At 43.1% G+C, this 55,277-nt stretch overlaps 1 protein-coding gene across 8 annotated transcripts; it reads left to right on the forward strand.

Moving 5' to 3' along the window:
- The first annotated feature begins 4,970 nt into the window (after nucleotides 1-4,970).
- ZNF711 (zinc finger protein 711) lies at nucleotides 4,971-42,240 on the forward strand. Of its 8 annotated transcripts, none has more exons than XM_075007481.1 (10): nucleotides 4,971-5,275; nucleotides 6,328-6,455; nucleotides 23,528-23,632; nucleotides 25,609-26,139; nucleotides 33,992-34,150; nucleotides 34,770-34,916; nucleotides 35,977-36,114; nucleotides 37,695-37,742; nucleotides 38,677-38,820; nucleotides 39,449-42,240. In XM_075007481.1, the coding sequence occupies exons 3-10, from the start codon at nucleotides 23,554-23,556 to the stop codon at nucleotides 40,624-40,626; spliced, it is 2,424 nt and encodes an 807-aa protein (XP_074863582.1). In that variant the 5' UTR covers nucleotides 4,971-5,275; nucleotides 6,328-6,455; nucleotides 23,528-23,553; the 3' UTR covers nucleotides 40,627-42,240. The 8 variants fall into 8 exon arrangements, with proteins under 8 accessions (XP_074863582.1, XP_074863581.1, XP_074863583.1 ...); XM_075007486.1 differs by lacking the exons at nucleotides 4,971-5,275; nucleotides 6,328-6,455; nucleotides 23,528-23,632; nucleotides 25,609-26,139 and adding exons at nucleotides 27,639-27,659; nucleotides 29,193-29,311; nucleotides 29,529-29,616; nucleotides 32,807-32,904; XM_075007480.1 differs by lacking the exon at nucleotides 6,328-6,455.
- The last annotated feature ends 13,037 nt before the right edge of the window (nucleotides 42,241-55,277 follow it).

Consider the following 55,277-nt stretch of genomic DNA (forward strand, 5'->3'; position numbering starts at 1 on the left):
AGACCTTGAACTCCATATCAGTGTGAGGGAGCTCAGAGCCATCAGGCTGGCATGCGAGATATTTTGGGACAACCTAGCAGGATATTATCTCTCGTAAGCATCCACAACACAACAGCCATGTATTGTATCAACAGCCGGGGGGTGCATGCTCCTCTTGCCAGTGTCACGAGGCCCTCAGGCTTTCGGAGTTTTGCATTCAATGTATAATTCTCCTACAGGCCCACTTCTTACCAGGCAGGGGTCCACAACACTTTGCAGACCACCTCAGGAGGTCCTTCATCAACCACAAGTGGGCCATTCACCTGGACATGTTGCAATCAATTTTCCAAATTTGTGGCTATCCCCAGGTGAACCAGTTCACCATGCACCTCAGAACGAAGTGCTGGACATTCTGCTCTTCCGAGAATTGGAGCCCAGAGTATCAGGCAGACACATTCAGCATTTCTTGTGCAAGCCTGCGCCTGTATGTATTCCCTCTGGTTCCCCTCATCCACAAGGTCCTCCTCAAAATTTGGTTGGATCAGGCCTCAGTACTTCTGATAGCTCCAGCATGGGCCAGGCAGCATTGGCACTTGGTTCTCTTGGACCTGTCGGTGAGCAAACCAATAACACTCCCGTTACACCTGGACCTGTTGACTCAGGATGAGGGGCAGGCACAGTATCCCAACCTCCTGTCTCTTCACCTCATGACATGGAAGCTTCATGGCTTTCCTGCTCAGAGCCTGTAAGGGAGGTACTCCTGAACAGCAGGAAACCTTCCATGAGGGCCACTTATCTGCAAAAGGGGAAAGGTTCACTATGTGGATGTCCCAAAAAGGATTATCCCCCTTGTATGCCACAATCCCAGCTATTTTGGACTATCTGTGGCTCCTCAGTCAAGAAGGGCTGGCCCTCTCCTCCTTTAAGGTGTACTTAGTGTCCCCTTCCGCATTTCATCCTGCCCTGGGCTTTCCATCGGTGTTCTCGGACCAGGTGGTTAGATTCATAAAAGGCCTAGGAAGGGGTAGACTACAAGTGCAGGACCCCTTATTCTCATGGGACCTTAATCTCATGCTGTCTAAGTGTATGGTTGCCCCCTTTGAACCTCTTACTTCCTGTTCCCTATTGTTTTTAAATTACAAAACAGCCTTTTTGATGGCCATCACATTATCAGAAATGTGTCTGAACTTAAGCGCCATGTCTGTGGACCCACTCTACACGGTGTTCCACCAGGACAAGGTTAGACTAAGACACCATTATAGCCTTCCTGACAAAGGTGATCACCTCTTTCCATGTCCATCAGAATCTCTCTCTACGGCTGTGTCTACACAGGCACAAACCTTCGAAATAGCCGTACTCGAAGATTACTAATAAGGCACTGAATATTCAATTCAGTGCCTCATTAGCATGGCTATTTCGAAGATTTGTGCCCATGTAGACACACCCTACCTGTGTTTTATCCCAAACCTCATGCCACCCCCAGGGAGTAGAGTTTGCACACTTACAGACATAAGCTTTTTAGATAAGTCTCAAACCTTTTAGAATGTCACAGCAGCTCTTTGTTGTGGCAGTGGACAGGATGCAGGGCCACCTGGTTTCCTCCCAGACAATCTCCTCCCGGATAGTGGCTTGCAGTAAGGCATGCTACAAGGTGGTGGGGGTGCCCTCTCCTCCGATTAAGGTTCATTCTACAAGGGTGCAAGCATCGTCAGCAGCATTCCTGGCTCATGTCCTGATCGAAGGAATCTGTAGGGTAGCCACCTGTTCCTCCATACGCATTTTGTCTCATTATGCAATTACACAGCATGCTAGGGAGGACGCTGCAATGGGCAGGGCTGTACTGCAGTCATTCCGGGGCTCCAACCCCACCTCCTAACCTCAGCTTGCATTTACCTACATTAGAATGCACATGAGCAATCGTTTGAAGAAGAAAAGACAGTTACCTGTTCCCATAACTGGTGTTCTTCAAGATGTTGCTCATATCCATTCCAACCCACCCCAACCCCCTGCCTTTCCCCAATGTCAGAGTAGCAGGCAAGAAGAAACTGAGTGGATAGCGGGTCTGGTGGTGTATATATTGGTTGCCATACCAGTGCCACTCCAGTGGGTGCTGCATCAAGCCACTGGCTACCGGCTAGGGCAAAAATATTTCTGGCAACTGGGCATGCGTGTGCACGCACACCTACATTAGAAAGGATGTGAGCAACACGTTGAAGTACACCAGTTAGGATGGAAACAGGTAACTGTCTTTTCTCCCTAACATCAGATAATAGGACAAGAAGCAGGTGGCTTAAATTGCAGCATGGGAGGTTTAGGCTGGACATTGGGAAAAACCTCCTTGTTTGGCAGGGATGTGATATATATATGTAACTAATATCAGGATGGTTAATCATTTGAATAAATTGCCTATGGAGGTTGAGGAATCTTCATCACTGGAGATGCTTAAGAGCAGGTGTCATGGCTCCTTCCCCACTCCAGCAAGACAAATGCAGAAGTGGGGGCCAGCAAAAGTACCCCCAAACCTTATCTACCAGGTTTTGGTATAAATTTCCCCCCCCAAAATCCTAAAGAAACCCTTAGATTTTGGGGAGAAAATTCACTGCCACCACCCAAGTAATAATAAGGAAACCAGGGAGAGACTACTTGGGAAATCTCAGCCTCAAAAGTAAAAACCAGGACACAAACACTAACCAATACCAGGTTAATAAAAAGAAAAAAAGAGAGAACTTTTATTATTACAACAATATTCGTGTTGCAAGCCTCATGACTAGATGCAAGAGTCACAAAGTAAAACACATGGGGAGTCTCCACCATGGGCCTAGAACTGTTACAAGAGTAAAAGAACATTTCTAAAAAGTGCACAGACATCAGATTCCACTTCCCAAACCATAAAACAATAAAGCCTAACAGATTTATCTAAACTTTACCCTACTTACAGAAGATTGGAGGGCCTATTCTTGGAGGGAGATATTCTGTGTCTGTCTCCCTCACGGCTGGAAAGAAGAAGAAGAAAAAAAGAGGACAGAAAAGGGAGGAACCAAAAAATTCCTTTGTCACAGTTTGAAATTCTTACCTACACTCCTACAGGTCAACCCCACCTGGCTAAGGAGGTTAACCCTTTTACTCCCAGGCTGCTGGCTAACCCTCATGATCATGACAGCAGGTTAGAAAAACATCTTCCAAGGATGACCTAGTTGGTGCTTGCTCTTCCCATTAGTGGAGGGGACTGGACTTGATGACCTCTTGAGGTTCCCTCCAGTTCTCTGATTCAGAAAAATCACAATACATGGTAATGTTCCCATTTATTTTGCAACGTTTTATTTAATTGTAAATTAAATTAATAAATGATTGTTTTACAGTAAAAGGTTAAACAGACATTAAAAAACTAACATTTGGTCCAAAAATTTTTTTTTATAAAAACAAGCTTTTACATACCTTAAAACCACTACAAATGTTTCCATGACTAAAAACACCTCTACCATAAATAAACCAGTTGATTAGGTTTTTTTTTTCCTTCTTGTGCTGCAAAAATCAAACATTGCACCACAGGGCTTGTCTAGTTTTTGGCAACAAAGATTTTTAGCAAAGACAAACCCTATGTCACTGCATCAGTTTACTTCAGTACCTTTCATTCTGCTGGTAAGCGACACTCCACACAGAAATCATAACAGGGACAAAGTTGCTTTTCACAGGGTCTGTGGCTATGTCCACACTAGAGCATAAAGTCAATTTTAAAGGAGTTAAGTCAATTTTATAGTGCACCTGTCTCCTCTACAACTATCACTAGGTCAATTTAAGGTGTCATAAGGTTGACTTTTCTACTCCAGCTTTTTCTGGAGGAACACCAAATTCAAATTGACAAGATCAACTTAATGCTAGCGTAGATACAGCATTATTTCATTGGATTTTATTGGCCTCCAGCAATATCCCACAATGTCCCCAATATATCCATTCTGATGATCACTTTCACCTCTGCTGCCCTCCAGGTTGAGCAGGAAGTAGGAAACAAGAAGCAGCCTGGGCTCTATGGCTGCCCCTGCACCGTGTAGCTGCTGGGCTCTTCGACTGCCTCCTGCACCACATGGCTGCTGGGCTCTCCAGCTGCGATCATTATCTCCAGTCGCTTATGTTCTTATCAAAATGAAGCACTTCAACAATACAAAAAGAACAACTTTTCAATAGCTCCACATTGAAACTTCTCAGATTTTTATTTCTGCTATTTACTTTTCTCAGGGCTGGTTCCCTAGCCTTGTAATAGCATGTGGCAGGCTGTGGAAAAGTGGCACATAAATGCATTTGGCAGCTTGTTCTCAATGGGAGCAGGGAGTGAGAACAACAGCCCATTGTTTTCCCATAACACACTGGCACAGAACCCCAGATGCAATAGGGTTGCAAGAACTATGGGATAGGTACCCACAAGCCACTGCTGACAGTCAAACTTAGCAAAGGTAATGGGGACACGCTATGTCAACCTTCGAAATGTGCGGACACTCTCCATTGACTTCATAAAACCTAGTCCTATGAAGTCGATTTTAATAAACTTGACTTTATTTCCTAGGGTAGACTTTGCCCGTCTGTCTCGGTCAACTCCAGGTCAGTTCCTGATCGTGAGCTAGATCCCACCCTGATCACTTTGACACAGTGGTGGTTCTCTGGGGATCAGGTTTATTGAATCAGGTTCAGCGAGTACCTGCAATATCCTCCAGGCGCTGAGGTTACTCCAGCCTAGCCCCCTGCCTAGGGACCCGCGTTCATGGTCCCGCCACACCCGCGTTCAGGGAGCTTAGTTCTCTCAGAAACACCTGTAGGTGCCTCACGTCGCCGCACAATCCCCCGCCCAGACAAGCTGGCTACAGACTTCTGGTAAATGTGCGACAACAGCCTCTGACTATTCCATGCCGCAACGGGACTTGCCGCAGAGAGCAACTCGGGCGGCCACGCGCAACAGCCTCCCCCCCGCTTCTCCGACCCAGTTCCCTCCCCACACCCCGCTTTGCTCTCAGGGCACGCTTCAGCCCAAAGTAAGGGCACCGACCTCAGCAGCCGCTCCTGCGCATGCTCACACCTCGAGGGCTCGCTCGGGCGCTCGGTGACGTGCGGCACTAGTCGCGAGGCCGGTGGGGGGAGGGGGAGAAGGCCGCGCGCGCTCGCGCCCCGTTTCCTAGCCTAGCCTGTGATTGGTGCAGGCCCCGGACCTGGCGGCCCCGAATGCAAGGCCCCAGCGGCGGCGGCGGTCTGCGGCCCACCCGACCCTCAGCCGGGCCCGAGCCCGCGGCACGGCGCAGGGCCCGCACAGGTGAGCAGAAGTGCTAGAGCTGGGCAGGCGGGGGGTGGGGACAATGGAGGCGGCTAGGCCGCAGCGCAGGCCGAGCCCGAGGCCTGTGCGCTTCGTTGACGCCGCCGGGCTTGCCCGTCTCCTCCCCGCTCTAGACATGTGGACTCCGCCCGCCGGTGCCTGTTCCGTTGCTGGGGCGGCGCAGTTCCCGGCTCCCGCGGCCGAGCGGCCTTTCGGGCGGCCATAAAATGGCGGAAAACAAGATGTCGGCGGCCGGGGCAGGAGATGCTTCCTTGCGCGCGCGCGCTGCAGAACGGCTCTGCCTGTCCATCCTCTCCGCACACTGGAGTGGGACCGAGTCGCGACGGCTCCGGTATCGCAGCCACCTGGGCCCTAAGCTTCTCGGCGCTGCCGGGGCGGAGCGGGCCTGGCGGACTGAGAGTGTGGGGCGCCGGGCGGGCCCGCAGCGCAAGGGGGAGTGCGCCTGTGGCGGCGCCTGCCGAGCTGCAGCCCTGACTCATCACGAGCTTCTTTGTCTTCGCGGCTTTGCGCTCGCGCCCCTCCCGCTCCCGCCGAGGCACGGCAGGGGGCGCTGGCGCCCTGCGCTTAGCCGCCCCGCCCCGTGATAGCCCGGCGGCTGGGGGCGCGGCGCCACTCTGCTGGTGGCTCCTAACGTGCCGGGGCCCAGGGGCGAGCGAGAGCTATGCCCAGGCTCCAGCTGTTGCGGCAGCGGGCGCTGCCGGGTCTCTGCGCGCTTCCCGGCCCGGGCTGCAGCTCGACTCGTACGCTGCCGCTAGTCAGCGCGCGCGCGCGCGCGCTTGCCCGTACTCTGACCTCATCCGCATCATTCTGCGGCGTTCGTGCGCAGGTCATGCCAGGAGTTAACGCGCACGCGCACGCGCGGAGTCGGAGCTTTTGGGATATGCTTTGTCCGCGTGTAGCATGTACGCGTCTTCCTCTTGTTTTCAGATGGGCACTTCTGTGTCCTCCCCGTATTCTCACGCTCGGTCACGTCTATCAAAACAAAAGAGCAGTCCAGTGGCGCTTTAAAGACTAACAGAATAATTTACTAGGTGGTGAGCCTTCGTGGGACAGACCCACTTCTACAGACCGTAGCTGTACCAGAACAGAGTCAATATTTACGGCACAGAGAGCCAAAAATAGTAATCAAGGTTGACAAATCAGGAGAAACATTATCAAGGTGAGCAAATCAGAGAGCAGAGGGGCAGAAAGGGGGGGAGTAAAGAATTAGATAAAGCAACCTATGTAAAAGAGCCCCTATAATGAGCTAGAAAACTGCCATCCTGGTTAAAACCATGTGCTAATGTGTTGAATTTGAATATAAAAGTTCAGCAGCCTCTCTTTCCAAACTGCTGTGAAAAATTCCTCTTCAGTAAAACACAGACTTTCAGGTCATTAACAGAATGGCCCATTCCATTACAGTGCTGGCTGACAGGTTTGTGAATCAGGAGTGTTTTTATGTCTGTGTTATGCCCATTAATTCTTTGTCTAAGAGAGTTTGAAGTCTGTCCACTATAACAAAGCATGTGGGCAATGTTGGCACATGATGGCATATATGATGTTAGTTGAGGAACATGAGAATGTGCTGGTGATGCTGTGAATAACCTGATAAGGTCCAGTGATGGTATCTCCAGACAGCCTCCTACAGACAACCTCCTAACCTTATGAGGATTTTCACCAACAGCCACATTCTATATTGCAGGAACACCAGTCCTGGAACTTTTCCTTGCAACAAGGCCTGTTGCCAACTTTGTCCACATATCTATTCTGGAGATACCATCACCGGACCTAACCAGGTTATTCACAGAATCACGGGCACATTCTCATATTCCTCAACTAACATCATATATGCCATCATGTGCCAACAATGCCTTGGTTACTATTGTTGGTTCTCTATGCCTTAAATATTGAGTCTGTTCTAGTACGGCTGTGCTCTGAAGAAGTAGGTCTGTCCCACAAAAGCTCACCTAATTATTTTGTTAGTCTTTAAAGTGCTACTTTACTGCTTTTTTATTAATATGCCTGTAATGTATGTTGGATATGGTGCATATCAAAATATTACTTTTCATATTAAAGTTTTATTAGGCTGCCACTCTGTGATTTAGTTTACATAGAAAACTAGCTTCTGTGGAAATTCTTCCCATTATTATTTGTATTATTTGTGCTGTGCTCCCCACCCCCAAAACACAAGCTGTTACGTTTGTCCAGACAGATAGGAAGGTATATTAATTCTCTGAAAAGAGTAAAACAAAAAAGCAGTCATGTAGCAGTTTAAAGACTAACAAAATAATTTACCGGGCGAAGAGCTTTCATAGGACAGACCCACGTCTTCAGATCATAGCCTCACCAGAACAGAAAAGAGTAAAGTTGTTGTTGCATATTGAAGAACACGTTCCTTATACTTAGAACACTTTGCAAGATGGGAAAGTGCATATTTTTCCTGAAGATTTCTATCACTTAGATGTTTGTAAGTTTTTTCAGAGAAGATATTGATCACATTAACTTAAGGAAAAAAGAAATTATAAGTCACCTCTTATACATGTCAGACAGTGGTGAGGGTGGGAATGGAGTAGTTTTTCTCTGTGTGGGAAGAGCTATCAGTGAATTAATTCACAAGATAAGCAGTAAGCATATATGCTTTATTTCAGCTGTTCCTAGAACACCTGGCACATTTCTAAGGTTGCCAACTTTCTAATCACACAAAAGCAAGCACCCATGCCAATTCATTTCACTACCATCCTTCTGTTGTTCACTCTCTCCCACCCTCATTTTCCCTGAGCTGGGGCAGAAAGGTAGGGTGTCAATGATGCTGAAGGAACCAGCTGAGGGTGCAGGCTCTGGAGTGGGGCCAGAAACGAGTGGTTCAGGATACAGGAAGTTGCTCCAGGCTAAGGCAGGGATATGGGCAGAAGAGGGCGTTAACAGAAAAAAAAAAAGTTTTAGAACAGTTGTATATTTTAATTGAATTCCTATTTCTGTACAAATACAGCTTGATGCACAAGTTTTATGTACAGTAAAGAAATTAATCATTTTCTAATTTAAACTAAAATGTAAAAAAATTAAGAATATGAATAAGCATACATTAAGATACAAAGTAAACTCTTATTTGGCAGCCCTGGGAGTGGGAGGTTGCTGGATAGTCAAATATTTTGGCTAATAGAGAGGTGTACTTAGCAATGCATAACACTAAAGAGAAACAAGATTGGATATTAAGAAAAAGAACAAAAATGTATGCAGAGCACTTTATTTACGAACAGCACTAGTACTGTACACTGTAAACTTACACTGTATTCACTGCATTTATTTGTATTCTTCACTATGCAGTACTTACAGAAAACATAACTAAAATTTACTTAAGCTTAAAATGCTGGTTATTTGAGAGTTCTGGACAATAGAATGCCAGATATGAAAGAGTTTAATGTATATAGATACAGCTTTCTGGCTAGTAAAATGAAGTACCAGATTTAGAGTTAAGGCTGTAGTTAGTTACAAATCAGCATATTTTGTTGGTTACCAGTACATTTAGGAAAATAACTAAAAGGTACAAATGCAAACCAGTATTTATTGATTTAAATAAAAACTATTCAATTTCAGTTAATCAGCCTTCATTCTGTAGAGCACATGGTAAGATGACTGTGAAACACACTTTGAGAATCAGTGATTTTCATCAAAATCTGTATCGTCAAATGTTGTAATTTACTCTTCCATTCTTGAACTGCATCTATGTGTGTAACAGTGTGTTAACTGTAGTTTAAGAGAACCATTTACTTTACAAAAAGCACTGAGTTAGAAAATCCAGATATAGCACAATTGTTCTTGACTTGTCAGCTCTAATCCATAATGGAGATTTAATCTTCTGTAACTAAAGCCTAGGTATTCACAGAGGTAACTTGACTTAAGGCAGCTGTTGTTGACCTACCTGTATAAGCACCCGCATTAAAATTGTAGCTCCCATCAATGTAAATCACGCTATGTTGACCTAATAACCTCCCCTCTTCATGAGATGCATAGCACTTAGGTGGATGTACCAAAGGCAACTTTTCGGTGCCTGTTGGTTATCAGCTCCCTGAGAAGCTCACAGCTGGAGCCCCCACCAGGGTTGCAGCTGTCAGTGCCCCACAATGAAGTCCAGAAGTGCTTCTGGTAAGGACATGCACCACTGATAGAGGGGACATGAAAAACTGTAATACTTACCTGACTTAGGGCATGTCTGCACTTAAAATGTGCTTTAGTACAGATGCCACATATGCAAACGGGATTGATTTTTCCTTTGTGTGTTGGTAATCTGATTCCCAGAGAGGTAGTAGCTAGCTGAATGGAGGAATTTTTAACAGCCCACCCCTCTCTACACCTGGAGTTAGGTTGGCTTAACTGAGCTAGAGACAGAAAGGATAACAAGAAAACATTCTACAAATAAATTAGAAGCAAGAGGACGTTCAAGGACAGCGTAGGACTGTTACTTAATGAAGAGTGAAAAACAATAATCAGCCTGAAAATAGCAGAGGTGCTTATTTTTGTTTTCACTATGAAGGTTGGTGGCAATTGGACACCTAATATAGTGAAATCCAGCGATAATGGCATAGGATCAGAAGCTAAAATAGGGAATAAATAATTTAAAAATTACTTAAAGTGAGCTAATTTGTTTGTCACCAGGGCCTGACGAAATGTATCTTAGGATACTCAATTGGCTGACTAAGGAGGTATCTGAACCAATAGCTATTATCTTTGAAAAGACATGGAAGAAGGGAGAAATTCCAGAAGACTGGAAATATTGTGACCATCTATAAAAAAGTACAACCCTGAGAATTACAGACCAGTGAGCTTAACTTTTGTACCTGGAAGGATAATGGAGCAAGTAATTAAGGAATCAGTTTGCAAACATCTAGAAGATTACAAGGTGATAAGCAACAATATGGATTTGTCAAGAATAAATCATGTCAAATCAACCTAATAGCTTTCTTTGAGAGGGTAATAAGCCTTGTGGATAAGGGAGAAGTGGTAGATATGGTATATCTAGAGTTTAGCAAGGCTATCAATACAGTCTCGGATAACCTTTCCAAAGAGTAGTCATTGATGAGTCACAGTTATACTGGAAGGTCCGAACAAGTGGGGTTTCTCAGCGATCAGCTTTGAGTCCAGTTCTGTTCAATATTTTCATCAATTATTTTGATAATTGCTTAGAGAGTATCAAAATTTCTTCTAGGCTGGGCAGCTGGGCAGCTCCCTAACAAGCCCCATGCAAAGCATCAGGGAGGGCTGCCTCTGTTCTGACTGCAGCAGCTCTGTGCTGGAGGTGTGGGGGACAGGGCACCTCTCCCGCGGCCTGCAACTTGGAACTGCCCCAGAGCTGTCACTGCCAAGGCACTTGTGCCACCTTACCTGGCGCTCACCGGCCTAGCCTGCACAGGGACCTTTCCCCCAGCTGTGCCCACTGGAACTACAGCAGCTGAGGAGAGATCTCTCTCACTTGGCCTCAAGCTGTTGTTATGACAGAGGGCTGGATGTACTCCTCTTGCCCTAAGACAGCCTGCACTCTGAAACCCTTATTTCCAGCCCCACCCTAGAGCCTGCACTCCCAGCCAGACTTCTCACCCCATATTCCAACCCTCTCCCTGGCCCTGAGGCCCCTCGTGCACCTCGGCACCACGTCTGCCATACACTGTCCATGTGTAGAATGATTTGATGCAAATCACAGCTTGTATACAATTATGGTTTATACCTGTGCATCTACATCAGTGGCTGGACACCAGTTGCTAAAACTGGGGCAAAATACTAATGTACTTAAAGCTCAAGTGTTATCATTTCTCTTTGACCGTAGCAGAAATTAAGGAAGCTCAACATTTTGTCTTATGGGAATCTAAATCTTATTCTTCTTAATCCTTCCCAACTGTAAATTCAGAACCACTGCATAGGTTTGGTAAATCTATGTGGTATCAGAGAATCTCTTTGTATTGGATAACCCACACTGCTTTGGACAGCATGCATTGCCAGGCTGGTAAATACCTGTGAAAATAAACAAACAAATGCTTCTCTCTCCCATGAGATTGTGTAGCCACATGCAATTATTATTTTTTAATTATAATACATAATGTGGTTTTGGGCTTTTGGTAGTGTCCCTTAGCAAGTTGTTTACAGAGTCCCAATTTATCTTTAAGAGCTGTTAAGGTTCTGCTACAGTATGCAATAGTTTGTTTTGTTTTGTTTTTTTAAGTGAGAAGGGTTAAATTTTACACCATATTTTTGGCAACAGTTTAGAAGTCTTATTTTGCTCTGTTTCACAGACCACTGAGAGATTATTCGCATACTGCTCTATTTTTCCTGTTTGCAACAATTCTTTCTTTTCCAGCATATTTTTTACAAAATCATGAAAGATGGTGAGCGTGTCACAGTACTTCATAGGCAAAATGTTCCATAAGTACTGCACACCCTGGAATAGGAAAGCTGTTTAATACCAAGACTCTGGATTTAGAGACTGCAAAATCCATTTGCCATATCGAGCCTTGTGAACCACTTTATTTCAGGGAATGCTATTACAGCAGCTCCCCCTTCATAGTTTTATTTTAACCCTTTGTAGTTAATAGTTAATTTTCACGTTCCATCCGGTTTTTTGACTAGCCAAATAGGTGCCATGTTAGGTGCTGGACACCGTGGATTAGTTTTCATTTCTTCAATTTTTATTAGTTTTATTAGTTTTCATTGTAGGGAATTTACTGCTCAGACATTCCAATGGGGGAGGAGAGGTGTGTTAGTTTATTGCTTTTACAGTCTGAGTAGCAAGTCCCATTGAGATCAAAGTTACATCATTAATTTCCTTTGTTACAATAAGAATTTGTTTAATACACATATTTGGCAAATTTAAAATTATTTCCAATAGTTTTATAATTTTTGCTTCAATCAATTGCTTTTCTCTCCCAGAAACAGCACAATTCTCCAGAATGGTATGTGTACGAAGCTGAAGAGGTAGCTTGCTGGATCACTTAAAACAGGATCATTCAATTCATGAGTTAACATGTGCTTTAACAACTTTTGTTACAGCTTTTTCCTCTGACTCTTTAGATTTATTGCTAATGATACGTACCTGCAGCTGCACTGCTGTTTTTCATTCTCTGCTTTTTACAAATCTCAGGCAGCACCCACTCATTCACTTGACTCGCTGTGCTTCTTGCCATTCCACAATCTCTCGAACCCCAGCTGCAGTCACTGGGAGAGAGTATCCTAATCTCTCTGTTCTCCACTGCGCCAACTGAGTTTTTAAACTCATGCACAGGGGTGGTTGTTTAAAAGCTACTGTCAGTTTTTCATTCCATTCATTCCAAGGCAGATTTACTCTCATTCTCACAACATACATTCATTCATTCCTTTACTCTGGGACAGTATCAGTTTTCAATAAATTTATTAATAAGTCTTTAGTATCAATTTTTTGTACTAATTTCTCCCATTGCTATCCTTAGGTACATTTGACTCCTGCCTGCCAGTTTGACAGGAGGTTTTCCTGGCAGCCTTGCTATTCGTCTAAGAGTAGCGATGTTACTAAATAATTTAAAATGCTTTTCAGTTATACGTTTAACCATTTGAGCAGCATTATTATCAAAACTTAGGGTTTGGCTGCTTAATTTTTCCAGTAAAGTCTGTGTAACACTGGTTCCTGACCAATATTAATTTCTACTGTCTTTAATGGTTGTGCACATTTATGCAACCATGCCAAAACTCATTAAAATTCTAGAGGGAGGGGTTAACAGTTTATTTATCACTTTTTTACAGTATTCCCAGCCAGCTTCGTTTCAGGTCCCCCACCTTGGGGCCCTCCATTCTCTCCCTGCAGCCTCTCTTGGCTCAGCTGTCCACCTCCCTGTCCCTGCAGTCTCTGCTATAGTTTCTATCCTCCTCCTCCCTCCCCCCCCACCCATCATGCTTTGGCAGAGGCAGCTGAGTTGGGGTAAGCTTTTTACTGGCACAGTTCCAGGTTTCAGTTTCCCCAAGAGCCCAGCCTTTTTTTACAGTGCAGTTATAGTATGTTGATCTTTTGTTTACTTTAAAGGGCTGTTTACTTTAAAATGTGGGAGGGCTGGAAAAGGGTGGGAATTCTTTAAATAGCGGGCAGCTGTTGTTGCTGTTGAGAACTGCCTGGGACTGGTGGAGTTGGCAGGGCTGTTTAAACTGAAGGAATTTTTTGTTCTAATATCTGCCTGGGAGGGCTGGGGAAGGTGGATCTTCAAACATGCTTTTGCCTCCATCTGTATAGTGCTTATCCTCTCTCCCATTGCACCATTGCAGTTTATTTTGGTGCCTCACATAGACTGGCACATGCCAAAAGTTTTGTTTTGTTTTGTTTTGTTTTGCATATGAATGTAAAATAAATTTCTGTTGGTTTGGATTTTCTTACACACGTTGGGAGGCCCTGGCTAATTACAGGGACGAAAGGGGAGCCCTATGTGTAATGTTTACTCACCCCTGATCTAGTCAGTTGTAAAAGGTTTTATATCAAGATCATCTTTATCACAAGTGAGGTTGGAAAAGTGTGGTCAGGAAACTGCCAGGATTTTATATTAATTTTGACATTAGAATAGTCAACCAGCCATTTATAGTCTACAATTAATTCTGATTTAGTTATATTAAAAATATACTGCAGCATCTGTCATGAGAGTAGTTTGTATGGCTGTAGCTTAATTTGAGAATATTTCTTCACTAAAAATTGGAAGGTATAAGATTCTAGATCTGTTTTTTTAAATCAGATAATGATGAAAGCACCTAATTCTGTACTTAGAATGTTCAGAATTTATTCAGTCAGGAGAAATTATAGTGTGACTGGATTGCAGGATTGGATGCTTAAATCTTTTAATAATCTTTTAATCCATTAACTTTTGTGTGATTTGTAACTTGTACACCTCCCAAAACTGGGACACACTCATCTGGCCGGACCACGTATTTTCCTGGCATGCCGGGAGGAGCAGAGAGGGCTTCCTGTGCTCACCCACAGTAAAATCTCTCAGCTCCTATTGGTCAGAAGCTGGCCAATGGGAACTGAGAAATTGTGCTGCACTTTCCCTACCCTCAAGACAATTTCTCAGCTCCCATTGGTCAGTTTTGTTCCTCCAGCCAATGCAAGCTGAGAGATTTTGCTGGGCATGGAGCAGTGCAGCCAATTTCTCAGCTCCCATTGACTAGTTTCCAGCATATAGGAGCTGAGAGAACTATTTCCAGCAAATAGGAGCTGAGGGGGTGTGGCAGTACTTAAAGCTCTGTCCTTTCTGCAGCCTTAGGAGCCTGGCAGAGGCTAGACTAAAAGGTTTGGGGAGCCTTCCCCCAAAGCCTATTTTTCCTGCCCCTGAATTAAGTGGTTCTGTACCTAATGTATCTATACCACTACTTCTTTTGTTCATTGGTGTGAAACAGCCCCACGAGTAATAAAAGTTTTAGGGCTGAAAAGTGCCAGTACAGACAGTGCTTTATAGACAATAAAGCTACCACCCTTCTTTGGGGTGGGTTCTTTTAATCACTGGGAGAGTGCTGCTCCAGTGATTGAAGAGAAATTACACTGTCCATATCGGAGTGCTGCAGTGGCTGACACAAGCGTCAATAAGATGCTTGGATTAGTATAAGTCATCATAGGACCTGATGGAGAAACACCCCAAAATACCTATAGAACTGGCTGAAGAAATCTGTCAGCCACTACTGCTTGTCTTTGAGAACGCATGGAGGACAAAGGAGATCCTTGAGGTCTGAAAACAGGCAAATATAGTACCTGCCTATAAAAAGAGGAAGAAGAACCAACCAGGCAATTATAGACCAGTCAGCTTAACTTTGGTACTAGAGAGACAATGGAGCAAGTAATTTGTCAGTTTGTAAGCACCTAGAAGATGATAAGGTAATAAGTATCGGTCACCATGGATTTATCAAAAACAAATTATGTCAAACCAATCTTTCTTTGGCAGGGTAACAAGCATTGTGGATGGGAGGAAGCTGAGGATATAATTTACCTTTAGTGACAATTCTGATGGTAGCAAACATGACCGTCTCATTTAAAAAAAACTTGAAAAATATAACACAGATGAACCTACTCTGAGATGAGTGCAATACTGGTTAGAAAAATGTATTCAGAGAGCAGTTATTAATGGTTTACAATCAAACCACAAGGGCATATTGAGTGTCCTGCGGGAATCTGTTCTGAATACATCTATAAATATCTTCAAAAAATAATTTGGATAATGCTGTAGAGCAGCAGTTCTCAATAGTGTTTTGGGACCCCAAAGAAGGTTGTGAACTCATTTTCCTGGTGCGGCTGGGGCTGGCTTTCATTTGCTGGAACCTGGGGCTGAAGTTTGAGCCCCACTACCGAAGGTCAGAACTGAAGACTTCAGTGCTAGGCAGCGGGGTTCAGGTTACAGGTCCCCTGCCCAAGGTAGCAGGACTTGGGCAGGCTTAGACTTTGGTCCCCCCTCCTTGAATCATATGGTAATGTCTGTTAGAAGATCACAACATGGTGAAGTTTGAGAACCCTTACCACAGAGAGTACGCTTCTAAGGTTTACAGATGATACCATGTGGGATGCGTTGCTTTTTGAAAACAGGGTTACCATTTAAAATTAGCTTGACAAATGATGAATTGTTTTGAAATAAATATAATTAAATTCAATAAGGAGAAATGCCAAGCATTACGCTTAGGAAGGAAGGCTCAGTTGCACAAATACAGTATGGGAAATGACTGCCTGGGAACACAGATGATACTAGCCATTGTGGGTCCTAAGCAGAGCTATTTTACCCTCTTTCCACAACACACAGTAAAAAGCAAATAGAAGATTTCCTTGCATTGCTTAGGGCCCTAAGCAATTGCTTAGTCTGCTTATACCTCACGCCATCTTTGCCTGGGAAGGAGTACTCTGCAAAAGAATCTGGAGTTTATAATTAGGGATCTACCAAATTCATAGTTCATTCTGGTCAGTTTCCTGGCCAGAGGGTTTCTTCATTAGTCAGTTTTTTTGATTTCAGATGTTTATATCTGAAATTTCATGCTGTTGTGACCATGAAAGTCCAGATGCAAAACAGGATCATTGGGTTGGGGGTGGGTGTGTTTCTGATATTGCCACCCTCACTTCTCTGAAGGCAGCATTCTCCCAGCTTTCTGCAGTTAGAAGAGGTTCCTGAAGGTGCAGGTTAGTAGAGGTTTCCTGATTCCATACTGAAGCAGTGGGTGATGGGTCCGCAAGCCTGGATTACCCTGACTGGAGCTGCTGGCGGGGGAGAAAGTCCCAAGCCTGAACTGCCCCAAACCCCACTGGGGTAGGGGAGTCTTACCTTGATTGGAGGGGGCATACAGAATCCCTGAGCCCCAGCTGAGAGTGGGGAGGGGAGGGGCACACTTGGAAGCCCTGGCTGGAGGCTGGGAGGAGAAGCCTGGAGCCCCAGCTGCTCCGTGATCCTGCCAGAGTGGTGATGGAGGTGGATATGGAAGCTCCAAGTTGGAGCAGTGGGATGGGAGTGCAGAAATTACCCCACGCTCCACTAAAATCAGATCCCTGACTGCCCCGACTGCAGCCAGAACACAAGCCCTCGGGCTCAGAAGGAGCCACTGGAGGGGGAAGAGGCTCCAACCCCAGGCTGCCCCAGCTGCAGCTTCTGGAAGCAAAAGTTTCCAGCTCTGCAGGAACTGCTGCAGGAGAAAGCCCTGGGCACCATGCCTGGAGCTGGCGCAAGAGCCACAATGCTGAGTGGGGCAGGAATGAAAGCTTGAAGCCCAGTTCCTGGGGTTCTGCAGTACGGAAGTGAAGATGTGCCACCATGTGCTGTCTCTGGAGGTATGTCAGCTCTCCCCAGAAAGAGAGGCCTTTTCAGAGGTGGAACAGCTGTCCCTCCCCAGTGTGGCCAGATTAGCAGCTAGGAGCCCCAGGCTCCCACAAGCAGGGGAGAGCTTATTTCATAGTCCATGACCTATTTTTTGCAGCTGGATCACAAACCTAAATATGGGTCAACAAAGCAATACAGTTGCAAACAAGAGAACACCATTTTGAAAGTATTCCTGGGTTAATGCTGCACCTTAAAAATGTGTGTCCATAATATTAGTTCTGTAGAATTTGTCAGAATAACACTACACTATCATGCCAGTTTCAATTATTGTGATAATTTATTTGAAAATACTTGGTAGCTAGTATGTCTGACATTACAAACACAAACATTCCTCTGGGAGTAGAGAGCTAAACTCCTTCGACAATCTAGTTCCTATCTCTCCATCCCCACAGAGTCCTGAGCCCAGCCACAGCCCCCCCACCCTGAGCCAATATACCTGAGCAACTTTCTTTGCCCAGATTAACTCCCCCACCCCAGAGCCCTGAGATTCAGAGAAACAGCCTGATGCTTGCTCTCAGGTATTCTGTGGAGTTTTCTGCATGCAGGTGTCTCCCTTCCTCAGCATTTGTGGAAACTGCAGCTTCTGGGGACCTCTAGGAGTATGTCTGCGCTATTTGTTAAGGTTGAGTTTGTAGCACCTGATTTTATAAAGTCAAAGGTGCATATCCACACTGGCACATAAGGTTGATGGTGTATGTCCCTATTAGCATTACCAGCTTCAACTTTGTACCTAACCCACAGTTCCTGCTGCTCTGTTGCATTGTGGGTTTCTGTCCCAGTGTCTGAGAGGACAAGAACATGCTGCAGGTGGTTCTCAATGTAGTCAGCATCATGCAATGTGCTTGTCTCTTCCCCATCCCTTTAGAAAGCAACGACAAAAGTGTTTTAGTGCCCTTTTTTCACTGGGTATCCATACAGATGCCATTGCAAAACTAGTATGAAACCCAACCAGTTTCAGACTGCTGTGGCAAGTATTATGAGCACCTTGCACATTGTGCTGCAGTATGTACAGAGCTGAAGCAGCCTTCAAAGTGATGAAGACTCTGAGGACATGGATATACATCAATATGAAATGCTGGACAGGAGGAACAGGGAAATGCTGGCTGTGCCCTTTGTACACAGTGGTGTGCTGGTTCTGGTTCAGGGAAAGACACTCAGACTGGTGGGACTGCATTGTTCTGCAGGACTTTCAGGGAACTTGGTGAACTGTTTTCCCCCACCTTAAAATGCTGTGATTCCAAATTGAGACCTGGTTTGATAGTTCAGCATGTGGCAATAGCTCTGTGGAAGCTTGCAATGCCAGACAGCTAATGGCCAGTGGGCAGCCAGTTCAGAGATAGGGAAATCTGCAGTTTGGGCTGTTGTGATCCAGATAGCCAAGGCATTCAATATCCTTGTTCTACAAAAGACAGTGACTCTGGGAAATGTGCAGGGCATAGTGTACACTTGCCGTAATGGGGTTCCCTTACTGTGGGGGGGCAGGGCGATTGATGGAAAGTACATACCTAACTTGGTACCCGACCACTTTGCAACATAGTACATTAAACCTCCAGGGGTACTTCTCCATCATGTTGCAGGAGTTGGTGGATCACCAGGGTCATTTCACCGACATCAGTGTGGGATGGTCAGGAAACGTGCATGATGTGGTCTTTAGGAATTCTGGTCTGTTCAGAAAACTGCAGAATGGAACTGTATTCCCAGACCAGAAAATCATCATTGGAGACATGGAGATGCCAATAGTGATTCTGGGTGATCTAACTTACCCCTTGCTGCCTTGGCTCATGAAGCCATACACGGGTAGCCTGGACCCCAGTAGGGAGCAGTTCAACTACAGGCTGAGCAAGTGCAGAATATGCATTTGGCCATTTAAAAGCCATGTTCAGAAGCCTTCTGGCTCGGACCTCTGTGAAGGTAACGTTCTCCTCATGGTTCTATATGAGAGCAAGGGGGAGAATTTCATGCCAGGCTGGAGGGCCAAAGCAGATCACCTGGCGAATAAGTATGAGCAGTCAGACGCCAGGAACTAAGGAGAGTACAGCAAGGGGCACTGCTAGTCAGGGAGGTTATGCAGGACAGCTTTGTGAATTACAGGACCGCAATATGACAGTCATGTCCGTTGCTCATAAGGATGTCCCTCCGAATGATGTGTTTGCCGGTGAAGCCTGTAACCCTTCCCCCTGGTGCAACACAAGCAATAAAGACACTGGTTTTGTGAGCTTAATCCATTTTATTGAGGGGACACTGAGGCTACATCTACGTAGCAGCATTATGTCAGAATAACATATTCTAGAAGAGATTTTCCACAACAGCTTATTTTGAAATAGCATGCCTACACACAAAATGGCTACACCTCCCCTGTCCCTTTTTTCCGAAAGGGGCATGGTAATGAGCGAGGATGGAAGATGCTAATGAGGCACTGCCATGAATATGCAGCCGTGGCAATTTGTAAGTGCCACTTTTGAATCACACACAACCCATCTACATGGGGGGCCTTTCAAAATGACCCTGCAGTCTTTGAAAGTCCCTTATTCCTAAAACCAAATAGGAATAAGGGGCTTTTGAAGATTGGGGGGGTCCTTTCAAAAGGCCTCCATCTACACAGGTAGCGCGCAATTTGAAAGTGGCAGTTTTGAATTGCCACGGCTGCCACTATGCTAATGAGGTGCTGCATATTCATGGCAGTGCCTCATTAGCATTTTCTGTCCTCGCTCATTTCCATGCCCCTTTCGAAAAGAAGGAGCTAATGTAGACGTAGGTAGTATGTATTGAAATAGGGCTCAGCTATTTTGAAATAGAGCGTCCACACACAGCAGAGCCTATTTTGGATTAGAGCCCATGGAAGCACCATAACTTATTTCAGAGTAGCCCTATTCCCTGTCTATACAGCTCCTATTCCAAAAATTTATTTCAGAATAGGAGGTAGTCCTTGTAGAATGAGGTTTACAGAATTCAAAATATACTGTCTGCTGTTTCGAATGAGCAGTTTTTCTGTGCAGATGCTCACAAGGTTATTTTGGAATAGTGGCCATTATTCCAAAATAATTCCTGTGTAGACGCATGCAAAAAGAGTTAATTGTGGGGACTTCAGAAGTGGGTATTCTAGGGCATTTTGCCATCACAGGTATAGGAATGTCAGCCTTCTGCTCCCAAATGTCCCTGGGAGTAGAATGCAAGGCAGCTCTTGACTCCATTGCCTTCCCTCACCTGTATTCTGGGGTGCTGAGGTGGGGAAGATAGCGAACATAGTGAGGAGGGCAATGTGGTTCAGTGTGGGTTGCAGTGGGCCTCTGTGCTCCTCTACCAGGCACCTCAGCAGCTCTGCTTACTGCCTCATTAGCTGCAATGCCTGCTCCTGGGTCTACAATTCATGCTGTCTGAGCACTCTCCTTTCTTCCTGATCAGTCCGCTGCTCGTCCAGCATGGTTCTCGTCAATGCATTTACCTGTGCTCTGTCCACATGGACGTCTTCCATATTCTCTATGAACATATCTTCCTGTTTTCTTTTTCTCCTATGGATCTGTGCCAGTCTAACAGATGGAGGGTGGGGGTAAGTGGTGGTCAGGGAGCTGGGTTTTGAGCACACTGCAACAAAATATAAGAGAACGCTAGTCATTTAGGAGTTGTATTTACTGTAGGTGAGAAGTTCAACAGCACACAGAGGAATTTTGTGAAAGAACCTCCATGAAAGACAATAGGGGTGTAGTCCATGCAAGGACAAATTTTGGCTTTTAAGCATCCTCTGGGCACCAGATACTACACAGAGATCTTAAGGGGCCTACTTGAGTTGGTTCACTTCCAGCCATGGTAAGGCACAAATTAGGGGCATGCTTTCAAGCCGTTTCTCCAGCCCCCACAAACTACTTATGTCTCACACACAGCTTGGTATGGCCTGCTCTTGCCCTCAGCAGATGAGGGATCTCTGAGCTGAAGCCCTGAACTCCAGGAGGTGTGTTCAGCGAGGCTGCTCCCACAAGGCTGCAGGTGTGGCTCAGCTCTCAAGCTTCTGAAGATTGTTGTAGCTGCTAAGAGGGACAGTAAATTTGGCCAAATCCTTCAAAATTTGGAAACTAGTAGACTCGACCACAAATTACAACAGAGCAAAATGAACCTGTCTTCAAGCAGCACACCCTTTGTGGAGATGCTGGACTTTGGTCCCTGTGTAGAATAAAATCAAACAACTGACCCAGGTAGATTGCCTGAGTTCCAGGTCACTCAATTTTTTCGTTCGTACAGATGCCATTTCCCTCTACTGCAAGAAAGAGGGGAGAGGACTTCTTGTTCGTTTTTCTTCTTAAATCCCTTGGGCGTCTATGGGGGCATGAGAGGGAAAGAGAGAGTACATGGCCCTGAAGCAGGGATGCTGACACCCATGCTGACTTACACTTTGTTACTCCTGGGTTGTGTTTCCCCCATTTGTTGATAGTCCCATGTCTTGCATTTAGTCCCTTCTGCTTTGAACTTTCAACCTATGTTTTTATTCTGTTAGTATGGCACAATGGGATTCTGATCCATTAGTGGGGGGCCTAGGCACTCTTGTAATTCAAATAAGAATAATAAATGTCTGTTCAATTTCAGAAGGGTAGATGTGTTAGTCCGAGCAAAAAACAATGAGGAGTCCTGTGGCACCTTAAAGACGAACAAATTTGCATTTGTACATCCAGGTGCCTTGTTATTTATGCCTGTTCGGCCACTATTCATGCTCTAATTTGTTGTCTTCCCTGCAACAGCTCAACAGCTCCTGTTGGTACACTAGGGTTACTCCACTGGAGTTAGCAAGCTGGAGTGAGAGTGATCACACTGCAAAACAATACTAGGCAGAGTGATTTGATTATTGGCACTAACATGGCTACTCCTCTGATACTTGTCGTTTTTGGCACAGAATGATTGCATTAGCAGCATAGTTGGGTTAACCATTGATCTGTTCATAACTTCATACCCTCAGCATTACTAGCTCCAATTTCATCACCATTTGAACTTCAATGCCTCACCTGGCCCTTATTCTACCCTCTTCCACATCTCTGAAGCATCACAAAACTACAGCTAGAGATTGTTGATGGAAATCAGGGGCAAAACTTGAATTATTTCTCTAGCTAACAAAGTAATGCGACCATAGGAGGTACTGTTTTGTCAGATTTTATTCTGCTACAGCAGGGTTAATGTGTAGCTACTGACAGATAAAATGTTTTCCATTTGCAGCACTTTTACGCTGGCAGGCCTGCCCACTGACTTTTATCCAAACCCCATACCAATTAAACTTTGTTTTTTAAAACCCCTGGGAAAGGACTTTATGAATTACACACACCCTACTTAGCGATCTCTCAAAAACAAGGACATAAGAAGTCTCCTACTGTAAAGCCCTCTACTCCATCTTATTATTACAACTACCATATGCTACAGACCGTTCCCTGATAATTTAAACCAGATATTTACCTGGGATGTCATTTTCCATCATCCACTTTAATAGCCTTTACACCCACAACCCTTTACCAGACTTCACTCTCTGATCACAACCTTCTACACTAGATGCCTACAAATGCTAGTATTGGAGAAGGGAGGAAATAATCAGGTAAAAATATATACAGACAGATGAAAGTGCAGCAGAGTTAAGATTTTGGTGCATGGTCTGTAGTGTATTGCAGTTGTAATGTTAATGTACATCTTGTGGGTTGCGTGCATACTTATTAGTTAGTATATCTTTGATTTCCTTATTTTTGTGGCTAGTAAGTTGTGTGTGTAGCAACCCAAACTGTTTGATGACAGATTTTTGTATGTGTATCTAGGATCTAGGTAACTGTCCTCTGTTGTTAAACAATACTCACGCCGTATTTGTTGCTATTGTCAGTAGTGCTTTTGACATTTTAATAAGCTGTCATTAGTGATGCTGTCGAGAGAATTTCAGAGTATATTTTCATACTGTGCCGCCCAATAGAGGTACAAAAGGTGTGGGCTCAGTTACTACAGAGTTGACTGTTGAAGTTGAAGTGTGTATCTGTATGGTTTTTTGATTGTTTAAAGGTGGTCCAGTAGCACATTCAGGTAAATCCTTACATATTGTAAGCTAAACAGTGCTAGATCATATAGTTTTTACTTGTTAGACTTTGTAACTGAGACCCAGTGGAGCAAATACTTGCACTTGCTTTTTGTTCATTTTGTTCACTTTTGTACATTTTAGTCCTTTTTGATTTTATCAGGCTACTCATGGATGTATTTGCAGGATTGAAATCTAATACAGGATCATAAAATAATATGACCAAGTGAATTGTGTAAGGTAGTATCTGTATTTTTAGCTTCGCTTTTTCAGGGATACATTTCTATGTCTGCATGTGTGGACTCATATCAGACTAGTCCAGCAGAGTTAAGCCAACATTAGTACAATACACTTTTAATAAAATTTACAATTTTGTTTTTACAGCAGTTTGTGAAAGAGCTTAGCTGACTATGGATCCAGGTGGTGGAAGTCTAGGACTGCAGACACAGGAATCCAAAATGCCTCACACTATGATTATGCAAGATTTTGGTAAAACATTTTATTTTTAAAATTTTCTAATGCATAAAATAGTTGAGATCTTTTAAATAAAAGATACTTTGTATATCCTTTAATGTAGCTAATGCTCAAATGTAAGGTTGACCAACAGTTTATAATAATATTTAGCATGTATTTAATTTTGTCTTTAGAGTGCCCTACAGAGTCAGTCTTTCAGGAAGCAAGTTATAGATATATGGATTCCCACTTTTTATCAGTATACATTTTAGTTGCTGATGTTGAAAAAGACTAAAGCAGTTGTAAAATCTGCAGTGTTAATTCTGGATGATTTAGAACTTGAGTAAATTGACTCAGCAGTAATTTGTAAAAGTTCTGAATGCCTTCTCTGTGGCACTAAGCACCCTCAATACTTGTTTATTAAGTCAAGATATTCAATAGCTTACAGCAGTGGTTCCCAGCCTTTTCAGTAATATGGCACACTTCAGTGAACAGAGAATTCCATGGTACACCCACTTTTTTCAGCTGAATCGCTTGCTCGTAAATGTCACATTTACTTACATTTACTATGGTTATGGTCTTACTAGAGAGGTTTGCAACATAGCGCATACAGCAAGCTAAACAAGGGTCAAATGCATTGATGTTTCAAATCCGCCACAGATAACACAATCTTCGACAGGTCGAAAAAAGGCAGGCAAGTGAACGTGTGCCATGCTAGAGATGTTGAGTAATTGAGTAACTGCTGAAAATTTCAGAGGTTACTCAGCTGCTTGGGGGATAGCGGGGAGCAGGAGGCTCCATCCCTGCCAGCCCCGTTGGAGCCAGAATGTGGCATTTAAACCACGTCCCAGCTCCAACAGGCTTCTGCCTTCCCTCCCTGCTTGCCACAGCAAGGAGAAGGGTGGACTCCCCAGCACCCTTTTCAGGACAGGAAGCAGCTTTTCGGCTGCCTGCTGGCATAAATGGTCTCCTGCAGTGGTTCTGCAAAGAGTCACTGCATGGGGAAATTAACCAATCCTTTGCCACCTGGGACTCAAGCAGCCTTGCTGCTTGAGCCCCAGCTGGCGCAGGCTCATGAGTCTCCCCTGTGGTTCTGCAAAGAACCATGGCGAGGGAAAATTGATGCTATTTCATGGCACATTTGGCCAGTTCTCATGACACACTGGTTGAAAACCACTGGCTTATAGTATGAAATCCTTAAAGATCTTGTTAAACCACCCTCTGTGTTTATCTTAGAAAGCTGTATGGTGATTTGTTTCTTAAGTACAGTAACTCCTCACGTAACATCCTAGTTAATGTTGTTACATTGCTCGTTTACAGTTATGCAGTACTTCCATATAACATTGTTTGGATGCACTCTTTGTACACTACTTGCAGAATTTTCTGGAAAAACAGCCTGTCCTTGTGGGGGCTTGGAACCAGAATGGGTTGAGAGCCCTGCATCAGCTCCCCTAAGTTCCCTCCGCTGCCTCCTCCCTCCACTGCCCTCCTGCTCCTCCCTCTGCCTTGGAGCTTCCGGTTGCTGTGCTGAGTGGGTGGGGGTGTGTGTGCATGTGCATTTGCTGATGTCAGGATGTCTCCCCTCATTCCGATCAAGCCTCCTCACTCTGAACCGCACCTCCAAAAATGGGTTACAAGTTACAGATTCCTGAGTCTGGAATTCCTTTTCTACTTCAAAGGACAGTGTACATAAAGTGAGGTCAGCATACTTAAAAGGTCAGTTTATCACTCTCTCTCTTAAAAATACACACTGTGTGCATTCAGTGTTTGTTTATCTTGCTTACACAATCTCTGAGCACTGTACAACTGTATGCACCATTCAGAGGAGAGAGTAGTGCACTCCAGTGGGGTCATGTGGGTTCATCATCACGTAAATTTAATTAAATTTGTTGGAAGACAAGGGAATACTTCTGTGCATAACCTGTGCCCTAGTTATTTTCTTTAGATACAGTACATGTGATACAGTGGTGTCAATGTTAACATATTTTCCCTCATTCACAATTATTTCACAGTGGCTGGAATGGCTGGTACTGCTCATATTGATGGCGACCATATTGTTGTGTCCGTCCCTGAAGCTGTATTAGTGTCTGATGTTGTTACGGAAGATGGGATAACTCTTGATCATGGCTTAGCTGCTGAAGTTGTCCAAGGACCAGACATCATCACTGAAAATGATGTTGTAACAGAAGGTGTAATTGTTCCTGAATCTGTTTTGGAAGCTGATGTTGCTATTGAAGAAGCTTTAGATACTAGTGAACATGTTTTGACTTCTGATCTAATAACAGAAACTGTTCGAGTTCCTGATCAGGTTTTTGTGGCTGACCTTGTTACGGGTCCTGATGGACATTTGGAACATGTTGTTCAAGACTCTGTGCCAGGAGCTGACTCACCCACAATGGTTTCAGAAGAAGTTCTCGTAACTAATTCAGATACAGAAACTGTGATTCAAGCAGCCAGTACAGTTCCTGGTTCTACAGTTACAATAAAGACTGAAGATGATGATGATGGCAAGAGCACATCTGAAGACTACTTAATGATATCTTGTAAGTGAAATAAAGGTAGATATGAATAGGAGATTATTTGAACCAGAAGTCGTCCATTAGGGAGAGATTATTAAAACTGAAATATTTCTACCATGTGCACTTGAACTCTATCTGAAAGAACAATGTCTTGCTAAATAAATTCCTTGGTGCCAAGAGTTAGGAGTGAGTGTGGGTGGGTGCGTGTGCGGGGGACGGTAGTGGAGGGGTGGTGTGTGTGAGAGAGAAATTCCAGGCATTTTTCAAAAATGGATTTTTTTAATATATTACATATACTGTGTTTACACCTTGCAGCAATACAGTACATTTTAAAAATATATATAATTTTTTTGAGTTTCAGCCATTAAATCAAGCTAGAATAAAGAATATATTATTTAAGAATATAATATAATGGCCATGCGAGATCAGACCAATGGTTCATCTAGCTCACTATCCTGTCTTCTGATAGTAGTTGTATCAGAAGATTGCACAGAATGGGGTAATTTCCCTGTCACCCAGTCCTGTTTCCTGGCAGTAAGAGGTTTAGGGACACCAGATTGTATCCCTGACCATCTTGGAAAGTACAAAAACATTCCAGGTAACTGATTTGGCCATAAATTTGTCTGGCAATAGGTTTATTTATCAAACAAAACCACAAGCTGACTAATGTATATGTTCCACTTCCTAACTGGAACTAAAGTTTAAGATCTGGGGTTGAAAATGGAAACTGGCTGCTTTCACTATATTCCACTCTGGGGCACACATGTAGATTGTTAGCTAAATGCAGATACAGCACAGCTGCCTGAGAGTAACTGTGGGAAAACAGCAGAGTAGGCCAATAATCCTTTTTTTCCCCTACTATTAAATGATGTTGACTGTTGGGTATCTGCTATCAGTTTTCACTCTCACTCACAGAACTGCTATGTAGTTTAATTAATATACACAATTTGTCTGTGCAAGTTTCCAGCTTTTCTGAATTACAGTTGGTGAAATATGATAGGCTGGAATAGTTTGATTGTCCATAACCATTTTATTTAGCTGGAAACAACCCATCTCAATAAGTGGTTAGAATGAGATTGTGATAAAACTTCAGAGATCTATTTTTAATAAACAGCTTTTATTAAAAGAAATCTGGATAAATATGTCAATTATGTCTTATCAGTTCTATATTTTGAAACACGTTTGTGATGTTGTTTTCCAAAACATTTTTAGAAACGTTACGTTTAGATGTTTTCCAAAATTGTGGGAGGGACTAAGCTGTCGTTTTCATCAGGCTGTCCTTAATATAATGTCATATGCTGCCTACAAGGGCATTTTCAATATGTTATTTAAACTATTGTACATTTTTGAACAAGAGCAAAAAACATTACAAAAGCAAATCAGACTTTTCTACAGCAGTGGTATTCCTGTGTATGTTTTGTGAATAAAGGAACACCATTATAATGCTCAGTTGTTTTCACTGAAAGAATTCCTCCTTTCTAACAGAGTACTTATGATGAGTTGTGTTCTGTAACTGCGATATTTCCAACTGCATCCTTGTAATTGTAAGTAAAGTCATCTTTGGAATCCTTCTAAGGTAGATAAGTATAACTTGATGGTAGTGGTGACTGTTGTAGGCAGATCGTGATCTGAGTAAACGTGATTGCAACCTGCGTTACAAGAAAATCTGGTCTTTGAAGTGTTATTAAAAATCATTGTCTCACTCAGATACATTAGGACAGTTCTCTCCTCTCATGGAGCTTGATTCTGTAATGTACTGAGCAGTCAACATCTGGTGCCACAAAGTTTATGCCAACTTTATAATTAACCTTAAAGTTACGTATGTACTTAGATGATTTGCTTGATTGAGGTCAACAGTTCTCATCACCTTGCAGAATTTATCCTAGGGAGATGGATTTTTTTCAGGCTTGCTAAGATGGTGCTGAATTGGTTATGCTTCTGTAGATAATATATACATCCTTATGACAGAGGGTCTTTTTGTTTCCTTAAAGAAAATGAGAACTTGTACTGTGCAGAATCTGAATTTGTCACACAGGGACAGATATATATGTCTTGTGAGCCAGGAATTTGAAACTTTGGATTAGTGTAGATGTTTTACTGAGTTAAGTATCCAACAAATACGACAGGAGTATAATTAGTAACAGAGTATAATTGTATGCTGGGATTTCCCATAATATATTGCCAGGGTTGTCAAACTTGTTTGAAGCATGAACCACATCTGAATAGAGCGACTTTTGCATGGACATCTCTCTCTGATTTATGGACACATGACATCCTTTGTCAGCAACAGCAATTGTTTATCTGAAACCATAATCTTAGAAAAGTATTTATAATATTTTTAGCTATCTTTTAGTTAAGTGTAAAATTTTGAAACAAGAAGCTCTTATGTACATCATATTGCCCAATAGGTTTTCATGGATCACAACTGACATAGTGGAACATAGTTTGGAAATTCCTACAGTATACAGTGCTCTGGGACAAAAAGCAGGATTAAAGCTTGGAGCTTTAGTTCAAATTTAGCCTGTGTTGTTGTTTTGTGTTGCAGTTTTAATACTGCTTAAATACAGTTTTAACCATTTTTCTCCTCTGGATATGTTATAAATTTATAAGGAAAATCTTTATCTTGGGGGTAAATGTTACCTGGAAATTAGTATAGTCATTTTGCTTAGAAGTTTATATGCACAGAAAACTTCGTAATAGTCACTAGAAATTTGTGACCTCTGATCTGTTTTGTGTAGAATTAAAGGAAATACGGATATATCAGGTGACAATTGTAAGGTTGCAAACTCTTTTCTTAATACACTTATAAATGAAGCCATGGTTATTGGATATGTAAAATCACAGTTCCTGGAGACTAAAAATGGGCCAATGGAACACATTAATGCCCCCAAAAAAGAGAAATTTAGAAGTTGTTAGAAAGTTATATTTAAATTTAACCTTTTTTAGATTATGTAAAAGAACAAAATGAGATTTTAATCTCTACACTGTACATTTCAGATAACTTTTCAGATAACCAGGGTAAATGGGACAATTGGCACACTTGTAACTTAAAACATACTTTTTTGTTTGTTTTTCAGGTTTGCGATATTCAGACCCACAGCGGATTGCCAGCTTCTGGTCTATGTGTTGGCCCTGTATGCTCTATACCGGGGACCTCATACCCACCAAAGAACAACACTGGAGCTGGCCTTTAGGGGTAAGGTAATGTTCCACCACCGCCTCCTTTTTAGTATATTACAATACAGTGTTGCATAGTTTGCTAAATTACTTTAAAATATATTTCCTATATTGTACCAAATGGTATATAAAGTAAACATATTAAACTTTAGAAAACTTTGCAAAATTGTAAAACCATGGGACTTACATTGCCCTAATTTCATCCCTATGGGCTTCGGTGGGTGTGATATCACCAGCATAGTGCATGCTGAGATATCACATGAATTGGGAGCTGGCAATCCACAGTGAATCTGGACATCACACACCTGAAAACAGCTAAAAAAGGTAAGATTTAAGTAATAAGTGTGCTGAATGTTCCTCTTATTATGGTTATTTAGGAGGATTCAGCATATATTTCAGAAGCAGTGTTTTTTATAAATAGGGAAGCAGCATTATCTAATGTTCATACTGAAGAAGTCAAAGCCAGGAGACTTGTTCACCATTATTTTACTGACTGCCTTTGTGGTGCAGAAACTTTTTATTATGGACTTAAAACAAATACTTTTTAAAAATGTGAATTTAGTGTTCCTAAGGCACTGGATTAACTGCCATTGTGACTGGAATCCTTTTAAGACATCCATACAGTATGTATTTTGTATGAGTGTTGTTCAAGCAAATATCTGGACGCTGGCCAGCATCAAAGAGGAAATCTCTGGCAATTAGACATTAGTTCATTTCCCAGTCTCTCTAGTAAGACAAAACAAAAATGAAGTAGTGCTGTGTTCATTTTTTTCCTAATGCGACTTATTTCTGAAAATTGGACTGAGCTCATCAAACTTTTTTCATATAGGCCGTGTCTACACTAGCCACAAACTTCGAAATAGCCACGCAAATGGCCATTTCGAAGTTTACTAATGAAGCGCTGAAATGCATATTCAGCACTTCATTAGCATGCAGGTGGCCGCGGCACTTCGAAATTGACGCGCCTCGCCGCTGTGCGGCTTGTCCCGACGGGGCTCCTTTTCAAAAGGACCCCGCCTACTTCGAAGTCCCGTTATTCCCATCAGCTCATTGGAATAAGGGGACTTCAAAGTAGGCGGGGTCCTTTTGAAAAGGAGCCCTGTTGGGACAAGCCGCGCGGCAGCGAGGCGCATCAATTTCGAAGTGCCGCGGCCACCCTCATGCTAATGAAGCGCTGAATATGCATTTCAGCGCTTCATTAGTAAACTTCGAAATGGCCATTTGCGTGGCTATTTCGAAGTTTGGGGCAAGTGTAGACGTAGCCATAAAGTAGCAAAGTAGGTGATAGAACTTGCAGTTAACTTTTTGTTTTTGAGAGTGTAGCATTCTTTTAGAAGTGGAAACAACTATATTCCATGGCTGTTCGCTAAAACCATCCAGTCTATATAAACTTATCTATTGTAGATTTATTTTAGGATTGACTCCTAATTTTCTTGTATACAGTTTTACATCTTTTGAGTATATTTCAGCTTAACTTATTGAAAGAGGAGCAGCTTAATTTTCAGTGTGTTTAAATGTATATGGTTTAGAACAAACTTTTATTGACTTCGATTTTTTTTATGTGCTTGGCCTCACTCAGAATAAGTCTGAGGATGTTTGTTGATTTAGAAATACTTTAAATATTTTAGTTATTGCAATAAGATTGCCTGCCAGAGCAGGGATTTAGAAGCTTTAGAGATGTAGTTAAAAGTAAGTTGTATATTAACTGATAAGGTAGAAAATGTATCGGCATGTTAAATTTTCACTTTTCCCCTTGCTGAAAATATGTATGTATGTATGTATTTATTTATTTATTTGTAAAAATATTTTTAATGACATTTTTTAAAATATTTTACCTGGGTCTTTGTTTGATTGGCAATGAAGCCCTGGAAAAGCAGGAAGGCAATCAACCTACGTACTATATTCTTAAATCTAATATTATATTACACCCAATAGAGGTTAAACCTCTCTAGTCTGGCACTTTCTGGTCCTGCATGATTCTAGTTAGCCAGATGTTTGCTTATCATGGGTGTAGCCATGTTTTCCATGGTCCCATAAAGTGTTTTTTTTAGAGTCATCAGTCCTGGCTGTCAGTGTTCTGTGCTGTTATTTAGCTCTAATTTACCCCTCTTCTAAGAGCCCAATAACCAGGGTGATGTTGGTAGTGCTGCTAGGCAATATTGCCTTCTGTGGTTCAGCAGATCTTTTGGTTAGTCACTGGTCAGGTCCGGAGGATGCCTCACTAGAGAGGTTCAACTTGTATGGTTATAAGTAACCCCTTGCATTAGTGTAAAGTTTTTTTATACTTTTGTTTTATTTTGTACATTTACTAGCACTTTCTTTAGTAAGCTTCATTCTTTTCCTGTACAGTCAATTTCCTTTGCCAAAAAGAATTACAAGTGGAACTACTCATTTTGGTAGAACTACGCATATGTGTAAATCTTTGCAAGATTAAAGACTTAATCAAAAAGACATCAAAAATGGAGGAGAAAATCGTGTAACTTTACAGGGATGTTATTTTAATAAAGAGAATCAGATCATTAATGATGCTTTATCAGAAAATTAGTCACTTCCAAAGTATTAAAAAATAATAATACTCAAAATATTTAAGCTGATAGCACCATCCAGTAGACCAGTGTTTCCCCAAGTGTGATCCGCAGTCCAGTACCCGTCCTTTTTTAAAAAAAAAAAAAAAAAGATCCTTAGAAAATGTATAGATTATTGCTATGTAGTATTGTGCATAAATAATAACCAGTGCAAATGTATTTATTTTTCATTTTTTTTAAATATGTGTTTATATTTTTGGGCCACAAAAAAAGGTACTGAAAAAAACACTGGTCCCAACTTCATAAAGTTTGGGAAACCCTGCAGTAGACAAAACATTGGCTGTCTTAACTCTCTATTCCTTTCCTTTAAAATGTGCATGGATGGTTAGATTTAGTCTTATCTCTGGAGACACCATTCTGATTACATGAGCATGCTCTATAGTATATAGTGCTGTAGCAGCTTCATATGTAAAATTTGTTTTAACAGCCTGACACTGGTAAGCTTACTACTCAAAGGTATTTGTAAATTCCTTTGTAAATTTTCTGTTCCTGGTATTAACGTTCTTCTGATATTGGATATGATGGAGTCATCTTGGATGGGAGGCAGTGAATTTTATATAGTACATTTGTTCAGGACATTTTTAATAAATAAGGGCTTAATCCTGCTCCCACTGATTTCAATAATGCAAGTAAGCCATAATTCTTTCAGCGTCATTTTCATTTTAATTTAAAGGTTTAAGCTCATTAAGAAGAGGAAGAGCTTAAAATTGCTTTTAGTGATCCAAGTTTCCTTCACAAACTCCCTTACCATTTACAGCCCAGTGTTTTGTGTGTCTTTTTTAAACTTGAAATATGCAAAGATTTTGTAGCTGCATATTCTTTTACATTTTCGTTCATTAATCTTTAAGTTACATTTAATTTTGCAGTAGTTTATATTAGTATTTGTTGATTTTTAATGTTAATAAATTAGCTGCTTTATGTCTATTTAGTTCTGTTTTCAGTAGCTCCAGTATTGTTCTGACTCATTCAAAGACTTCTGAGATTCACAAGTTTCATCAGTGACACCAAAAAAACCTGCTGCAGTTGAGTAGGTATCATTAAAATGACTTTCAGAGTAGATTGTGCCAAGTCCTAAAGATATAACCCACTGTCGTCTCTTTAAAAAAATTCTCACAATCTTTATATGTCTAATATAATACACATTTTTTTAACCTGGGGAATGATCCAATATGAATTATAGATTATTTCAAAGTGTGGAATTCATTCCTCATTTGGAGGCATCAGTGGGTATTCAGTGCTGCATTAACCTTATGCTGCCCATATGCAAAGGGAGTACGTAGTGTTCTGTCAGTACATGAGTAATAAGAATGCTTGCTTTTTTGTGCTTCTCTGATCAGGCGTTTCCAGTGTCCTTTGCTATGAAATCAGCCATATATAAGTGAACACTTACTTTATAAAAATGTCTCTGCTCTTCCACTTAATAGCTTGCATGGAATCGTTTGATTGTATTGATAAAAATATAGATTGAGTAGTAGATAACTTTGTCCTTTAGTTATAGACATGAAGGTAGCTCAAGTTCAAATAGTAATATTTGGATTGTTCCCCATCTCAAGTTTTAACTAGCAAAGAGACAAAATCTCACAAATATACTATATTAACCCCCAAAACTCATAGCCAAACTAAAACACATTTGATAAGAATCATAGCTGCTGGTTATTAGTAATAGAGATTTTTGACAGTAGTGCATTTTGAAAATCTCAGAAGAATGTAAAAAACAGGTTCTGGGTTTGTTTGTTTTTTAAGTTATATTAGTTAGTTTTACATTTTACTTTTTGATCCATTTTACATTTTGCTTTCTAGGCTTACTAGCTTAACATAGAATAAATATCCATGCACTTTTTAATGACTTAATCAGGCTGCTTCTTGTGTGATTCATTTTGCAATCATGTTTCTGTACATCATTTACTAAGTTTTGATAAAGAAATTGAGTACTGGACTATACTCAACTAGATTAAGATAAAAAAGGAAAAGAAACCCCTATAGAACTGCTTTTATAATAGTAGTTCCACTGGATTTTGTATATTGAAAATGTGAGGAAAACTTGCTAGAGATCATTTTTTGAGTCCTAATAAAATTAGTGTGTGAACTTTGCTGTCCTCTTTTTTATTTTACAGTGGATGATGTTGGAGAAAAATTAGATCATATTGGAAGCACACCTTTAAAAATCAGCACTGAGGTTTCACACGATGATGTTTCTAAAGATGATGGGTTTGGTTCCGAAGTTATAAAAGTGTATATATTTAAAGCTGAAGCTGAGGATGATGTAGAAATAGGTAAGTTCATATGTTCTGTTTACTGATTCTGTATTTTAAAAGTGTTTTGTAAATTTTGTGGTGTTTGTCCCTGCTGTGAAAGCATGGAACTTAGGTCCCTCTTGAGGTCCCTTCCAGTTCTAGTAGTCTATGATTCTTTAATAAAATCCCATGAGTAACTTGTTTTGTAGTATGGGAAATAATATTTTTGCAGTGGCCTGTTGGAATGGCAACCCAATTTAACTATTCCTTCCTCAAGGTAGAATCTCAGGTCTGTTTTTTTGCCAGCACAATATTCAAAGCATGACATAAAATAGAAGCTTTAGAGTAACACATAATATTTCTGCTCACACTTAAAACACTGACAAAGTTTATGCCTGTGTGACCATCCAGATAGTACTAATGATCAGCCCTGATTTTTGTCGGAATACTGGTGTGAAAGAGGGTTTAATCGAATGAATGTTTGAGTGTAAAATTTGAAATTTATAATAGCAAAAAAACACCAATATTTAACTGTACAGTTAGGGTGTTACTAAATGGCTGTCCAGAACAGAAAAATACTGATGTTCTTGTAATTTAGTTCACATGAGATGATAGTCTAGATCATCTTGGTTGCACTAACTGTTTTGTCTTTTTCAAGGAGGAACAGAAATTGTCACAGACAGTGATTTTCACAATGGGCATTCTGTGGCTGGAGTAATTGAGCAAGGAGGAGTTGGCAGAATGCAGCGAGAGAAAATGGTTTACATGGCTGTTAAGGACTCGTCTCAGGAAGATGAAGATATTAGTAAGAATTCTAACTATATGTTAAAGATGTTTTACCATAAAATTAGTCTGTTCCAAAATATTAAATATGTTTTAAAAATAGGACCAGAAGTGAAAATTATATGCCCAATATTGGGAAGGTTCCAAAAGGAACTTTTTGATATTTGTGAATGATTGTTCCCAGATTTGAAGTACAGGTTGAACCTCCCTACTCCGGCAGGCTCAGGACCTGATCAGTGCTGAACAAGATAATTTGCTGGGCCACAGGAAGACAGTGTTGGTCTAGCAGCACTACCAACACTTCCACTCCTTACTGGGCTCTTAGAAGACATTTAGGGGTAAATTACAGCTAAATAACAGCACAGAACACTGAGATTCAGAATTGGTGGCTTGAAACAAACTTTATGGGACCGTGGGATACATGGTCATACCCAGGATAAATGGTCATCCAGCTAAATAAAATCATGCTGGATTATGGAGTTTACTGGACAAGAGAGTTCTGGATTAGAGAGGTTCAACCTGTAGTATAAATCGTATCTTTCCTTGCCGATATGTAAGAGTAGCTTATAGTTATTATAAAGTATAGGTATATAAAATACATATTGCGGCTACTTCATACAAGCAGTTCATTTTTCGTGTTGAATTTAATGTGACTATTATATCAAATAATAAATAATTGATTTTTTGGCACTTCCTAATTTTTCAGTTTGCCTAACAAACTGCCTACTTAAATTCTTGTTTGTTTCATTTCAACAGTTTTATTGTTTAAAATTTTGACTATTTTATATCATATATTAAATTTTATCAAGTAGAGTGGTGCTTGTTCTGACAATGTGACAAAGAACCATCAACAGTTACACACTTACAGGCTCATTTTGTTTGATAGTTCCCTTTTCTATTTCAGGTCTAGTATATGAATAAAATAATGTAACCCTGGTCAAGTGTATTGGGGAAGGAGGGAAATGATTCAGTGGGCATAAGTATTAATCAAAATAATAGTATAAAAATAAGCAAAGGAAAATTTAGGCTGAACACGCAGTAAAATTAATTTAAGAATCACCTTCTCTCCTCCTTAAATGTAGATTGTGCTGAAATAGCAGATGAAGTTTATATGGAAGTCATAGTGGGTGAAGAGGAAGCAACATCACTTCCCGACACACAGCTTGAAGACTCTGGTGTGAATAAAACTTTTGTTCCTGTTGCTTGGGCTGCTGCTTATGGTAGGTGCTAGATTCTTCTTTTCCTGGGAATATACTCTCACTTTTCCCCTAATTTAGATCCCAAATCTTTTAGGGCTTCACTTTCTGCCTTTCTGCTCTGTCCAAAGAAGGTTGTTAATATCTGTCTCTGGAGCCTGTCAGGAATAGGGATCACTGAAGGTGATATTTCAGCCACTGTCCATATTCTACCACCAGTTTGTAGGCTAGCCTGCCACATGGTCCTTGCATTATTTTAATATCTGTTTTTCTTAAATCATAATAAATACCTCGCTTAGTGTTAGGTTTTACACAGGGGAAAGCATATTAGCTTGTAAGGTTTTTATACTGTTGTTCCAGGTAGTAGCTCCACTATTGTCCAGCATGCAAATTTTCTTTATATATTTTGAAGGCAGCTGCTAAGCATTAAAGGAGCCTCATTACAATGGCTGCATGCAGCCCAACCAGTTTTTTTCTTTTTTTCAGCCCCCAGCGAGATGTTGATAAAACATCTAAGTGCGCCTGCCCGGTCACACACCCTTCTGTGTCATGCACAAGTGCCGGGGGCAGGGCAAACACCAATCGTGGCTCCTTGGGCTGTTCGTATCTGGTGCATGCATATTAAAACCCCAGGGAGCCAAGGAGGTATTAACATGCAAGTGTCGGACACGGACAGCCTGAGGAGCTGAGATTGGTGTTTGTCATGCTCCCTGCGTCTCATGCGTGCCAGGGAATTTGTGTGACCACTTTAAGGAGAGGGATGGTGAAACCCACACTGGCCAAGGCGAAGTGGGTCTCCTGCATGGGGCAGTGGCAGGTAGGGAGCCATGCAGGGTGGAGCAAGGGCAGAGGAGCACAAGGCAGTTATATGAAGAGAGGGTATTGGGGGTGCAGTGAAACCCATGTGGGCCAAGGCAGAGCGAGTTAGTGAGCCACATGGGCAGAACAAGTTGCAGCCAAAGAGCACGAGGCAGAGTAATATGGGGAGGAGGTACGGGGCGGTGCTGTGCAAGCCTCGTAGGACCTGATGTGGTGGTGCAGTGGGGACTGCACTGTAATGGGGAGCAGTCCAGGCCAGGGGATGGTGCAGTGGGAGCTGCACAGCGGTTGGGGGAATACAAGTCCCAAAGCATCTGAAAAGGAGTGAGAACACAGTGGCCAGAATGCTGGAATTGTTAAGATCTTTTTCAGTCCAGAGAGAAAAAGATTAGGACACTATTCAGATATAGCCCTTGTCATCCCATAGAATTTAAGCACTCTTCGGGCAAGTGCTGAATGAGCACTGTATCAAGACATGGTAAAGTAGTCCGAGACTTACACACTAAGTTCTTGACAGGAAAGTAAGATGCTTGGACTTGCTGTGCAGCAAGAGAATATTGTGGAACTTAGTTATTTTGTACTACGTGTTGTTTACCAGAACCTAAGAATGAAAGCAAGTTTGTAGAGATATGTAGTGCAATATAGTCATTGTATGTTTAGCATCTCTGTGAGAGAGTAGTCAGGACAGAGAGGACTCTTCAGTAAATTTACTAGCTGGCCAAATGTTTTCATGAGTGTCAAACATAATTTCACTTTATGAATTAGGAAAATATTGTTTTCCGTAGGAGATGAAAGGAGACTGCCCAGAAGATATGAAGACTGTCAAGCAGCAGGTAAGATCATGTGCAGATATTTGATACAAGAGCTTTCATAAATTTTTGAAAAAACAGTTGTATATCACATTTTTTCACTCAGAAGTTCATAATGGTCTCCCTTATTTCATGGAATATTGACAAATTCCTAAATGACAGCTACCCTGATCAATGAATGCTACCAAACTATTCAGAAGGCATATGTGTAAAGGTTCCATGCTCCAAGAATTCATTTCTTCAAGGTATTTGAGTTATATAAGCATTGTAGACAAAACAACTATCCTAAATGCAAAGATGTGCTCAGAAATGTCCATCAATATCTTTTAGTACAGTTGGGCAACTAGGGAAGCAAAAATAAGATTCCTGGGAAGTAAAGGACTATTAGATAGAAGGGAAGAATAGGCATAATCAGCTAAATGTGAAAGGTTTGGTAGTGGAAGAAATAAAAGTCCAGCATAAGTCCAAATTGAATAAAATTCTTATACAGGTTGAACCTGTCTAGTCTGGCACCCTTGGGACCTGACTGGTACAGAACCAGAGAATTTCCTGAACTATGGTAAATTATTCGGCTCTTAGAAGATATGCAGGGGGTCAATTAGAGCTAAAGAACAGCCCAGAACACTGAGAGCCAGGACTGGTGGCTGTAAGCAAATTTTATGGGACTGCAGGAAGCTTGGCTGCGCCCATAATAAGTGGATATCCAGCTAGCTAAAATCATGCTGGACGACAGATGTCACCAGACCAGGAAGTACCAGACTAGATAGATTTAACCAGTATGTGATTGCCTCATCAATAATTATGGTAAATATTAACTCTGCAAATATAAGCTTATTCCTTTCTACAATTAACGTTTTTGAGGTAATGTAAAGTGACTTGCTCCCATGTGATTCCAGTCATCTAGTCCCAAATCAAAAACTTGCTCATAGTTTTTATGGTGTCTGATCTTTGTATTCAGGAAATAACTTGGATACACGATTAGAAAACAAAAATGGTAATGCAGCACAGTACCTGCAAATCTGTGATAGCATTAACACAAATAGAGCGCTTAAACAAAAAGCCAAGAAGAGGAGGAGGGGAGAAACCAGGCAGTGGCAAACAGGTAGAATATTTTTCATTGTTTATTGTATTGGTTTAATATAGAAAGATCCTTTCTTCTAAAACTAGTTAAAAAAACAAAACCAAAATTAAAAAAAACCCAACAAAAACAAAACCAACAACATGGAATTGTGTCATGCAATTATTTTAAAACTATTGTTCTTGGAGAGTTTGCTGATGGCCCACAGATTGCTGGCTGGTACATCAGGCTGACTTTCTTAATTTCCAGCTTGCAAATTGTATTAAAAGACATCTAAAACACATTTTTCTCATATTACTTATCCACATAAATAATTCCTGTAGTTATTGTGGGGATGTTATTTAATCGTGAATGGAAGAGGAGATGTACACAGTTGGGAGTGGGAGAAAGGGTAATTAACAAGACAATCTGCGCTAATTTATAGTCCATTCAGTAAGCATTACCCGTAAGTGTCCGTGCATTGATGTAACATTGTGATTTTATGTCTTGCTTTCATCAACACTTTTTTAATAGTATTTAAAATTGTACATGTGTGGGATTTGGTTGTTTTAAGCTACTAAACTATTCTGTGTGTGAAGTTCAAGTACAGTTCTTTTTAATTCAGTGCTTTCATAAGTTTGCTTTATAACCTCCTCTTTTTGTTTGAAAACAGCTGTTATTATAGGTCCCGATGGACAGCCTTTAACTGTCTACCCTTGTCACATATGTGGGAAGAAATTTAAATCCAGAGGATTTTTGAAAAGGCATATGAAGAACCACCCAGATCACATGATTAAGAAGAAATACCAGTGTACAGACTGTGACTTTACAACTAACAAAAAAGTAAGTTTCCATAACCATCTGGAAAGCCATAAGCTTATAAACAAAGTTGACAAAACTCATGAGTTTACAGAATATACAAGGAGGTACAGAGAGGCAAGCCCATTGAGTTCTAATAAACTGATATTGAGAGACAAGGAGCCTAAAATACACAAGTGCAAATACTGTGATTATGAGACTGCAGAACAGGGACTACTCAACAGACACCTGCTTGCAGTTCACAGCAAAAACTTTCCTCATGTGTGTGTTGAGTGTGGGAAAGGATTCCGTCATCCATCTGAGCTTAAGAAGCATATGAGGACCCACACTGGGGAAAAGCCATACCAGTGTCAGCACTGTGTCTTCAGGTGTGCTGATCAGTCCAATCTGAAAACACACATCAAAACCAAACATGGGACTGATTTACCATTTAAATGTGAGCATTGTCCCCAAGCATTCACAGATGAAAAAGAACTTCTACAACATATAGAGCTATTTCAAGGACATAAGACTCATCAGTGCCCGCATTGTGACCATAAGAGCACCAACTCCAGCGACCTGAAAAGACACATTATTTCAGTTCACACAAAGGACTTTCCCCATAAATGTGAAGTATGTGAAAAAGGCTTCCATCGTCCATCTGAGCTCAAAAAGCATAGTGAAACCCACAAGGGTAAAAGGATACATCAGTGTAGGCACTGTGACTTTAAAACTTCAGATCCTTTTGTACTTAGTGGGCATATCCTCTCAGTTCACACCAAGGACCTGCCTTTTAAATGCAAAAGGTGCAAGAGAGGATTTAGGCAACAAACTGAACTTAAGAAGCACATGAAGACCCACAGTGGAAGAAAAGTGTATCAGTGCCAGTATTGTGAATATAGCACTACGGATGCATCTGGCTTTAAACGACATGTAATATCAATACACACAAAAGACTATCCCCACAGGTGTGAATACTGCAAAAAGGGATTCCGTAGACCATCAGAAAAAAATCAGCATATAATGAGGCATCACAAGGAGGCCATAATGTAATATATGGTGTTGAGAAGGAAGCAATTTAGAAACTGTGATATGCTAATTGGGGATAAAAATCTCATGAACTGTTTCTCCTGGTTTCAAAGCTTGATATTAAATCATAACTTTACATTCTTTGTATTAAAAGTCTTAAGGTTGACGAGGGTCTCATAGTCCTATGATTGTTGCTTCTCAGAATCTAAAGAGCACTATAGAATGCAGAAGGATGGATGAAAGATTGCAGAGAGATTGCTGAATGTCTTCTATTTAATAGTATTATACATTGTTATGCTACAGAAAATGAAGCTGATTGTGTTATCCATTTCATCGGTAAGAACATTTGTCTCCAATTTCAAAACGGTTCAGATGTGGTGGGGTTATTTACAAACTTTTCATCAAGACAACCAGTTCTAACTTCTTATGCAGTGTTGAAAATATGTCAATTACTTGGTCATTATGTTTTTAAATTGTGCCTGGAAATTGCATTCCAGAACTGGTCAAATTTGGGGGCTTCTCTCTTTTTTTTAACTTTTCATTGGGAAACTTTTTGTTCTCTTCATTAGTTTAGGTTTGGTGAATAATTTTTTTTTAAACTATTTCAAGAGCTGCTAACCTATTTTATGGCAGGATATGATGTTAAAAATATTGCATTATGTTACGAGCTCAGCGGTAGTGTTCTGGTGCTAGGATTAAAAAATGTGTGTGTATATAATTTCCTTTTTTATCTGAAACTGCAGGTGAATGTTGTTCGGTATAGCATATTGCAAATACCTTTTGAATCTGACGTTTTAAAAGGAAAAATGCAGCTGTTAGTGTTGTCATAACACTGTATTTTTTTTTTCTTGCTACTTTAAGATCTTCTCTAAAAAGAGTATTACAAAAGATTCAAAGAACACAATACTTTTCTTGAATTAAAATACAAAATACTTAGAGGTTCCTTAGGACAGTGTTTATGCCAGGTATGTCTATTACAGTCCTACCTGCTAATATAAAATTTTCAACCTAGACATAAAATTGCACCTTTTAATAAATTCTTTAAATATCTCTACCATACTATAAACATGCATTTTCAATCTGTGAGAAAGTATATATGCAGTATTTAACCAGAAAAATATGCTGCCACTAGAGTTTGGAGGTGAATCTCAGTTTACAGTGTATACATTTAAAATATGCATCCCTTTAAACAATGCTTTGTGTTAGCATGCTGCAAGTCAAATGGCGCTTAATATAACAAGCTGGTCTAGGGCTATTTAATGAAAAACCTCTTCATAAATGTTATACATATAATGTGTACATTTATACTTTTAGTTGCTTCATGTTTGCACACAGCTCTTCACATGATAAATTGTAACTTCATGCTATATTGTGGCTTTGTTTTTCAGATAATGTTCATATTTTGTTTTTGCACCAGATGAGAATCAGTTCTTTGAGAATAAATTTTTCTTTTTTTTATATTTCTAAACTTCAGAAAGCTAAGTTGGGAAATCTCTTAGAAAAAATAAGTGTTTTATGTGGCTGTAAAAAATGATGTACACGCTGTAAAATAAGATTGTCACTGTTACGTGGGACTATTATTTCTTAATGTGTTACTCATCGTAATGAGCATAAAATAAAATGCATCTCTTGCACTCCAAGGTTTTTTAGAGTCTTTGTTTTTCATTTATGCTGATTCTAAGAATGTTCTCTTTCACCAAAAGTGTGCCTACTATTTTAATTTCATTGTTCTTTTCAGCTTTGTATGAGTTTAATCATCTGGACTGCTGTAATCCAATTAACTATTGACGATGTGCCGACCTACTCTGGGTCCTGTGGGTGCGCATGGGGTGTGATACAGCAGGGGAGGAGTCGGGTGGCCCGGGACCGATCACCCCACCTTTATAGCAGCCTTATATAGTGTAGCAGCAATATGTGATTCAGTGTATCCACTTTAAAACCTAGGTTTCCACAGTATTATGAGTACCAGGAACAATAACACTCCGATTGTGAACACCACAATGCCCGGTGGCTGTTCTAAGTCCCAATAATTCTCTATACAGCCCCAGTTAGACCAGCTAGTGGTATTTACCGATAGTGATTTATTCATTTATTCGTAACTACAATTACTTAACACGTTGTATATATGTATATAGTTATTTATTTGGCATAGGCTAAACAGTAGGTTACATATAGCTGTATATAATTACATGTGACTTACCAGTAACATCCAATGCTCCCACATCTCACCAACAACTACGTTACAGCGGCCCTTCAAGTCAGAAATGCGGCTTGGTTGGGACCTTTCGTGGTGGTGATGTCTGGGTGATCAGGCCGGGGTCTGCTGTCTGGACTGGAAGTTGCTAGCCTCTGCCTCGTGTCCAGGAGCCCACCCCCTTATTCCTGCTAAATCACCTTTTATACTGTTTCTTACTTGGGGGTTCGATACCTGGCCAATTGAAGTGTATGTTACCTAATTTGGGCTTTCTATCCTCCCGGCCTGTCAGAACATGTTACAAGATTTCCTCTGTCCTTGGTCTTTTTGTGAACCTCCCCGGGGACCCTCTGATGTTGTACAACCAAGATGTTCTCTTTGAGGAGCTTCCAGCTACTAGCCCCAGCTGTTCTCTTTGGGGGCTTACTATCTGCTTGTCAGGATGTTCTCTTTGGGGACTCTCCAACTACTTGTCAACTTTCTGATTTCTTTCTCCTGGCCTGACTTCAGACCTTCCTGCCATTGTATGATAGCGTTCCAAGATGGAGTGTATGGTCATTCTGCCTTGCGAGTGAGGCCTGGCCACCAGGTGCTCGTGCTCCCACAACTATAAAGTGCTTCTCAAACAGACTATCACTTTTAGTATTTATTTTCACTGCATTATTAGCACGAGAGCTGGCTGAAATTATTTTGCCTAAAACTTTCTCACCACATTTCACAAATTTGTGTTGACTATGACAGATTGTTTTGGTTGAAACTCCCATCACCCCTCCAAAAATTCTTAAAAAAATAAAAATGTTTTGTTCTGACGTATTTAATCAAACTATTTTTATTTTTTTATTCAGGTTTTTTTTTTTATTTTTAATCACCTAGCAAACCAAAATATCAGCTATTTTTGCAGCTCTACTTAGTGGGGATTTACAATAAATTTAATTCAGCATACTTACTAACTCTTTACCATTGGCCGTTTCTACACAGGCCACTTTCTTTGAAAGTGGCATGGTAATACGCGGCCTGAAATATGCTGATGAGGTGCGCATGCAAATTCCCCGCTCCTCATTAGCATACGGTCATGTGATTTGGAGTCCGGAAGACCGTTCTTCCAGACTCCAAAACACTGTGTAGATGCATGGTCCCAGGGAGCTGGAAGGAAGTCCTTCTTCCAGAGGCCTCTTCTTCCCGACAATTTTTGGGAAGAAGGAGCATCCGGAAGAAGGACTTCCTTCTGGAAGACCCCCCGGGGGCCATGCTTCTACACGGTGTTTTGGAGTCCAGAAGAACAGTCTTCTGGATTCCAAATCACGTGACCATATGCTAATGAGGCATGGGGAATTTGCATCTGCACCTCATTAGCATATTTTGGGCCATGTATTAGTAACGGCCATTGAGTTTACATGTTTGGATTCTGCAAAAACTTTTTCACACATTTTGGAAAAGCCACAAGTAGGCTTAAAGTTTTCTTCAAAAGAAGAACTCACAATTTAAAATACTAAACCCTTCTTTTCTTATTTAAATTTCCTCCCTCTACATAATTCCACTGGAGATTACATGAAGTTAAACTATAGTCTAATATACAAAAATGTATATTTGGATCAGAGTTTCCTGTGTGGAGATGTTTCAGAACATATAGTAATAGCCTTTAAATATTTTAAATATACCCCTCAGAATATTTTCTGCTGGGCTTTGTAACCAACTCAGTGTAGCTGGTGAGCATGCATTCACAGACATGAGAACTAAGGACCAGTAGACTCGATTTTGTTTTTTCTTCCCCATTTAATCAATATACTTTCTCATAGCCAGGAACCATTTGAACCAGTTAAATCAAGTCATTTGAAATTGTTTATAGTTTTTGTTCCTAAAACGTCTACTGACTATATTGACGCATCATGACTTTTACTTTGTACTGAGACTGAAGATTACCGCTGAGTAGACTGAGGATCAGAGCAATAGTGCCAGTCTCTTGGTCTGACCGTCTCTTCTACCTGCAGAGGCCATCTCTATTCCTTCTAAAAGATGGACCATTCAGGTAAATGGAGTGTCCTCATGAATTTATACGACAAAAAAACTTTGCAAAGAGATTCAGTCCCAAACCAAACATTTCTTGTTTCTAAAAATGTCACAAAATTAGAAGTTGGATCAGTTATTTCTATAAAAATATTTTCATCCTCCCAATGGTAGTCAGCACTTGCATTTTGCATATAATCCTGAAAAGGGCATAAAATTCTGGATTTTAGTATTTCATATGCAGAAAAGATATTTTTACAAGATTTTGTCTCCCTCTCATCCTGTACTGTAGCACAATTGGTATCTAATACATTGAGCTTTACAAAAAGTGTACTTTGAGTCACACCAGGCCCATGTTCTCATGTGCCTCACTGAGAATATAAGGTTTGGGCAGACCAGTTTTCCCCTACTGGTGTATGGTATTTGTTGGAGCATCCAGTGTCCAGTGTTTCAGCCTTGTCTTCAAACCTGTAAATATTAAAATTTTATCTTTAACATAGCTAGTGTGAATAGTTTTAATAATATATGTCATGTTTAGTTACATTTCCCGCCCCAGAGAACCCTTCTGGCTCCCTTGATGGGAATTTAGATTATGCCCAGAACACAGACCATTTAAAATTCTTTTGATCCCTGCTTGTTTGTCAGTGACAGCACCAAGGCTACCTTTTCTGCCGTAGTGAAGTGCATATATTAACGAGGTAAAATGTCATCGTCTTCTTCGAGTGGTCCCCGTGGGTGCTCCACAATAGGTGTCAGGCTTGCCCGGCGCCGCAGATCAGAAATCTTCCAGCAGTTTCTCCTGGATCGCGCATGTGCCGGCGTGCGCCGCCCCCCTGCGCACCCCCGGCCGCGTGCACGATCCGGTCCCCGCCAGTTCCTTCTCAACCACCAGCGGCTGCAGATGGAATCCGCTCAGGCTAAGGCCAGAGTCAGATTACTTAGTGGTCTTTTTTCCACGTGTAATTTGTTGTTTTTCGGTTATTAAACAAAAAAAAAAAAGGAAAAAGAGAGGAGCGGAGAAGAACAGAGTGGACGTGAAAGGCCATTAGGTCTGCCGCTGCCGCAGGCCTGTGATTACTCTTTAAGGAGGAAAGGCACGGATTAAGTGCTAAGTACCCTCTTAACAATAAAGGACTCACCGCAATGGCCTCTTCAGGTTTTACACAGCGTGAGTCATGCTGTGAAGCTATGCCGGCCTCCGTGGGGCATAGCGAAGGCATCCGACACCTGCAGGAATTGCAGGCTACCCGGCCGCGTTCTCACTGTGCTCTGACCCCCCGGCCCCGCCAGTGCAGAAACGGAGGGAACTCTCCCTGGCTCGATCCTTGCCGTGCATCTGCAGCGAGCAGGACGAGCGGAGCACACAGCTACCAGCCGCATACTCAGGCGGCGGCACTGTCACAGGCGGCACAGACCCCCGCGGCACCAGCAGTGCAGGGGTGCCAGGCACGGAGCCTGCAGGCACCGGAGGGGGATACCCGTGCAGCACCGCAGCTGACGGTGCCAAGCGCGGTGCTAACAGCAGGGCCAAGATTCCCGGCAGGGGAGGGGGCGGTGCCGGCCCCACAGCGGAGGGGCAAGGCAACATCAAAAACCTGGCACCGCACTCCATTTCTGGACAGGGCTGCGCTGCTGTTAGCACCAAGCCCTCCCCCTGTGATACACACGCCGCACCGAAGGCCTGTGTCTCCACCGGCCCATCAGGGGAAAAAGAAACCAAAAAAAAAAAAAACACCTTCTCCATTCCTCCAACTGATGTCACCACGGCTTGGGCCACCTTCACCATTTTCTGGGATTGGATCCCCCTGGAGTACTGTCACAAGCCAGTTTCACCTCTATCGGTGTCGCCGCAGAGGTCTCGCTCTCCCAGACATCGGGGGTACACACCCCGTGAGTGGTCCAGATCTCCATCTCCGGACCCTTGCCATGCTGCCATGGTCGTCCCTATCAGGCTGGACACAGACAAACCACAGGCCTGCACCCAGGGGCAGGTCCCCACCCCCGGCCGCTCAATACCCCCGTGGGCGCTCCCGATCGGGGACGGAAACACAGTTGTCTCAAGGGGAGTTAAATTTAGAACCCCGAGACTTTCCTTCACAATCCTCCAGCGAGCAAGTGTGTCATCGCCCGCGGGAACCCGAGGGTTCAAGGGAGGTTTACCTTATGGGTTCCTTCTCATCCTCCCCAGATGAAGCCATGGCCCCAGGGGATGTCTCTCCCCGGGATGACCTTAAACAGTTTCAGGAGCTGTTTTAAAGGGTGGCTTTCATGCATGACATTTAAATGGCAGAGGTGCAGGAGAAACATCACAAACTCCTGAAAAATCTGAGACCCCCGGCTTCATCCAAAATTGCTATTCCACTGGACGAAGCCATTCTGGAGTCAGCCATTACCATATGGCAGACTCCGGCCTCTGTTCCGCCTACGAACAAGAGAGCGGATAAGAAATACTTCGTCCCGGCACAGGGCATGAAGTTCCTCTTCAGTCACCCACAACCAAATTCTTTGGTGGTCGGGTCGTCCCAAGAGGTCAAAGGCTTCTCAGTACAAATCGGGGGATCAGACAAAGATGCTAAGAAGCTAGAGCTGTTTGGCAGGAAGGTATATTCCTCTCCTATCCTGCTATTGAGAATGGCAAATTATGGGCACACCTAGCAAACCATAATTTTGATAATTACTCCGGGCTTACTCCCCTCATGGATTCACTCCCGGAAGACAAAAAGCCAGTGTTAAAGGCGATTGTTCAAGAGGGCTATGCAGCATCGCAGACAGGAGTCCAGATTGCCCTGGACGCGGTGGACACGGCGGCACGCTCAACGGCTACAGCAGTGGTCATGCATAGAGAATCCGGGCCCTAGACGTCGGGTATCTCGAGGGACCTACAGGCGAAGATCGTGGACCTTCCCTTTGATACACAAAAGCTGTTTTGCAGACTCAACCGACTCAGTCCCTCACTCCAGTAAGGACTCGAGAGCTACACTTAGAAGCTCGGGCATTTATACTCCCCCATACGGGAGGGAAAAATTTTATCCTCAGCAAAGACGCTACGCTTACAACCACAGCGTGCTCAATATCAACGGGGCTACAGCCACGGGCGCTATCAATAGCGGCAACAGTACAGAACCCCTAGGCGACGTTCTCAACAAAGCCGTACGCCCTCGGCTCAGGCCTCAAAGGCAACAAGTTTGATGGGTATGTCGGGGGCTTCACTATCAATACCCTCACTCAATGCCACTCTCATCTCATGTTCCATCATCGCCTCAGACCGTTCCACTCCCAATGGCAAAAGATCACCACAGACATATGGGTGCTGGAGATCATAGCCATGGTTACGCGATTCCCTCCCAGTTGCTTCCACCGACAAAGCCTCCCACCAGGCCTCACCTCAGGGGCGCTGCCACGAGGCGAGGCTCAAGCAGAAGGTGACCCATCTTATGTTCACAAGTGCGGTGGAAAAAGTGCCGGAATAATTCCAGGGGAAGGTTTTTATTCATGCTACTTCCTATCGGAGAAGAAAACGGGACACCGGAGGCCCATCTTAGATCTTCGGGGCCTCAACCGTTACTTGCGCAAGCAACAGTTTCGGATGATCACAGTTGCCTTGATACTCATGGCACTGGACGATGGAGACTGGGTTGCAGCACTCGACTTACGAGATGCTTACTTTCATATAACAACCACCCAGCACACAGACGCTTCCTCTGCTTCACGGTCGGCCAGGAGCGCTTCCAGCACAGGGTTGTTCCGCTTGGCCTCTCCTCGGCCCCCAGAGTCTTACCAAAACCCTGGCAGTGGTGTCAGCCTACCTGCACAGACAGGGGGTGTTTATTTTTCCCATATCTGGGCGACTGCCTGCTAAAAGGGACCTCGAAGGCAGAGGTCTCACGCATGATACGCGTCACAGCGGACACGTTTCTTCGCTAGGCCTAGTCATCAACCTCGCAAAGTCAAAGTCCGAACCCACACAACATATAGAGTTCATAGGGGTATGTATAAACTCTATCACAGCAAGGGTGTACCTACCCGACGCCCACTTCCGCGCAATCAGTTCACTGGTGCAAGTCATTACATACAGCCCCACGGTGCTGATCTTACCGTGCCTACAGCTGCGGGGCCATATGGCAGCAGCGACGTTTGTGGTACAGAATGCCAGGTTGCACATGTCAAGCCCGTAGCATTGGCTGGCGAGCGTTTACAAACCGGCATCCCACACTGTCCACAGGGTGGTGTTGCCCACAACAGAGGTGCGCAGATCCCTGGCATGGTGGGAAAACCCCGAGAATCTGCTAGTGGGGGTGCCTTTTCACCAACCACAAATTTCTATTTTTCTTACTACCGACGCCTCCCACATGGGATGGGGAGCGCACATCAGCGACAAGGTAACGCAAGGGCTATGGTCCACTGCGGAACAGACACTGCACATATCCATACTGGAGCTCAGGGCAGTGTTCAACGCCTGCAAACATTTTCAAGATTACCTGCATGGCAAAGTAGTCGGGATTCAATACCAACAATGCCTCCACTATGGTCTACATCAATCGATAAGGAGGAGCACGATCCCGTGCCCTATGTGCGGAAGCACTCCGATTGTGGAATCGGTGCATCGCCAACAACATAACGTTGAAAGCCTCGTACTTGCCGGGCACGCACAACGTGAACGCAGACCAGCTGAGCAGGCGCTTCGCAATCACACACGAATGGCAGATCCGCTCCGATCTGCTACAGCACATTTTTCGTACATGGGGGTTTCCCCAGATCGATCTGTTTGCCACCCAGTACAACAAAAAAAAAAAAAGTGTCCCCAGCACTGCTCCAGAGCAGGAGTGGGGCGGGGGTCCCTGGGGGACGCATTCATGTTTTTCATGGAAGGGCTCCCTACTTTACGCGTTTCCCCCGCAGTACTTATCCGCAAGGTCTTGCACAAAGCCAGAAGAGAGAGAGCTCGCATGATACTCATAGTCCCGCTTGGGATCGGCAGCAATGGTTTCCCTTGCTTCTGCGCAAGTCGGACCACCCACCGCTCCCTCTACCGGTGGTGCCGGACTTACTCCCGCGGGCTCAAGGGTCCATAGTGCACCCGCACCCTTAAGGTCTGCACCTACAAGCATGACTAATCCATGGCTCAGCTCCTTAAAGAGCACATGTACGGAGGGAGCACAAGTCCTGGAATGTAGCCGAAGGACCTCCACCAGGAGGACTTACAAGCACAAATGGACTCGTTTCACAGCCTGGTGTTCCGCCAAGCAGTTAGCTCCCCTTGACGTTCCTATACCTGTAATATTAGAATACTTATTGGACCTCAAGAGAGGCGGGCTTTCTCTATCCTCGCTAAAGGTCCACCTCGCCGCTATATCAGCCTTTTCGGCATACAGAGGAAGGGCCCATGGTATTCGCCCATCCTATCGTTACCAGGTTCTTGAAGGGGCTGGTAAACCTGTACCCGCCTCGGAAACCGCTTCCACCATCGTGGAATTTGGGCTAGGTGCTCAGCATGCTATCGGGTCCACCTTTTGAACCATTAGCCACAGTTCCCATACGTCTCCTTACGATAAAAACAACCTTCCTCCTTGCAACTGTGTCAGCCAGCAGGGTGAGTGAGCTCGCAGCAGTGATGGCAACGCCGCACTGCACAGTATTCTGAAAGGAGGCGGTAACCTTAAGGCTGCACCCAGCCTTTGTTCCAAAAAGTCTCTCCGGAGTCCAATCTTAACGAGCCAATAGTTTTACCCTCGTTTTACCCGAAGCCTCATAGCTCCAGCAAGGAGGCACGCCTGCATCTCCTAAATGTGAGGAGGGCGTTGACCTTCTACACAGACAGAACTAGGTCCTTCTGGAAAACGGACATGCTTCTAGTCTCTCTCGCTCCTGGGTCAAAAGGAGAAGGTCTCTCTTCCCGGAGAATCTCAAAGCACATTGTGCCCTGTATAACAATGTGCTTCGAACTTCGAAAGACTCCTTTGCTGGCCCCACCCAGGGCTCACTCCACCAGGGCGGTGGCGGCGTCAACAGCCTTATTCAAGGGCATCGCGTTAACAGACATCTGTAGAGCGGCGACCTGGTCATCCTATGACACCTTCGCCAAGCATTATGCCCTGCCTTGGGTATTCTGAGAGGATACCCATCTGTCGACAGCAGTCCTCTCGGGGGCAAGCTGCACATAAACCAATTACCCACCTCCTTACTTGGGTTACTGCTGGGTAGTCACCTATTGTGGAGCACCCATGGGGACCACTCGAAGAAGAAAGAGAAGTTACTCACCTGTAGTAACGATGGTTCTTCGAGATGTGTCCCCGTCGGTGCTGCACCACCCACCCATCCTCCCCGCTTCGGATCTCTGTCTAGTGTTTTTCAGGAGCATCCGAGGCGGTTGGTCAAGGAACTGGCGGGGACCGGATCGTGCACGCAGCCGGGGGCGCGCAGGGGGGCGGTGCGCGCCGGCGCATGCGCGATCCAGGAGAAACTGCTGGAAGATTTCCGATCTGCGGCACCAGGCGAGCCCGACACCTATTGTGGAGCACCCACAGGGACACATCTCGAAGAACCATCGTTACTACAGGTGAGTAACTTCTCTTTTCATTTCTTCCCTAGCCATGCCCCACTTAAAAACCACCTAATGAACAACATTGTGAGGCTCCACCCAGACCCAGCCTTAGTGATCCTTTCCCTGCCATGGTGCATTGGCCAGACTCAGGGAGATGCACTCCTCCTTCCACAAAAGCTGATTTGGGAGTGAGGAAGATCAAATCTATGGACCCTGCAGGGTTCTTTAGGAGGGCTAGGGAATGTTCTCAGAAACACAAGAGTGGATTCCCCCAGTAAGTCCACTCCAAAGAAAATAGAGGTCACCATTTCTAGGCAAGCCACCTTGCCCAACCCCCTAAAATTTAAACTATCCTGAGTCACGGAACCATGATAGAAGCAGAGGGCTTTATTGAAATCAGTCTCTGCACTGTCAGTAATGATGGCGGGAACACCACCTAGGTTGGAAGTGAACTGCAGGGCTTATGGGATAAGTCTCTTCCCTCTCTACTAGTTCAGCTTTCATCCTCCAGAACCATTAATGCCACTGATTGAAGTGGATCTGACCGTTTTGTTACTGAGGGAATCAGAGGAACTGCCATTGTCTCCTCCATGCAGATGTCCCTCCACCCTCTTTGGAACTGGTGCTATCCTGTTCCTTGGGCCCGTCCACAATGCACCTTCCCGGGGAAGTGGGCTCAAACACAGTGCCCATCAACTGTGAGATCTAATAAGGAATCATTCCACTTCTCACCTCCAAGAGAGCAGTCAGACCTTATATAACACGAGATCCACTGGATCCATCAGTACTGGCTGCCTATCCTTATCTCCCAATGAGATAGTCTTCCCAACATTGCCAGGTTATTGCAAGTAATTTCAAAAGCTGCTATGCAGGGTGGTGGTGGAGCTATTAATCTTTCTGACAGAAGTCTGGACACACAAGCTCCAAGACATTCTGCAACTCACAGGATCCAGCCCGATGAATGAAGCCATACCAGAAGCAGTGAGAGGCACGTGCCATAGATCAGAAATTCCAGGGGACTGAGGTATGTTACTTTGTCCCAGTTAGAAGGGAGTGGAGGTTGCGTTTATTCAGGCTGCCTGAAAAAGATCCAGGCAATAATCTCGGAGAGCCAGTCCCACTAAACTCAACAAAGTTGCACAGTTCAGTAGTGGATGATGTTTTCACTCAGTAGGAACGCCCTGCTGGCACCTGTTTGCCTCAATGGGAAATGTAACATTAGCCTGGAGGAATTCTGAAATTGTGGCATTTGGTGTGCATGGGCAAGTGCTGCAGAGATGACGCTCCCCTGTGACTGTGGTCAGAGTGTGTGACCAACGCCTTTCATCTGAACCTATCACCACGCCAGGTTCTACTCACCAGTATAGGACATATGCCATCCTCATTGTCCCTCAGAGGCCAAGAAATTCTGGGTCTTCTTCGAGTGCTTGTTCATGCACAGGCCAATTAGATGTGCGTACATGTGCATGATGGTCAGAAGCTTTTTCCCATAGCAAGGTGCGTATTGTCAGCCTGGCTCTTTGTCTCCACCCGCCAGCCCAGACTGAGCTGATCGACTCCCCCCCACCACACTTGGGGCATGCTCAGTAAGGCCAACAGGTGGGACGTCATCTGTCCTCCAGGCATTAATGCTCCCCACCTCCGCCCAGTGATGGGTATACACAGCCCACTACACCCTGTAATGTTTTCAACTACTTTATTTTGGAAGGGAAAGAGGTGGCTTGTGAATGGCCCATTTACATTATGCTTAAATGAAAGTTATTTTAACTGGTGTCAGTGTCATTAATTTGCAGAAAGCTAATTTGTCAGACATTCGCTCATTAACTTACAGGCCCTATTTCTAAAGGGAGCAGCTGAGTGGCACCACGATTTCTCCTCAGTGGCTAACATTGTCCCTATTTTACTTTTTAGGCAGCTGAGACCAAGGGCTGCATCTACTTCCATTGAGAGCCGTGACAAACTGTCCATTGGTTTCAGCAGCACAGGCCCTTAATCCAGTTTATGGTTTGCTCCATCCGTGGCTGTCAACTCCACCAGGCTGGGCTCAAGCCTGGATCAAAAAGGCATGTTGGCTCCTGGAGCAACTTCCTCGTTTTTAAAAACAAAACAAAACAAAACAAAAAAATTCCTCCTACAGCAACAAACCCCAACTAGGGCAGTTGCTTTGGCATGGTGGAAATCTTTATTTCTGGCTCAGGGGCCCTGTAAGCTGTATAGCCACCCAGCTGTTTAATGAGCCTGGCCCAGGGGCTCAGAATTGCCCTGGAAGTCACCATCTCATTGGGGTAGGGACACTTCTCCCACAGCTACATCAGCACTGCCCTGCTGAGCCTGGAGCAGTGCATTTCTCCCAGCTGGAGGGTGCGGGGGGGTATGTCAGGCAGGAAGAAGGGAGGGAGTGATGGGGTGCGGAAGGGGAGTTGGGGCCATACAGTCGCCCGCCTGGGTTGTGGCAGTGGGGACAGGAAAGAGGGGGGATTGCAGCAGCTGCCTCTTAAGAAGGCCCCAGCTGTCTCCTGTCCTGAGGAGCAGCCTGCCTGGAGTGCGGGGGTTTGCCATTAGTGAGGCAGGGAACGGGGGAGGGTCCCGACGCTCATGTGGACTGTCCCTCAGCACAGACACCTCCAGCTTCTGGTGCAGAGGAAAGCCACGACACTTTAGCTCTCCCCTGGGCAGGGCAGGCAGGGGTGATGCCAAAATTTCAGGTGGGTTAGGCTGGGGCATGTGGCTACATGCAAGATGGGGTGTTGGGGACAACACCATTAGCTCCTTAACGACAGCAGGAGCGTAGTCGTCCTGTTCTTTGAGACTGGAAAGAGAAGGCATTGGCATTAATTACCAACTGCTTGGCGACATACTTACAAGATCTGAAATATGACCAGAACAGTACAATGTGAAGAAAAATAACATAGTGACCTACATTCATAATAATAATGTGTTTTTCCATTGTATTTAGGCTGCTTTTGTTGAACAGGATTTCATGAATGGCTACTAGTGCAAAAGGCCCAGCACATGACATGATTACATTGCAAACGATACGTACATAGATGTTCATGGCTTAAAGTAAGAAAGAAAAGTGTTCTAACAGACGATTTCTGGAGTATTGTCACTAGTTGAGGCATATTTTTACTTAATGACGTTTTTTTATTTATATAGCTGTTTTCAGTATGGCCCATTTTGGGGTGTGTATTTAGCGTATGTTTGAAAGAAGAATGGTAATACATATATGCCAATGATAGTATTAATTTTCTTTTTATTTGATTTATTTGTTCCTTAAATAAACAACTTAAACATTGCTCCTTATTAATTATCCCTTGTTTTAATAGTTGCCTCCATATTAATAAACAGTTTAAAATCTTTATATCTAGGGTTGTGAGGTTTTTTTTTTCGGGGGGGGTTTAAAGTACTGGTGGTGCACACCCACACGCAACCTCAGTAGTGGTGGTGCACATAAGAAATTTCAAAGTTAGCAAGTGCCAGAGGGAGCACTGGTCTTGGCACATTCATACTTCAGTGCATCTGAAATTGCGATACCGGCGGTGATGTCACTTATCTGAGTAAGGAAGAACATTAAACATTTGCATGGTCAAGTTTTGAAGGGTCTTCAATTTTCTTTCAAGACATTTTTGCTAGGGTTGGTCTTCAGTTGTTTCATGACTTTGAAGTAGGGGCATTCGCTGTTTATTTCTGGTGTTCTCAAAAATATTGCTTATTGAGTGTTTAGTCTGGTAGTGCAAAGGGTCATTAACCAGCCCTAAACCAGCAGCAGGGAGGACTATAGCGCAAACATGTCTGTAATGACTGGCTCTCTTCCCTGGGTACCCATGAGCACACTCTCCCAGCTTTGCCCCCATGCCCTTAGCAAATTTTTCAACAAAACCAGGGTTAAGTCAACAACACTCACTGCACCTCCACACGCAAAATGAGTTTTGTTGA

This window comes from Carettochelys insculpta, chromosome 13 (assembly GCF_033958435.1).
Source record: "Carettochelys insculpta isolate YL-2023 chromosome 13, ASM3395843v1, whole genome shotgun sequence".
In the NCBI taxonomy this organism is placed as follows: Eukaryota; Metazoa; Chordata; order Testudines; family Carettochelyidae; genus Carettochelys; species Carettochelys insculpta.

Bases quoted from the DNA above. Each gene is read 5' to 3' on its own strand.
- ZNF711 (XM_075007481.1), top strand. From the start codon at position 23,554: ATGGATCCAGGTGGTGGAAGTCTAGGACTGCAGACACAGGAATCCAAA. The intron at 23,633-25,608 runs GTAAAACATTTT...ATTATTTCACAG, and splicing joins TATGATTATGCAAGATTTTG to TGGCTGGAATGGCTGGTACT. The intron at 34,917-35,976 runs GTAAGAATTCTA...CCTTAAATGTAG, and splicing joins TCAGGAAGATGAAGATATTA to ATTGTGCTGAAATAGCAGAT.